Source organism: Vigna unguiculata, chromosome 7 (genome assembly GCF_004118075.2).
Source record: "Vigna unguiculata cultivar IT97K-499-35 chromosome 7, ASM411807v1, whole genome shotgun sequence".
Taxonomy (NCBI): Eukaryota; Viridiplantae; Streptophyta; class Magnoliopsida; order Fabales; family Fabaceae; genus Vigna; species Vigna unguiculata.
In genome coordinates, this window is record NC_040285.1 from 21845750 (window position 1) to 21917838 (window position 72089).

Genomic DNA, 72089 nt, shown 5'->3' on the forward strand with positions numbered 1-72089 from the left:
AAAATTAAATTTTGTCCCTAACAAAACTTGCATAGTTTGCATATAATTTAGGTTAAAATGTCTTCTCTCCTAAAAAATAATCCATTTCAATAAATTTACTTAGTATGAAGAATTTTGTCAATTATTTGTCTATGATATTATTTAGGATCATGCATAAATTGGATTATCTGATTAAGGAGATAAAAAATATTTATATTATATGTATAAATAAATAAGTTTTCTTTCAAATATCTTATATATTGAGTTTTTTTATATATAAATAAAGAGCTCTTTTAACTTCTAATTCCAAAATTCTAACCAATAAAAACTCTTATATTTATTAATTATAATCATGACAATTACATTCTCTACTCTCTCTATCTATAACAATCGCATACTCTTAAAAAGGGAAATAAAATATTTTGGAAAGAATGTATATATTTTATATTTTTTAAAGATATTTTTCTAAATTAGTATGAAAATAATCATTTGTTTACAAAGTAAAATAAGCTTTTTATGTGTGTTTAATAATCTTATTCATTCTATTTATGCGGATTCTACTACAAACTAAGAATATATGATTCTTTTTTTTTTCCTTATATGTATTGAAATAAGGTACCCTTAATACTTCAATTCTCGAACTCTACAAGCTATACTTGAATTCATCCATTACCACACAAATATAATTTTTGTTTACTAATTTATTACTTGCATAATTTAAGTAGTATTTTTTTAGAATCTAAAATTACGATAATTTAACAAAATCTTAACAAAATTATCTTTGTACCGTCTCTATAATTGAATATTGTCTTCTATTTGACTCAAAAAGCATAAATGTTTTCTTGTGCAACTTTTTGTTTGATTCATTGTTTTGTGTTTGTTTTTTGTTTTGCCTTCGAATTAACAGCCTCTCTTTTTTTCTCTTACAAAAGCACATATAAAATGTATTATCCTATGCCTCTTTATAAAATTGTTTGTTATTTGTACTAAAAAATACAAATCAAATTAGAAATTATAAAGTCACATCTAAATTTAGCCACCATAAAAAACAAAAAACAACTTAATTAAAGCAATTAGTTTATATTTGCTTGTGATCTAAGGCAACAAAAAATAATGAATATGATTCCTCTAGTTTGATTTAGCAATTAGCGAAAATACAAAACTAAGAAAGTTCCCATTTCAGACACCAAAACCAAGGTTTGAGAAAAGCAACTTCTAATTTCAGCTAGCGATGTATTTGTTCAAAATTGTGAAATATTTATGAACTAAAATCAGTCCTTATTTTTATAAATTTTAATATTAATGTGTTGTTTTTAGTTTTCAAATTTTGAGAATAAATTTGAATCTTACTAATATTAATGTGTAGTAAAGATATGAGTAGTGTTACGCTTCCAATGATATCTGTAAAGTAAGATACTAGTGCTGGCAATGAGCATAATTATGAAGATAGCAATAACAATGAGTACTACATGTGACAACCAAAAGTCGATGGTGATTAGTGTAGTAATATAATGCATAAGTAATACTGAAACTAATTATGATGATAACAAATGACAAAAAAAAAGTAGTTAGAATATCATAGTAATTGATTTTTAATTGATGGTATGTAAGTAATAATCTCGTACAAATAATGATTTACCAGCGGTAGTAGTGGTCAAAATAATTTGTCAGTTTAGTTAAATTTAATATATATATATATATATATATATATATATATATTTTTGAAAATCACTTATCTAAGAAGTAAATAGGATTTTATTCTTAAAAAATAAAAACGTTTTTATTTTTAAAATAAAAAAGTTAAGCAAACACATAAGTACAGACAAACTTTTTTAAAAGCTAAAAATGCAAACAAGCTTATCCAACAATACTAATAGCAGCCGTAATTGCAATAGTTGTAATTTATAAATAGTAGCCGTAATTGCAATAGTTTCAATTTATAAACAGTAGCCGTAATTGTATTAGTAATTGTATTAGTTTTATGTACTTTATTAAAGGAGTGGTAACTATAAATAGTCAATGTTTTATCTTTCAATTTCTTTATTTCTTTATAAATATAAAAGTTTACTTCTTTTTTTAATGACTAAAATATTTTTAAAAATAATTTGTCTTTATAAAACATGAAGGTTACTCTAAAATTAATCATTGAATCCTTGGAGGACTTTCAATCTTACAAAACCTTTTTATGCATATTAATCTTTCTTGTGGGATCTGAATATTATTTTTGAACTTCCTCTAGTACCTACAAGACTTTTTCTTCCTGTTTCTCTCACGGTTGCTTAGCTTTTTCTATTCAATTTTCTCGATTTATTCAGTGAAGAAATAAATAAAAAAAATACTAGAAGTACACATTTTTTAACTACTTTTATTGTTTGTCAAAATCTATTAGAAAATAGAAAGTCGCAAGTGGGGTTCCATAAAAATGGAATGGTACTTCATAAGTATATTGAAGAGTAATGTCAGTAGTATTTCGGGATCAAGAAAGAAAGCCAAGGGAGGAGAAACATTTGCCTCAGTAACCATTATTTAAACAAAAGTTAAAATGTTTTTTTTTTATAATTGAATTTGACGTGAATAAAATTGAATCAAGATTAGTTTAGTTCTAGCTAACCAAATATTAATAAAAAATGTACTTGAATACTAAGATTTGAAAATTGCAAGCACCAGGTGTGGTCTTAAATTAGTCTTAGTTTACTCCTAAAACTTCAGTATTCATCAAAAAAGAAATTAAAAAAAAGGACAGCATGAAAAACTAGTTTTTTATGACAATAGAATGGGAAATAATTAAACAAAAACTACTAACACGGACGGAGCTGAATTTAAATATAGAATCGCAAATCCTGCATTGGGAAATCTGTTTTACAATAGCTTTCTTTCAAAACTTTCAAAAGTTTAAAAATAAACAGGGTTTGTAGAAACAATAAAAAGTGAATAATATAAGTACACACAATGGGGTCCTGCACCATGAGCATGCTGAGTTAAAAAGGGAGCAAGCTGCAACATAAAAAATTGGTTTACCCTTAAATCATAAAAAAAAAAAAACAAAAAAAAAAAAACTTAGCTACAAATGATTAGATGCACTCTGTTTTCCAAACCACTTCAGCAGACATATATAGATGCAAAGTACCAAAATCCTTGTACAGTGAAATACATGAAAAATGTAGCAAATGAAATCAAATCGTCATTTAAGCTGAACCCCCTTCCTTGGTTTCCTCCTCTGTTGGCTTAGCAGTGGGCACAGGTGATGGAGAGGACTCCACTCCCATCTCTGCTCTTAGATCATTGATGCTTTGCTCCAACTCATTTATACGGTTTCCCATATCATCAAGTGCAGTAATGTCAAGAAAAACTCTTTTTTTTTCAGAATTCAAGTATTTGGCAAGTAATAAAACTGGAAGCACCACACATACACAGATTGTGCCCATTGGCACAGGTGGTCACATTGTGTTCATAAGAAAAAGGTCTAGATGCAGCTGTGCACAGTTGTAATTTATTTATCGGGGTTACTGTGTATGTCAGGGTATTATTACCACTCCCAATAGCTTAAGCTATTAGGTGACGGCACATAACTGGATCCTAACAATGCAATCATGTCATTGGCTTGAGTACTGATGGCGTGAACCCATTTTCATGGCCATTGGAGTGTTTTCAGTGATTTACAAAACAAAAGTAATAGATTTATATATTGGTAACAAAACAACACAAATAATCAAATGAAACAATGTGAACTTAAATGAATGGATCACAGCTCAACATTGTACAAATCACAGTTCATGGACATTGGGGCGTTGCCAGGGATTTCCAAAAACAAACAGATTTCTGTATTGGTAAAAAAACAACACATTATCAAATGAAACAATGAGAACCGAAACTAGCAGATCACAGCTTAACATTGCATAAATCACAGTTTACGGGCATTGGAGTGTTGCCAGTGATTTACAAAACAGAAATAGATTTAAATAATGGTAACAAAACAGAAAAAATTTATATATTGGTAACAAAACACAAATAATCAAGTCAAACAATGTAAAATGAAGCTAAATGATCACAGTTTAATATTTATATAAACAAACTTTGAAAATTTATTTAATTCCTTAACTAATTACCCAATGTGATTCCTAGCAACACTGTTCAGTAAAATATAGGTAAATTGTTAACAGAATGTATGTCACCTTAGGGCCTTCGTATGACTAAAAACTTTTCTTATTTCATCCACTATTTTTACTCTTGGTTACAAAAATATTATTCCTGCTTTTAAAAGTTTTGAACAAGAAATTATAGAATAGAAAATAAAAACATAATTAAAAAAACTGTTTTCACTATTTCCTATAAAAACTTTGGAAAACAGGAAAAAAAAATGAATTTTCCTAAACCAAGCACCCCCTTGGATCTCCTATCCTCCACCCACCCCAGCCCTTTGAATCAAATCTCAATTTTAGAGAGAAGGGTGGGGAAACAGATGCAGTCAAGCACAAATTATAATTGACCGAAATTAATTTCCTAAACAAATTCCAGCAAACTCATTTAAAGAACATCAAGGTCACAAGTAAAGGATATTCTTTGTAACAATGGAGTCGGACATCGTCTGGAACCTATTTTGCTGGAAACAAAATTCTAGTTAGCAGCAGTGGAACATACTATAAAAAATCATAAATGCAGCTCTAAAAAACTACACTATACAACTCACCATTTGCTGAAGAAGATTTTGCACCTGGAAACAGACAAAGTAGGGTAGACAAAGGTCAGATATGAATTCCCGTAACACAAATATCATGAAACTACAAAAAAAAAAACTGCACCAAATTGGGATAAACATGCAGAGTGGCCAAATTGACAGTGTAAATAGAAACCAGCCACATCAAAGATCAAAATTGAAGGGAACAACAGGAAATAATTGATTTATAAAAACCAATAATAGCTTACAAAGGCAGTCATATCAGCAGGGTTTTGCTTAGGGTCCTGTGAATCCTGTCCGTCCTGCAGTCATAAAGGGAAAAAAATGAGTATAATTCGCAATTGGGCCTCCTTGGGATTTGTTGCTGAAACGAGATCCCAAATTCAAAAAACCCTAATCTCAAGAACATGTAGACTCGGATTTAAGAACAATAACACGGTTAAATTGGATATAATCTCTTAACGAAGATGATAGAAAGGATCAGAGAAAGAGCCCTAACCATGAGATGATTTTTGATGCAGCTGCAAAATACTCAGCTCCGCGGTTTCAATTCAAAATGATATGAGATGCAAATATGAGACCGTTTCAATTTAATCTCATCCCACAACTTAATGTGTAAGTACAGAACTACCCTTTTAATTCTTGAAAGCCTTTTGATTTTTATTTTAAAGGGTTTGGAATTTGGATCACCATTGTTAAGAAAATAAAATCTAAATTTGAAGCAATTAAGATATTTGCACACTTGCCACTTCACATAATTTCTGTGGCCATGGGCTTTATTTGTGCTTTTTTTATTTACTCTACCTTGTGTCCGGTGCAGGCAAAAAAATTGAAATTTTTTATTTTATTTTTTTAATATACCTATTTTTATCTTTAAAATCATAATAGGTCTTTGTTTTTTTATAAAAATCTCAAATAAGTTTAAGACTCTTTTTATTTTTAATTAGATCCATATTTTTTTTAAAAACATAATAATTAAGTTAATTATATTAATATAGTATTTTATTAATATAGTGTTAAGAGCATATGTGTTAACTCTTTATATTTTTTTAATTATTTATGTTACATGTCACGTTAATATCGTGTAATATGTCAAATTAGTATGATGACACGTGTCAAGTTATTGTTTAAATCTCAATTTAATATTTGTTATTTTGATTCCATTTAAGTCTCGATTCTTTTTTTAATTTTCATTTTCATCCCTCCAAATTGAAATAAAATTTAACTTTTATATAAATGTTATAATGATAATTTTATTATAAGTGATATTTCTATTATATATTTTTAACAGTATTAAATTTATTTAAATTTATATTTTACATTAAACTTTATTTAATTTTATTTTAAAATTTTAAATATATTTATTTTAAATTATTACAAAATTGTTTTAAAATTTTATATTTGAATTTATAAAATTGTTATTTTTAAACCTAATCTAGCATTTTTAAAACTAATGTATCAAGTGTTTTCATTTTTCTAAAATTAATTTAATTATTGGTTAAATTAGTCTTTTGGTACCTCTATTTATCATGAAATTTCAGTTTGGTCCTCAAGTTTTTTGTTTTCTCAATTTAGTTTTCATTTTCTTAAAAATAACCCAATTTGGTCCTCACCGTTAACTTTGACTAGATGTGTTAAGTCAACACCACGTGTCAATTTCTGGTTTTTTTAAATTTTTTTAATATTTTTTAAATTTTTTATTTTTGACACGTGTCACTCAACAATTGTGCCACATGTCAAAGTGACTCAATTTGGTCCCTATATTTGTTTTTAGTTTCAATTTAGTCTCAATTTTTGTAAGAATGAAGCAATATTGTCCTCCTTAGATTGACACTCAATTTAATCTTTGTATACAACTTATGATGATATTCTTAATATAAAATTGACGTTTTTATTAAATATTTGTAGAAATATTTTTAAATAAGTTTTTTTTAAGTTTTATTATTAAACAAAGTTAAACCCCAAACTTAATTTCAAAAGTTAACAATTTTGTCATCATATAAAGGCATCAAGTATATCATATTATACAAATTTAGTAAAAATTAAAAATTAAATAACTTGTCACACATAGGTTTAGGAACTAAATTTCAAGTTCAAAACAAAATCAAAGTCCAATGTTTTGTGTAGAATTTAAAGTTAATTTAAAATATTTATAGAAATATTTAATAAAAAAATTAATTCTAGTAAGAATATCACCATAAAATCTATAAAAAAAATAAATTTAGTGTCAATTTAAGGAAGGACAATATTGCTTCATTTTTACAAAAATTGGGACTAAATTGAAACTAAAAACAAATATAGGGACCAAATTGAATCACTTTGACACGTGACACATGACACGTGTCAAAATAAAAAATATTAAAAAATATTAAAAAATATTAAAAAAATATTAAAAAATCAAAAATTGACATGTGGCGTTGACTTTAACACCGTTTGGTCAAAGTTAACGGTGATGACCAAATTGAATCATTTTTAATAAAATGAGGACCAAATTGAGACAACGAAAAATTTAAGGAACAAACTAAAATTTCATGACAAATAGAGGACCAAAAGACTAATTTAACCTTAATTATTTTTCATTTTTTTTCATGAATAAATTATTTGTATGAGTTTTGCTATAATAAAAAAAATGTTATTTTACAATTTAGAAATTATTGATTACAAAATTTCACGCCAACAACGCAAACAAATTGGTTTCGTGAGTAATTGATTTTCATTTTCCTATATTTAAGTATGAATATATCCACATTAGAATATAAATAAGTTTAAGTTCTAATCAACATTAAAGCAAGTAACATGAAAATAAGTTATTCTTTCATTAGTTGATAGACTATCCTTTTTAATAATAACAAAGTCAAAATATTCAATTTGTTAAGTTTAAATATGTGATACATGTTGAATATAAAAAAAATAGCATTGAAGTGTGATTTTTTTTTATGTTTACTTTTTGCAATTTTCACATAAATAATGTATTGTGAAAAATTAGACTAAGTTTTAATTTAACACATACATTATCAAAAGATTTTTTTAAATCAACATCAAATAAGAACAGTTAGACGTAACTTTAAGTTGAGATATGCAATCTCAAGAGTTCTTCTGTAAATCAACATTAAATAAAGTTAGTTTGGTGCAACTTTAAGTTAAAGAACACATTGCTAAAGATAATTTATATACATCTTATTTTAGAAAAACTTTCATTTTTAGGTTAGTTCATAGTTATCAACATTTATTCTTCAGAGAATCTTCCATATATTAAGGTTGAGAAGAATGAGTTGTAACAAATCCTTCCTATTATTGAAATCTTCATAGAAGGCCTTCCTCTTTAAGTTTGTCTTTGTCCATAATATTTAAACATAGAGATATATTACACGTTCTTCATTCAATATTAAATGCACATATATTCTTCAAAGTTCATTAATCATTTGTCATCACATGAAAATTTACTAAAAAGAAAAAATAAAATAAAATAATACAAAACATGGAGGACCACACCAAACCCGTGATAAGAATCAAATTTCATGAAACATATACAAACTATCCATATTATGAAAAAAATATATCTAAATAAATACACGAAGATAAAACATTAAACCACTTATATTCTTCTTTATGGGTCAAAGTTAACTCAACTAACTTACTAATACAATAATGTCTTTCACGAAAATCTTTGCTTACAAAAAATGCAAACACCAACTTCATTTTCCTCTAAGAGTTAGAGAAATCACTAGTTGATCCAAAAGAATATGACAAACTAAAGTATAATTACTCTAAAGTTCTCCTCCAAACATGTTTCAAAACATAAATAACCTCGTAAACTCAACATAAATAGAAGTTTCCATTAAAAAAAACTGAAAATTCATATTCTCTTTCACTTTTCTTCAAAATTAGTAACAAATTAAGCTATGACAATTATTAATTGTACCATCAATCATCATTTTAAATCTATTATCCCTAGTATTTTGATGAGATAAGAATTGTATAATAGATTACAAGTTTTTCTTAATACGGATTAAATGATGAAATCTTTTTATTTCACAAAAAATATTGTTTGTTTTAAAAGTATCAATCGGATCCAATTGTGAATTATTTTCACCCGTTTATATTCATAAACTTTTTCTAAGTGTTAAACCTACAAACGAAAATTTGTCAGTATTATCAATTTCACCAATTTTTCTCCCAAGTCTAGAAATTAATTTTCGCATACCTCTCAAGAATAATTTTAGTTTTATAACTATCAAGCGACACTTAAGGAATTAAATATATGAATTTGAGTCAGTATTTTTACCTCAATGGATTAGTATGAATAATACTATTTAATTAAAAGGAGCAAGTCTATTTGATAATTATGCCTATTATATAAAATTTGTTTACTATTATTCAGGAAGAAAAATAACTAAAACAAAAGATATATTAAAAAATATCAATTACTATACCATAATCAACATAATAAGTGTAGTTATTATTTATAATTTACATAGAAAATATCAGTTAATATGTCAGTTATAGATATAAATATCGTATAACACCTAAATGACAAGCATAAATTGCCACCCCACGCTATACCATATCTGTTTATGTTTTTCTATTATTAAATTATATTATTTTTATGATAAATGTGACTCTAGTATAAAAGAATATGTTTCTCTAATGAATCATGTTTCGTACCATATATATAAATTTCAATTTCTAATACCATATATATAAATTCAAATTCAAATTAATATTAATAATCAATTTAACGATTAATTATAATTTTTATTCATAATAATCATTATTTTAATAATTAATAAATTTTTATTTTATAAATTAATATTTAAATTAATTTTTATAGTAATAATTAATAAATTTTTATTTTATAAATTAATATTTAAATTAATTTTTATAGTAATCGGTCATTAAAATTAGTTATTAATAATATTTTTTTTAGTAATTTAAATATGATTAATTATAAAAAAAATAATTATGTGATTAGTTTGATTGATTATTGATAAACAACTCCAGAATTATTATATGTCAGGAGATCGAAAATTTATTGTGTATCTTATTAGACAAATTATTGACTCAGTCTCACAAAATAATTTCATTAATAGAAAACGGGAAGAATTAGAATTCTATGATAGTCACATGAAGATAATTTAAATTAGTAGTTAAATTTGGCCTTGTGTCTTCTAAGAAACTAAGGAGGTGCTGTTAATTAATACGACATGCACATGCCTAATGATTAGATCAGTGATGTGTAAATCATATTTAATCAGGTCTTTGCATGTGCATGTTAGTGCCACGTAGTGTAATTAAACATGGTAATGATTGGATCTAATCCAAAACCACACATGATTATGAGTCATTAACGTGGTTCCCTATCTTTACCTTTTACCTTTTGTAGGGTTCCATTATATCATATGATTTTCCTTCCAACATGATTTACCTGTTAATTAAATTTTAAATGATAATTATGCACTAATTTCCAAACTTTAATGTCTTCAGCTCGGGGACAGGATAACTACTAGACATTGACCTAAACCCATCGTAATATGAGAATCTAAAAGAAATTGTATGACAAATTATAAAAAAAAAAAAAAAAAAAAACAAGAAAAGGTGTGAATGATAGCTCTTGTCGGTCATGTGTAAGAAAAATAGGTCAAATTTACGTGACGGCGAGGTTATCCTAATCTAAATCGATGATCCTGTAACTTATGTTGTTAGCAACGAGTGTAATGTTCGGAATATACATAGTTGTTGAGAAATGTGTCTTTTCTTAATTTTAGTAATACTTGTCCTTGATTGTTATTTGGGTTATTCTAGTTTTCAATTAGATAAGTGATTCAGCAATTAAATTAAGTAATTGTTTAAAAAGTTAGTCACTAATTCAATTAGTGAGGACTATTACGGTCATAGTTATTTAACTACTATGTTTTTTTGTTTACCCGTAACTAATATAGACAACCGAAAGTGTTTTTAATTTTAGTTGCAATTTTTATATTCTAAAAAATATTTAAAACTTAGTTAGAAATTCTTGCGGTTAAAATTTTGGTCGTTAATTTATTGGAAAGTAATTTATCTAAAATTACTATTTTGGTTGTTTTTATTACCAATTATCTTATTTAAGAAAATAAAGTGTATACATTTTAATAATTGTAAAATTAATTGATGTTATTAATATATATATATATATATATATATTAATAAGACGTTTATTTTTTCATCAAATTCAATTAAATATTTATTATAAATTAATTGGACATGAAGAATGAAGAGGAAGCCGCAACGACCACAATGACAATTGTAGTAGAGGATATAATAATTGTATAGTCAATAATAAAAATGATAATGATAGTGAGAGAGACAACAATGGTAAAGACACAAGAGGGGGAGGAGGAAAAGGAAGAGAAAGAGGATGAGTTAGAAACAACATATGTAATGGTAACGAATGTAGCAATGAACACAATAATATTAATGATAGTGTAAGAAGAGGGGAGAATATGAATAATATTAAATCACATGATATTTACCAACAGAAAGAGTCGTAATTACTAACATATAATTATCAACAAATATTGGTTATCGATAATTACTAATATATTTTTTTGTTTGTCAACAAAATTTAACAACTAACAGTTTATCAGCAAGTTTTTATAATTAATAAATCGTTGGTAATTTTGATATGCTCGTGAATTTTTGTTTATCAATAAATCTTGTCAATCAATAAATTCATTTTCTTTTTTCAATTTAATGAACTATATTAGCCTAAAAGTAAGTTATGGGAGTTGTTTTTTTATTTATTTTGTAAATACTTTTCTTTTATTATAATAGATCATTATTTTAATTTAAAAATAGTTAAGTTTAAGAAAGTGGGCTGATTGGAAAATGGTTAAATTTAAAATAACCAATAGTTAAATAAATTTTTAATTAAAAAACCATCTATTTAAAGAATACAAATGAATATATATATATATATATATATATATATATATATATATATATATATATATATATGTGTACATTAAATAAAAGAATTCCCGTAAAATAAATTATATAAATTTGTGATTAGTATGTAATAATCATAAATTATATTAAATATAATATATTAAAATGGTTGTTTATTAATTTTAAATTAGAACCACTAGAAAATAGTACAATAACATTTTTAAAATATAATATGCATTAGAATAAATTAATCATATAAACATAATATTGCGAAGATAAAGTAACCAACTAGAATACAATGATTGAGTGGTATTTTAAGTAATTTTGAAAATTTTCTCCAAAACAATTTATATAAAATAAACAAAAAAGTTTTATGAAAGAAAACAAAGGTTAAAAATTATAATTCTAAATTCTAAGTATAAGAAAAAAATGTTATTATACTAGTTTATTTTTTATATGAGACAAGATACATAGTCCATTAACAAATATTATTGTTTACTAATAAAAAATAACAGTATTAATTTTGTTTTTTAATCAAGAATCACATGATCTTAGTATATAAATATATATATATATATATATATATATATATATATATAAATTTACTTTATATTTTTTTAAAAATAAATGTATTTAATACAGTATATGCATGTTTTAAAAACTCGTATAAGTGATTATATAATTTTACTGTTTATTAACTTTTAATTACATAAATATTTTAATTATATAATGTCATTAAATTAATATATAAAATAAATTATTAAGAATAAAATAGAATAAATAAAAAATAGAGAAAGTAATTGCTGATAAGTAAAAGAAAATAACTGTTAAAATACTTTTATAAAAAAATATGTAAAAATAACTGTTATTTTAAAAAAAATTATTAAATAATTTATTTTAAAAGATAAAATAAAAATAAAAATAATAATCCTTTTATATATATATATATATATATATATATTTATTTATTTATTCTGGAGTAAATTAACAAAACCTTTTATTTAATGGTATAGTAATTTGGGTGTTTGCTCAAACTTGAAAGTTGAATTTACATTAAACACACTTATTGAACACTTTTTTTTTTGTAAGGCAATGGAAAATTCTATTGTTAAATTGAATTGAATCAGTTGTCACCAAATCAAATCAACTACTAACTACTAAACTAAATTCCACCATTGTTTATAGAAAGATTCACACATGGCTCCGAAATTACATTTGCCGTTATAACTTTTTAATATGCTCTATTATCAAGATAAATATATAATTATACAAAACAATGACAAAGATGCCAATCAATTACTGTGTTAATATGACATCCCATTTAAATAGATTAAGTCTACTAAATAAGCATCGCATAATTATGATAATAAGAAACAATCAGAGGAAACAGAACACGTATAAAAATGCTATTACAGTTATCCATAAGGGTACTTAAAAGGAACTTAGGCATACCACCATGCCAAGAACGAAACAAGGACAAAACGTTAACTGTCTTGCAAAAGGGTCACCTCTATAGCAGGAAATCATAAAAGAGAGGGGCATTAAAGCTATGAAGGCTACTAAGAGGGCTATTAATGACTGCTCCAAACTACACAGCACCGCTACCACCAGCAGATCCACCTCCTAAGCTCTTTCCATCTACTCCCACCGTAGGGTGATCATAGCAAAAGGAAAAGAATCACGGCAAAGCATACACAATAACGAAAGGGTAAGTTAGAGTAATTTAAAATTTACATGGCATAGCAGACCAGTACTTAAACAGTTCAAGCATGTCAACACAGTGAGCACAGCGAATCATGTTATCACAGACAGGCAGGACACTATGACTCAATTATCCGGATAAATATACTAAGATCGAATTCATCGGACGCTTGCACTTGCGGTGGCCTCTACTGTTCTGCAGAGCCATTGCCAATGGGTTTCACCCTACCACGCACAAGATTAGCCTTCAAGCATCTAAGGCCATTATCCTGCCCAAGACTAAGGCCTCCCGCTACTCTCACCACTTGGGTCAGTTTGCTCTACCTGAGACTCACTGACCCTTTAGAGTTTCGGGATGCGATCCTTACTTGAATCCATATCTTAATATATACACTACACACCACCATGGGGTCTCCCCATGAGACTCATGGAATTACGCCTATCACATACAAATTTCATGTCTCTCATCCCACAACCACCACTTTCATCTCATACATCAAATTCTCATTTCACCCAATCATCATGTACAATTCAATGCCATCACTCATACCAAACATATCAATTTCGTTCATAAAACCCAAACACCCCCAGCATATTCACGTACATCATATTTAGGAGGAATAATCCAGACAATACATGCCACAAATCATCCAAACAGTCAATAAAACAGTGCACACACTCACAAACTCGCTCAGGCAAGGGGCTGGCCTCACTCAAACAGTGGGCTCTCGCCTAGGCGAGACATGCAACAGGGGGTTTTCACGAACTCTCGCTCAGGTGAGACCTCCTCGCCTGAGCGAGACATGGCGTCGCTCAAAACGTGGACTGGTCGCCTAGGCGAGCGTTCGAGGCAGAACCTTAGGCGAGTCTTTGATACTCTTGCCTAGGCGAGACGAGCTCGCTCGGGCGAGAATATCAGATCTCCCCCACTGTTCCACGAGTGAAATCCCCAGAAACAAACCACATCAAGCATTTTAACGCCAATTCACACAATTACACACATCCTCCAGTCATTTCATGCATAACAGTAGTGGAAACAAGCACATGCAGCAAAAGAGACGAAAAGCCTAGCTCCCCTTACCTCTATTTTGGAGTACCAAAAGCAACCACCCCTATCTATGAGGTATCGCAGCTACAAGGACTAGAGTAGAGCTGAAATAAGAAGATCCAAACCAAAACGGGGTTAGGAGATCGAACCCTGATATACCCAATGCGCTCAACAGCAAAAAAAAGGAGAAGAATTAAACTAAAGCTCTAGAGTTCGACTTACCAGGAGTACAAGATGGTTTATGCTAGCTTGGAGATAGGAGATGATACGTGCCCTAACAGAGCTTTGCTTCGTAGAGGGAGACAGGAGGGGGCTCTGTTTTTGAAAACCCAGGCAGAGAGAAATGAGGAAACAGAAAGGGTATGGGGGGTTCCACAGTTGGGCTGGCCTTGGGCCTACGAAAAGGCCAGGCCCAAGAGTTATAACTGTAAAAAGGGGTTTACAGTTACTATTATTATCGGTTGGTAAAATTGTTGCTGTATAATTTCTTTTTTATAAAAAATACACTTAATTGCAAAAATAATCGTTATATAAGTACTTCTAGAATTCATTTGACAAATGTAGTAGTTATTTTACTTTTTCTAATGCATGTACGAAACTCTTTTTAATTTTTTAAACATATTATATTAGAATAATGAAATAAATTTGCTATATGAAAATAGGACATTTTAAAAATAAATTTATCTTTTTTACAGAAAAGGCTTCGTTCTAATCAAATTTTAGTATGCATGAGTTTAATTCCCATTAAAAATAAATAAAGTTTGAGTCCCGCCAATTTATAAATATAGCTCTCAACTTTTTAAAAAAATATTCAATTTAATTTTTTAATTGTTTAAAAATGTTCATTTTTAATTTTTTTTAATTTAGTTACTCAATTTAAAATTTTGGTTTAATTTAATCATTTTATTTTCTAAAACAATTCAAATTTGTCCTCTTCGATTTGAGACAAAATTAGTAATTAAGTTTAATTACAATTTATATATACATATTAAGTTTTTTTTTTATAATTTAAACATCAAATCACTTCACTTAAACACTCAAATTATTTTCTTTTTTGTATTCACTCCGTTCTTTATTCCAATAGTTTTTTATTAGAAAAATTGTCCAAGGCCTACCCTTTCTTAAATCAAATTGTGAATATTATGTCAGAAATACTAGTACTCTTTTTAATTTAGGTGGAGTAATTTGACGTATAAATTCTAAAAAAGGTAGCATGTATATATAAGGAATAATTAAACTTAATTACTAATTTGGTCTCAAATTAGAGATGACAAAATTGAATCGTTTTAAGAAATAAAGACTAAATTAAATAAAAAATTTAAATAGAGAGACTAAATTGAAAGTTTGAAAAAAAAATTAAACCTTTTTAAACAATGGGAAGATCAAATTGAACATTTTTAAAAAATTGGAAAACTAAATTGAACAAAAAATAATAAGGAAACCAAAATGAAAAAAAAATAGAGAACTAAATCACAAATTAAGTCTCTATTTTGATATAGGGTCTTTAAAAGACTTTTTCTTTTATGATTTGTTCGTGTGGAACCTGTAAAAAATACTTTATAGAATTCAATGTTGTTTGGTTAAACAATGAGAATAGAAAAATAGAGGGAGTAACAACTTTAAACCATTTACATCCAATAAAAAAAATGTTTTGGATAACTCATGTAAAACCCCCACAAAAACACAAATATTATATTCTCTTCTTCTTTTTTTCTATTTTCTTCCTTATTTCTAAAATTTTACCTTCAATATTTATCTTTTTCAATATATATATATATATATATATATATATATATATATATATATATATATCCTATGAGATTTTTTATACATAATAAGTTTTTATTTGCTCTACAATTTATTTTTCTCTTATTTTTCCTGTGACTTTATCATCAATGTTAGTGGGGTTAGTCAACGAAAGTGGTCCTGTCAATTTGTCTTATCACATACTAAATTTTTATTACATTTAGATACATTTTTCTAGGTCTCTGAGTTCTTAGTACCCTTATTTCTTAGTTTTGTTTGGAAATTTACTTTAAAAATACATATTTCAAGTAGGGAAAACTAACTTTTTTTTACTAATGTTGTGAATTAAACGAGTTGTGGTTTTTTATTTTTTTAGTGGATTATAAAACAAGAGTGACGTTGAATATTGATGTTGATTGAGTTTTATGTAGAATATGTCATATGTGATATTTGTGTGGTCGTGTTTTTGGTTATCTGATTTAGTGGATTGTAAAAGAGTAGTGAATATTAATGTTAATTGAATTTTTTGCTGAATATAATATATGTTATATTTGTATGGTTACGTGAACAGTAATCCTTTAAGATATATCAATTGAATCAATTTATTCTATGTGAGATTAACTCTTGAACTAAATGTAGAGTTTTTGGCATGATAAATGAGTAAAAACACTAAAATAGAACCAAGTTAAGTATTTGATACATATATGAAACCTATAATATTATGCAAACTCGTTAGGCAGGTAAAACCCTCATTGAGAAAAATTATTTTATGAAAAATTAAAAGAGCTCAAGATGGTTGGATTGTTGGGCAAGTCAAATCTAATTGGACAAGTCTTTCCCAACATTTGGAGTCACAGGATGAGCCATACTCTCACTCAACGAAACAATGTATACAAAATACCTTAGTGTCCATTTGTTAGGTGAGTAGAATTTTTGTTGGACAAGCCAAAATTCACCTATTGTGTTAAGGCCTTTGGGTAAATGTCTATATGTACTTAATGTTATGAGCATGCCAATGATGGCTAAGCGAAATAGTATTTCATGAATTCTATATAAATAAGTTTTAAAATGTTAAAATTCATTTATATTTTACTATTTTGTTATATTTTATTAATATATTGTGTTTATACATTACATTGTACTTGGACATTATAAATCTATTGTGTTGGAGGAGGGGGAGAAGATGGATTTGAGTGGATTAGAGGATGAAATTTATGTTGTTTACTTGAAGAGATTTAGAAGTGAAAATGAGTGAATTTAGAAATAAAATTTGTGAAAATTTCTTAGTGATTTGATTGATTTGATAAATTAAAAATTAAGTTTAATTGAAAGAAAAAAAATTACCAAATTGCCCTCGATTTGGAAAGTAATATAAAATTATATTTAGATGAGTTAGATTTATTTTATAAAGAATATTTAATGAATAAATTAGAAAAAAATAATTATCATAATAAAAACAAAACAAAATATAATATATTTACATATCGATTTATTTTTTGTAAACATTTTAAAAATTTGGAGTATTAATTATTATTGTAAGTATAATTTTAAAAGTCATATTTTTACATTATTATCATAATTATCTAACATTATTAACGATGATTTGCATCATTAATTTACATAAATTAAGAAAACAAGCACGTGAATAAACTTGAATTAAGAAAAAAAAAAGGTATTACGGTAATCTTACACAAATCACCTTCAAATATCACATATGAGAGAGGATGAGAAAATAATAGAATCCCTCAATTCCTTATTTTTCCCTTCTCTCAAATTCCTACAAGTGAATACCTAAGTCACCCGCAAATCATTCCTCTCCTTCTCTTCTAAATAATAAATACTCTCAACTGAACACAATGAAAATACATAAAAAATTTATCACATCTCTCACTAATATACATTATTTATCTCAAAATTTAAATGCTAATAAATCAATTAATTGAACTGAATTTCTAATGAAATTGTAATTTTTATATTATTATCTTGTTATAAATTTATATTTAATAGTCTACCATTGCATTTATTATCTTGGTGATGACATATTATCAGTGTACCGTGTACATGAATAAATATATGGACAGGTATAAAAACACCATTTACGAGACTTTGAAAATTTATTTTTGTCTCTTTCTTTATATATATATATATATATATATATATATATATATATATATATATATAATATTTTGTTTAAAGATGTTACCTCATAAGCACATATGTCACATTATTATCTTCTCTAAACATTGACAAATAATAAACTTAAAAAAAATCAATATTATTTACAAGATTTACATTTAAAGTATTATAGATATATTTTTATTTCTTTTATAAAACACACAATTTAATATTATAAAAAATAATAAAATATAAAAACAAATATAATAAAGAATGAAATTTTTTATTAAGATATTTTTTTATTATCTTTTGAGTTTTAGATTGTACTTATCCTTTATTATCATTTGTTTTTGAAGAAAAAAAACTTACACCCAAATTCACTATTTCTTTTTTATAATTTCTCATGTCTTTTTTCATTTTTGAAGAAAAAAAACTTTATTATTTCACTTGAAATACTAGGTGTATTTTGGTGTATAATATAAATCAAATAATATAAACAGATATAACAATTTACTGTTTATATGTTAAATTAGTAAAATAATAACAATACATTGTCTGATAATACCAAATATTCTATGGTATTAAGGAATATCATGTCATAATCAAACTTTCGAGGTTTACTGGTAGATATATATATATATATATATATATATATATATATATATATATATATATATGGTTAATATATAATTATTTGCACCAACAAATATATTTCAGGATATTTTTCAACCACTTTATGACAATCAAACTGAATGAACCTTATTGGGCCGCAACGTTATTCTATTATATCTATTTATTGTAGATAGAACAAAATATGAATAATAAGGTTGTCTTTTTAAGTCTTATATTAAAATTTCACATTGGTTTGGATGATTCCAACCACTCAATTCATCTAAATAGATTGGATTAATTTTGTTCCATCGAGTCAATTCAAGAACTTATTGAAAAGTTTTATATATATATATATATATATATATATATATATATATATATATATATATATATATATATATATTCATATATAGGTTATGGATATAGTCATCGAAAGATTGTAGTTCTATATAGTTATATGACACTAGTCTTATACATATAAGATCTTTGACACCATTTTAATCCAAAAACTTTCGATCCATGAAAATAATACGACAAAAAGTTTATTATTTAACAATTTAACAATTTATTAATTTAATTTCTTTTAATTTCACTACTTAATTTACATTTATATTATTGATTTAGTTTACTTACAATATATCTTTTTAAAATATTATATAAAATCTAAAAATATATGAAAATGACCTCTTTAAAATAACTTTTGAAAAGTTTAACGTAATTCACTCAAATCAATTTAATCAATTAAAAATAAATTGAAGTTATTTGTTTTGAAAAAAAACATGTCACTGATAGTAGCATGGTGAAGAAGCACTCTAAAGTCTGACAAGAAACGGGATTATTAGAGATAAACACAAAATACACCTACATCATAATTTGTTAAATTATTTTTATATAATTGAAATGTGATTTTTCTGAAAACTAATCTTATGTATAATTATTCTGAGCTTGACTAATTTATGGCTTTAACTATTTTAAATTAAAAGTTTTATTTTATTTTCTTAAATATAATGTGAAAATTGAATACAGTCACACAAACATGTCTTTACCTATGATTACCGAGTCTATGCTAGTTGATAAAATGAGAGTCAGCTTGACTAATCACAGAAGAAGTTGACGATTTGCCTATAATTTGGTCTACCATATTTATTTATTTCTTACTTTTCTTTTATTTTGTAAATACATTTAAAATTATATTTAATGATATAATTTTTCAATAAATTAATTTTAGGTTTAATTATGTCTGTAGTCCCCATTTTCGGAACAAAATCTCAATTTGATCTCTATATTTTTTTTTTATTTCAATTTGGTCTTTGTTTTGGGAAATTTGATCTCAATTTAATAATTTATGGTAGTGGTACAATAACAACGTTAGATGTGGTGACACGTGTCAGTTCCTGAATTTTTTGATTATTTATTTATTTTTTTGAATTAAAAAAAAAGCGACGTGTTAATGCTATGTGCCAGTATTATACTAGGGGTCATTTCCTCATTCTCAATTTGATCATGTATTTTAATTTTTGTCTCAATTTAGTCACTATTTTTGTAAAAATAGTGCAATTTCGTCCCTTTATAAATTGAAACACAAGTTAATTTTTATATAAATTATATAAAAATATTTTTATTGAATTTGATATTTTTATTCAAATTGATATTTTTATTATATATTTTTAACATAACTACGTTTATTTAAATTTGTGTTTCACATTCAACTTTACTTAAAATTGTTTTCAAATTTTAAATTTATATATTTTTTATTGTTACATGAACTAGTTAAAATTATTTTAAAAATTTTAAAAATTATTATTTTTATATCAATTCAAACATTTGTGTAAAAATTTTGAACTTTACACATTTTAAAAATATAAAATTATTTGAAATATAAATTCAAATAAGAAAACAATATTAAAGTACGATATAATGAAATATCAGTATAATTTATGAATTTTTTTCTATTAACATTGTTTTCTATTAATAATTTTAAAAATAATTTTAAATAAAGTTCAATGTAAAATATTAATTAAATAAACTTATTTTTGTTACAAATATTTACTTGAAATATCAATTTTTGTAGAAATATTTGTGTACATTTACATAGAAAATAGATTTGATTTCAATCTGGAGAGGGACAAAATTACTCAATTTTTACAAAACTTGAGACTAAATTGAGACAAAAATTAAAATAAAAGGACCAAATTAAGATAATGAAGATGACACCTGACATATAAGTGACATATGTAATTGTTATTGTCACATCCCTCTATTACTGCCACGTGACACGATGACAACTTGACACGTGACATGATAACAACTTGACATGTGACAAATTTTTTTATTTAAAAAAATAATAATAAAGAAAAAATAAAAAAAATAAAAAACTCAAAAAAGCTAGGAATTGACACGTAGTATTCTCTTTAACGGTAGTATTATACCACTAACGGAAGAGATCAAATTGAGAAAAAAAAAAGAATTAAATTGAGATTTTACAACGAAGATCGAGACAAAAAATATAATTAAATCTTAATTTTATAAAATTTAAAATTAGTGTGTTAAAAGTAACGAGGAAGTGGGTCTTGTAACCTAACTGCTTGGTTGGCCGCGTCACACATCATGCATGTATATGTGTTTTTTTTTTTTTTTTTTTAAGTTTTCTTATCTCTTAAATACTTTCTCTCTCCGTGAAGTCCAAACAAAACTTGTTTTGTTCTAGCAGGTACTACCATAAATTTCACCAACCCACAAATTTCCATTTTTGCAAATAACAAATCCCTCATTCCTAATTCTTTTTCTTTACCCAATTATATATATATATATATATATATATATATTAATGTTGTCAAAATAAAAAATAATGATTATTGTTGTTATAGAAGTAATATTGTATTATATATTATATATTTCATTAACAATTATTAGACATGTAGACATGTGTTGTGAACTTAGAAAAGGATAATTATTATAATCATAAAATTAATATTATTTTGTAGATTACATATTTCATTAATAAGTATTACACATATGTACACGTGTACATGTTTAATATTTTTATTAATGAAACTAGCATAAACATAAACTTAATGTTATTGTTTGTGTATATATTTTTTAAATATTTTTGATATTATATTAGTAAGTAATAATATTGTAATATTATTAAGTTAATTTATAAATTAAAATCATATTTATTAAAAATAAAGTGAAGTATATCAAAATATATAAAAAAATCATTGATAAATAAAGAAAAAGAGAAGAAACAAAGATAACCGATTTTATAAAAAAATTTGTAAAAGTAACGATCAATTTTTAAAAATTTAATAAATTATTATATTTAAAAGATAAAATTAATATTTTGAAATATAAATAGGAAAATTCTCTTTCTTTATATATTGTTATAAATATTATATATATATATATATATATATATATATATATATATATAAACAATATTATTTTTATGATGATAATAATTATAATTAATTTTTTATGTTAATAACATTGATATATGTGACTTTAATTTGTTTTAATAACAATTATAAATTTATCATTTATTAATGTATAAAATGTGTGTTGGATGTGTTATATCCTGCATCATAAATTTATACCAGAGATAATCAATATTAATATTCACCACAACATAGTTCTATCAGATATTTTTAATTATTTTAAAATAATATGAATTACTAACTTTTTTTTTTGAAAAAATAGCTAATATATTAAAGAATCTTTTGAAGAAATATTTTAGTCCTTAAGTAACATTACCATTACAAAACTATTAATTTTCTTAATTCCAGTAAATTAGACCATTAAGTCCTATAAATAAAACAAAAGAATATTTTGATATAGCTTTTAAAATTTCAAAATGCATTAAGATGACATGACATAATGAAAATGTAATCTCAATCTTCAACGTAAAAAGTTGAATTTTTATTCCTCACGTGGTAAAAAAAAATTATATTCAGAGCATCTCCTAAAGAAAATCAATAATTAAAATTGTAGCGATTCAGAAAATTCAGTTTTTATTGTTTAGCAGTGTGTACTTAAGTAAAATCTGATGGTAATTAGAATGAAAAGTGAAGAAAGTAATGATACATTACTATTTATAATTAGATAATTCTATAACAACGTGCTAAAATTATTGTATACCTTATATTATTGTTATTTTGTATTGATTGATTATCCCACAATAACATTAAAAGCAGCAAAGCACAAACCTTAACAAAATTTACATGATCTGCCCCAATCATTCTTAGTCATAGCCTGGCTCTCTCATCTTCCCCCGAAAAGGACCGTCCTCAGAACCCTCCACAACCCACCACCATGGTCGAAACCAGACGCAGCAGCTCCTCCTCTTCCAAGCGCTCTCTCTCTTCCTCCTCTCCCCCCAACAACACCAAAAGATCCAAGGTACAATCTTTACTCTTTCCCCGCTACCCACGGCTCGGTTTTTTGTGTCAATTCCCCCTTTCCTCATATGGGGATTCCATTTTAATCTCAATTCGAGATGGGTGTCCCGTCTTGACCGATTCTCTGTGGTGACGCAGGTGTCCGAGGATTCCTCATCAACAACCGTGCCCTCCGTAGCTCCGGTCAACGAATCTGGACCCGCCAATGAATCTGCCGAACCGGAGCTGCGGCCCTCTGATCTGCCCGATACGGCGTCGTTGAAGGCCGTCGATGGGTGTGATGCGATTTCGCCTGATAAATCTCCGTCTACACCTGTGGAGGGGGAGGCTTTGGTGTCCCCTCAGTGTCTAGGTAAGGAAATTACTACCTTTTTCGCTCGGGTTTCATATCGGGTTGTTGGTTCTGTGCATGCATGTGGTTTTCAGATTGGTGAGATTTATGAATTTGTGGGAAATTAAGGTGAAACAGCGGAGAAATCGAAGGGGGCTGGGGCGGCGGCGACTGTGTCCGCGGGCGGTCGGTCGAAGAAACGCCCTACGAAATTGAACCCCAAGGTTGCGTGGGCAAAGCTCCTTTCACAGTGTTCTCAGGTTTGTTTTTGTTGTTCTTAGTTGGGTTTTTACCATGCTTGCTTGTTTTGGGTTGTGTGTGTCTCTGAGTGATTTAGTTTTCAAATTTCGCAAGATGAATACATCGCAATTTTGACCTTCGAAGTTTTCTTTTGTTAAGAATAGTGATTTTGGTGGTTCCGGAGCTGTTGTGTTTGTGTTTGTGTTTGTTTACTCTTGTATGGATAGATGCTTAATACTTTTCACATTTCACACATAGTTTTCAATCCCACAGTGTCACGGATTGACTGACATCTAAACTTCTATAGTGGGATAGCTGGAAACGGGAGACCCCTTAATGCTAGGGAAATAATTTATACCACACATATGTAATTGCTAAAAGATAAAAGAATTACCAGAAACTAAAAAACATTTTTATAATTAACCAGTGTAGTCAAATAGCGACTATATGCTATATAGTGCTCTTGTTGCAGAATTTCTTGGATCTGCAATCACAGTGCAACTTTTGCTATTTGCCTGCAATGCTCTCTGCTGTATGATATAGCAGAGAATTGATTTTCCGCTATCTGCAACTGTTATCATTGGATGAATGAGGGAAGGAAACAATTGAAGATTGTAAGTACAAAAAAATAATTTATACTACCATTATTTAATTTGCTTGAACATATAAAAGTTACCAAAAAACAAAGATACATATCATAATTAATCACTGTTAAATAGCTTCTGTAGTGGGTGCTATAGCATATTGCACTATTGGCTAGTTGAATTCCTTGAACCCATGGTTGTTATGGTGTGTGCTGCAATGGTGTCATGGTTGTGGCATGTCTCCTGCATCCTCTTGTCATCTCTAGTGAGTCTCTGGCCAATTGAACTTTATGGTTAATATCATACCAAATTTTATTCGATTTATATTTGTTTGCATGCAACTTGAATTTTTTATACATATATTTCACTCGGTATGTGATTTCTGTTATTTTTTCGTTGATGATATGAGCTATATTTTATAGCAGATTATTGGCTTTTCTGTTTTCTGGGATCCACAATTGCACTAAAATAATCAAAAGTCGAACTTGCACACAAGTGAGTGACAAAACTCAAGGAACATATGTGCACCAAATTTAGAACATATCTCTCAAATTAAATGTTAAAACTGCAAATAAATAAGAAAGAGTTCTGAAATGTGATGTGTGAAATGACGCTTGGCTAGAAACAATTTCAGTGCTGTGGATTACGAGAAACACTACTGGGCTCTGTGAATGTCTGGAAAGCAAAGAGGTCTTACCCTACTTGAGTTTTTTGGTCTCAACTCTCAAATGCAAGTGCAAAGCTGCATTTAATCTTGAATCACAAACACAGATTTGCTGGTTTAAAACATGGGGTAATGGAAAAATTACCGGAAGGGTTACTTGAATGGTGGACGAAACAGTGGGTGAATAGAAGATTTTTGTAGACATCCATCTCAAGAGTGACGGTTTTCCAGGATAGTGTCTGTACTTTGCAGGCATGTATGTTCTGCTATCAGTAAATGATTGCGGCACAGAACCACTCCAATGACTTACTGATCACTATGATTCTGGGCTCTGAAATTATTCAAGCCTTCTCATATTTTCTAAATACTGCAGGATGCATAGTTGACTGTTGCGTAATTACTGCCTGAAGTATTTATCATACTATACTGAATAATTACGCCTATCTCCTGAGTTTGTTATTGGTGAAAATTATGTTAGAAACATATGTAAACCATGGGGTAACTTGTCTCAGGCCAACGTTACCAAAAAGTAAAAGATTCTCCAGTCTCCTCCCCTTCACCAAAACAGTTTGAACTGTAGCCCTGCAACTGCACACTTTTAATCACAACTTTGTCAAAGAAAGAGGGGAGAGGATCATAATTCATTGCTGGAAATCTAGTTAGGAAACAAGCCATATGTTGTCTTAGAGTTTATGGTAAGGATGTGTCTGTAAAGCAGAGAGTTTTCGTCTCCTATGTAATAAGGGTTTTAGCTACAAGGCTATACCTTGGTTTTTTTGCCTTTGATCTCCATTATGAACATCTTCCACCTCAGAAAGCTCATAGGGTAAGGGGTGGTGGAAGCGAATACAGATTCCTCATAAGGGGTGACACCCATATGAGGCAAACCACTCTTGAAGTTTTAATCAGCTGCCGCCATGGGGGAAGGGAACTTGGACTTTTGGGTTGTAAAAGGTGTTTCCTTTTCCCGTTGTGTGCTGCTATACATGCATATGTGCCCAAAGTAAGGAAAGAGAGGGTTGAGGGAGGGTATCAAGGAAAGTAAAAGGAAAATGATCATTGAGGAAAGAAGGAAGGAAATGTGAGTAGGAAGACAAAGGGGTGTTGTTTTGTGACATTGGAGGTGCTGCTATCCAGTAGACATTGGAGAAAGGGAAGTAAGTTTGCAGATTGAGAAGGACATGAAAATGGGTGTTGTTTCATGAGATGCAGGTGAAGGAAGCAGTGATGCTATTTTACCTGGCTGTGGGGCAGTGATTACAAGGTGGTGACTGGACGAAGTGTTTTTGCAGAATTTAGAGTAGAGATACAAATAATTTAACAGGAAGCTTAATCTCTCAAACAAGAGGTTGTTTATCATAATAAGCGATAATGTTATGGGAGGTTTGTTTAATTAGCACCAAGTTAAGATTGAAAGGAGATGCCTTAGTTGTCCAGGGCTCTTATTTGATAGTAAGAGCTAATTACTTGACTCACTTTGTTTGGCATACAATTGTCTTAAATTATGACAATCCATGCAGAATAAGTAAATTAGTTGGATTGGATGTGATTAATAGCAAAACAAATCAATATTGACATACTTTTACTTTGGGGTTGAATCTAGGAAATTTGGGATATCGAGTCATTTTGTGCATTACCTAGAGCAGATTTTGTTTTTTACTGTATGTCACAAATTTCATTTGGTAGATATGTCTTAACAGGACACCTGGTTCTATTGCAATTACATATTCAATTTATAAGGTGTTTCTTTAACTGTGCAGAACAGATTTGGAGTAGTTTGATGAAAACAAATATTGTATTTGATTTTCTTTTTGAAAAAATATTGTTGATGGTAGACTTGTGTAGTATTCATGTATATTTTGAGGTTTGTTCTATTTGCTGTTGGATTAAAATGGGGAGGGGGGAGTCTGAGCTGGTTTATGTTTGTTTTCTTAAAGATTCCATTTCTTATGCACTATTATATATTTGGAATTAATCTTTTTGCTATTTATCCTTTTCCAGAATCCTCATGTGTCCATTAGTGATCTTAGCTTCACTGTTGGTCAAGGTCGTAATTGTAATTTATGGCTTAAAGATCCCACTGTTGGTAATATGTTGTGCAAGTTGAGCCACATAGAGGTAGAGTTTCCTCTTTTGTCTTTCAAAACTTGAAATGATCAGTTGAATAGCTAATTATCCATCTGCTTTCCAGCTTTATCATGACAAATAGTCATTTCTCAAACAAAAAAGAACCTATTTTAGACTTTTGATTAAAGATATTAATGAAATGAAGTAGTTTTGTTTTGGATGCTTCATAAAATTATTCACTCTAAAGAAAAGTACTATTAAGCATTTCAGTGGATTTTTAAGATTACTGACCATGAATGTTGTTGGACTCTGCACAGCGTGGAGGCTCGTCTGTTGCATTACTTGAAATCACAGGGGGCAAAGGTTCTATTCAAGTTAATGGCAGAACTCATCGAAAGAATACCCGTTTGATTTTAAGTGGAGGAGATGAGGTGGTCTTTGGTTCTTCTGGCAAGCATGCTTATGTATCCTTTACATATGGTTCTATTAGAAGAATTTATCTGTTTTCCATCTACTTCCTGTTGCTCCTTCCTTCTTTCATTGCATGCTTATGTGATCACTTACATTGTACAAGGATATCAGTTAGTCATGTCATGTGTTCTGCTTATTCACTATTAAGCTGCTGTTTTTTTCCATTCCTAAATTTCTTTTGTTTATGTATTATGTGTCCTTAACACTGAATTCAGATCTTTCAGCAGCTCACAAATAACAATATTAGTCATGCTGGTATACCTTCTTCTGTGAGTATTTTAGAAGCCCAGAGTGCTCCTATAAATGGAACACAAGTTGAAGCTAGATCTGGTGACCCTTCTGCCGTTGCTGGAGCTTCAATATTGGCCTCTTTATCTAATCTTCATAAAGACTTATCTCTCCTTTCATCTCCTGCTAAAAGTGGAAAGAATGTGCAACAGAACACTGACATTTCATCACTACCTTCTGGCAATGGGGATGATGTGCCTGACAGTGAAATGAAGGATGCCACCACTAAAGATGTACCATCATCTGGAGTTTTCTCTGCTGACAAAACTGTTCTAGCATCCTCTAACACTGTTAATGAAAATCCCAGTCTTGACGCAACTGAAGTTGACACAACTGTGGATGCTGATGTTGGGAAGGTAGCTGCTGCTACATATGAATTAAGGCCATTACTGCGCATGCTTGCTGGCTCATGTCCTGAACTTGATTTAAGTTGTGGCATTAATAAGATATTGGAAGAGCGAAGGGAATTAAGAGAACTCCTTAAAGATGTTGATACCCCAACAATATTGGCTTCAACCAGGCGGCAAGCATTCAAGGACAGTTTAGAACAGAGAATTCTCAAATCTGAGGATATTGATGTCTCTTTTGAAACTTTCCCCTATTATCTGAGGTGCATACAATTACTTGTTATCAAGTTATCTCTTCATTGTTCTGTCTGAACTACAAGGCCCGTATGGTCACAATTATATTTGAACTAAGGCTATGTTGGTATTCTTTGTTTTTAAAGTAGTGGGTTGAATTGCTTGTAGTTACTGGCACGATTGAGGAGAGATAATTTATGGTTACTTAGTTATGATGTTTTGTATTATGCAGTGATACAACAAAGAGTGTTTTGATCGCTTCTACATTTATTCATTTGAAGTGCGATGGTTTTTCAAAATATGCTTCCGACCTCCCATCAGTGTCTCCGCGAATATTGCTATCTGGTCCTGCAGGTGGTTTACATAATTATTGTTTATGCTTCTACTTCCCCCTTTTGTGATAGAATAATGATATCTTTTATGATTCTTGTGTAGGTTCGGAAATATATCAAGAGACTTTGTGCAAGGCACTAGCGAAGCATTTTGGTGCCAGGCTACTGATTGTGGATTCCCTTTCATTGCCCGGTGTATGTTTTATTAGACATTCTTCCTTTGTTGTTGAGATTTTTCAAAATCTCCTTACCAGTCTAAAGTATTTCCTAATCATGGTGTTTACTGGGATTGTTTGCTAGATTCTGTTGAGATGGTTGTTTGGTCAATCAGGATTAATGTACACTTATTCTTAATTAAGCAATTGGTTTTTCAGGGAGCACCTGCAAAAGAATTAGATTCTGCTAAAGAAAGTTCCAGACCTGAAAGGCCATCTGTGTTTGCCAAGAGAAGTTCCCAGACTGCCACATTACATCACAAGAAACCAGCGTCTAGTGTTGACGCTGAAATTATAGGTGGATCCACGCTAAGTTCTCAAGCTATGCTGAAGCAAGAGGTTTCCACTGCATCATCAAAAGGGACTTCTCTTAAAGAGGGTATGCTGTTGTGCCCTAGATATAAGCATTGATCTGCAAATTTACTTCCCATTGTCTTTTTGCATTACAATGAATGCATGGTGACATTTTTTGTCTTTAATGACATGTTGCTTTCTAAATTTGCAGGTGATAGAGTAAAATTTGTTGGGAATTTTCCTTCTGCCGTCTCGGCACTACCAAATTATCCTTCAAGGTAATTTGTTTAATGGAATAGTTATACTTAAAATATTTTTACAACCATGAGTAATAAAGGTTGATCTATGAATTATTAGATTTTTATTTTGTTCTTTTTTATATTGAAGGATGTACATAAAAACTGTTTTAGTATGGCTTGAGAAAGCATGCTAAACTTTTAGTAAAGTGCAATGGGATTTTAGTGGCAGTTCTCATTTGCAGAGGTTATAACTTCAGAAAGAATCACACTTTTTTGGCAAAAAGGAAAATAAATACTTTCACTCTGGAGCCGTTTCTTAGTACTTCATTTCTGATATTTTTGTGTTTTTGTTGTTCATCCTTTTGTATTTAACTGAAGCTAAATTCACTTTGAGCTCCAGATTTACTGTGTTATGGGTTTTTTATGGATTTTTCTCTGGTTCATTGCTCCTAGGCTCCTAGCTATTCAGAAGGTGTTTCAATTTCTGTTATACTTACTAACTAGAGAGCTTTGATGTTTTTGAAATTTCATTTTCACATTTTTAAATATCTGTTTATGTTAATATTTTAACCTCCTGCAAATTTTTTATATTTAATCTTTTGGTTAAGTTTTGTTATTTTTTATTTTTTATTTTTTGGAAATGAAGAGTTTAATTCTTTCTATATTGGTCAGGGGACCAAGCTATGGCTCCCGGGGTAAAGTTATGCTTGCTTTTGAAGATAATGGGTCTTCAAAAATTGGGGTTAGGTTTGATAAATCAATTCCAGATGGCAATGATCTTGGAGGCCTTTGTGAAGATGATAGAGGGTTCTTTTGTTCGGGTAATTCACTATGTTTGATTGAAATTTTGTTGCTTTATCTGCGTATTAGCATATTCTATGCTATTATTTTAGCACATATAATTTATTGAAGATTTAAACTGCAGCAAATCATTTACTACGGGTAGATGGCTCCGGAGGGGATGATACGGACAAAGTTGCAATAAATGATATCTTCGAGGTTGTCCCAATTCGTTACTGGTTGAAAAGATGCTTCTATTCTTAAAGAAGTACATTTAACATTCCTCTTTGCTTTGTGCATAGGTTACCTCTAATCAGAGTAAAAGTGGTCCATTAGTGTTGTTCATAAAAGATATAGAGAAGACAATGGTTGGGAACTATGAAGTTTTGAAAAATAAATTTGAAAGCTTGCCACCAAATGTTATCGTTATTGGCTCTCATACTATGCTTGACAATAGAAAGGAGAAGGTACTGTCTCATTATTGTATTTTATCTAGCATTACATTCTCAGGGTATCTTGATTACGGGAATGTTTTTGCTGCTTTATCTAATTGCTGCATGGTTATGCTTCCAGACCCAACCTGGTGGCCTTCTATTTACCAAGTTTGGGAGCAATCAGACAGCACTACTCGATCTTGCCTTCCCGGTAAAGAGTCACTGCCCTTGCACTTCTTACCTTGATTTAAAGCATGCATATTTCTAGCTTGGAAGTTACAGCGCTTGTCTTCTGTACCTTCATTATTCCTTCCTTGGATATAGATCTAAATCCTTGTTAATATCGTTATAGCTTGGTTGTTTATGGTTCTTTAAGGAATTAATTATAAACCCAGCACCATTTCTTCCTTTTTTTAGGATAACTTTAGTAGACTACATGATCGGAGCAAAGAAACCCCTAAAGTAATGAAGCAACTTGGGCGCCTTTTCCCAAACAAAGTGACAATACAGCTGCCTCAGGTATGAAGTCACATTGTCTACATTTGAAATTTATTCCATTGCTATTTACAGTTCATGTATTCATATTATGTCTAAACTTCTACAGGATGAGGGTTTACTTTCCGATTGGAAGCAACAACTAGAACGTGATATTGAAACTATGAAAGCTCAGTCCAATATTGTCAGCGTTCGCACGGTGAGTCCAGCAACACATGTTAATTTTTATGTGCTTGTTTTCTATTTTAATTTTAATATTTGTTATGCTTCCTTCCACTTCATGCTAGGGGATAAGATTTTTTGTTATATTTTATGATTGCCCTTGTTGCTGCATTTTTTCTGCATTTTTCAATTTTTTCAGCGGTTTGTGGTTAGGTGTTATTTGCCTTTGGAATATGTGGCATTACTTGCATTGCCTGAGAAATTTTCCCAACTGGCTTATTAATGTTCTACGTACGTCATTCAAAATGTTGTTTATGTGGATAATTTTTTGTTTCCTGTCACTTCAAGCCTGCCTGTCTTGCTTCACATGGCCAACTACTGCTAACAAAATGATTCCTTGATGTTCATTTTTTAAGCATTGTGTGTGACTTAAGTTTTCTTTATTAGATACTAACATTTCTTTGCCATTGTCAAACATCTGATAAGATTCTTCTAATGATTCAGGTTCTCAATAGGATTGGATTGGATTGCCCTGACCTTGAGACTCTGTGCATCAAAGATCAAACCCTAGCTACTGAAAGTCAGTTTCTTTGTTCTTTTTTTCTGTTATGTATAGATTTTTTTCCCAACTGAATGAGAGCTGAGATTTGCTGTCTTATTATTGATCATATCCTTGCAACTCCATTTTCTAGGTGTGGAGAAGATCGTTGGCTGGGCTATAAGTTACCATTTTATGCATTCATCCGAAGCTTCTACCAAAGATTCTAAGCTTGTGATATCTGCAGAAAGGTTTTATTCTTTATTTTTGGGCGTGTTGCTTTTCTTGTAACAGTATTTTTATTGACACAACTTTCGTTTTACTGTGCAGCATTAACTATGGGCTTAACATTCTACATGGCATTCAAAATGAGAACAAAAGCTTGAAAAAATCACTCAAGGTAGTTTAACACTAGATATTAAAAGCTTAAGCCTTTTATCATAATTTCTTGAGGAGATATTTTGCTTTGCTGGTATCCATCTGGTTTCCTTACTTTGGCATGGTTTGAATTATGGAACAGTTACCTGTATTTTTTATTTGTTTTTCCAGGATGTGGTTACTGAGAATGAGTTTGAGAAGAAGCTTCTTGCTGATGTTATTCCACCAACTGATATTGGGGTCACATTTGATGATATTGGAGCTTTAGAAAATGTAAAGGACACCTTGAAGGAATTGGTTATGCTTCCTCTTCAGAGGCCTGAATTATTTTGCAAAGGACAGCTCACAAAGGTGAATAGATTTCCGTTTTAGTTGCTTTAAATGAGGACTTGTGGAACACGTTTTTTAAGTAGATCATATTCATATAATGTGTGTAGCACCTCATTTTAATTACTTTGGATGTAGCCTTGCAAGGGAATATTGCTTTTTGGCCCCCCTGGAACAGGAAAAACAATGCTTGCAAAGGCTGTAGCTACTGAAGCTGGAGCAAATTTCATTAACATTTCAATGTCCAGCATTACTTCAAAGGTACTGATGTGCAAATTTCTTTTTTGTTATGTTGTGTATTTCCTTGTATGTCTTAGTGACAAAAAGCCATGGTTTTGTTTACTGCAGTGGTTTGGTGAAGGAGAAAAATATGTAAAAGCAGTTTTTTCTCTGGCCAGCAAAATTGCTCCAAGTGTTATTTTTGTTGATGAGGTTGGTTTATAATGTCATTTGTTTATCTTATTTTCCTTCGTTTTAAATAAATTTTGAGTCCCTTCCCTTCTGTATGACCCTTTGTTGGACTATTTTAAGAAGATATGATCAAATGGAGAAAAGCAAAGTTACGGTCAATATAATGATATTAAAGGGATATGCAAAAAGGAGTTCGTGTCTTACAATGCAAAGTTACAGTCATTTGTTGTAGACATTATTAAAAGGGGTGGACCTCTTAGGCTTTGCTAAGCTGAAGTAGAGTGACAATGGTGTTCGGAAAGCTGGAACCGTGATTATGTAAGCTTGATACATTGGGTTGAAGAGGAGGGTGGGTTGTGATTTGTTATGAACTTCTAGCAGTTCCAAATCAAAATTTCTGGACTTAGCTGATTCTTTTTTACTGAATTGATTGGTCATGTTGTTTTTGTGATTATTTTCTATAGCAGCTATTCTTCAATTGAGCTATAAGTTTCTGATTTCCAACTTAATTTTCTTTGAACATTCTAAAATACCAGGCAAATGAAAAACTGGCTGAATTTGGAGACCTGCATATTTAAATCCTGTCAATTTTTAGGGTAGCAAGTATGGTTTTTCTTAGTTGCAATATCATCTTGTTGATTTGTCATGGCAGGTTGATAGTATGCTAGGAAGACGTGAAAACCCCAGTGAGCATGAGGCTATGCGAAAAATGAAAAATGAGTTTATGGTTAATTGGGATGGTTTGCGTACTAAAGATAAAGAGCGGGTACTTGTTCTTGCTGCTACAAACAGGCCTTTTGATCTTGATGAGGCTGTTATTAGACGGCTTCCAAGACGGTGAGCATGTTATGTTTATTGTTAACTTGTATTTCCATGTTTTACAAATGACATCCATTCTAATGCAGGTTTTTCTTTTTTATTATGTAGATTGATGGTTAATTTGCCAGATGCTCCAAACAGAGAAAAAATTCTCAGAGTCATTTTAGCGAAAGAAGATCTGGCACCTGATGTTGATTTTGAAGCAATGGCTAATATGACTGATGGATACTCTGGGAGTGATCTAAAGGTTGTATTTCTATATATTTTTCATTTCTTTCTTGGTTCCTGGAGAAGGTAACATTCAATTCTGCAGAAAGTATTCTCACTGTTATCTTTTGATTGCAGAACCTTTGTGTCACAGCAGCTCACTGCCCAATACGAGAGATCTTAGAGAAAGAAAAGAAGGTCAGTGACACACAGCAAAAAACTATCTACCTAGCTTTCTCTCATACTGAAATATCTGTTCAGTGCTAAATATAACCCAGTGCATCATAATGTGCTTCTATAATAGTCCATGGATTGGTGCTCTCTTTCCTCACTTTGACATGATTTGTCTTTCAGGAGAAAAGCTTAGCACTATCTGAGAACAAACCTTTACCTGGATTGTCTGGCAGCTCCGACATTCGGCCTTTGAAGATTGATGATTTTAGATATGCACATGAGCAGGTATATTAATTTCATTTCCATTGTCATTTATTTTTAAATAATGTGTTCACTTTGATGTATATGGTGTTCCTTTTTGTATTATTGGTGGATGACATATATAACAAAGAGTGTAATCCAGCTAGTGAAACCATCCAATTTTTGTTAGAAATTAAATTTGGAGGTTGGCTCGGGGGTGAGTAAAATTTTAATGGCCCTTATTAGATGTTTATGGTGGATGGAACGTTGGGCAAATGATACTGAATCTGACACATTGAACATTAAGCTATCTCTGTATATTGTTGGATTGGATTACAAAATGGGTTTAGTTTTTCATGTTGATGATGCATTGCTTGGTAGAGTCCTTTTTGTGCTTTTATATATAATGTTTGATGTATTTTGGTGCAGGTGTGTGCGAGCGTGTCATCAGAGTCAACAAATATGAATGAACTACTCCAATGGAATGACCTCTATGGAGAAGGAGGATCAAGAAAAATGAGATCTTTGAGCTATTTCATGTAAAGGTTTCTCTGTATAGCATTTGTTGCTTTTAGGCTATTCTTCTATCACCACCACCTAAATGGTGCAACAACAAGGTCAGCAGTGTCCTGTTGATGTGGAAATCCCATCATTGGTTCTGCCTCTCTATTGTATTATATCATCATAGGTTTTCTTTCTCCTTTTTCCAACCCTCACCATCCTCCAAATTTTTTCATATATTAGTAGAATTTGTTGACGATTTCACCTGAGATAAAAGCTTAATATAGGTTCTCTGCTCATCCAACTCTCCCTCTTATTCTTGCCCTGTTCGGGCTGTCTGTTTGTACAATCAAGTTTTTTTTCTCTCGTAAAAGTAAAATAAAATGATTTTTATTTATTTGTTCTATAACATGTAGCTTTGTTGCATTGTATCTCTGATTTGCAGTTTGTGCTGTATGTATGAATGCTAACTAATTTTTTAATGTCATGTAAATGAACATGTGGGAATTGTGCTTGAATGCCTATTATTGTGAATAATGAAATTTACTTGATGGGAGACAAGAGTTTTGAGTATGATAGTGATTTAGGATTATCTTGTTTCATTTAGAAGATTATTAAATATGGTGATGATTGATTAAGAAAACTAAGGAAATCTTTACTGGACATTAAGATGGCAAGTTATCTAAATGTGAAGGATTCTTTCCAAGGTTCTAAAGAAGAGAAGAATGGATTGATTCAAAACAAATAAGAGTGTACAACACATAAAAAGAGTAAAATCCAAGTCATACACACAAAGGAAGAAGAAAGTATAAAATGGAAAGGAAATGAATGATAAAGATGTGAGAAGCATGCCAATACAAGGTTAGGCTAGATAAAGTTATGACAATCTTGAAAATGAGTGGATGTGTGCCGTCACTTGAATCAAGATTTAAAAAGCATTCACTTTCTAGGGGGGTAGATTCTCACAATGGTTAACACACAAAGGTGTTTAATTTTTCCAAAATGTTCAACCCTTAGAGGTCTCCTTAAATAGAAGTGTCTAAGGGCCTCTTAGCAAGAACAAATAAGCTAAAAGGGATTACAATGTAAATAACAAAACATAGAGTCTAGAAAGTAGGTCAACAAAAAAGCACATGAACACATTCTAAAAGCCTTTTTGGCCCAGACAATGTGGATGTTCCTTTTAGATGTTTTTAGACTTCTTGGTGGCCAAGGCATGTGGTCATCCTTTCTAGATGTTTCTAGAAAGCTTTGCTCATTCTCTTTCTTCCATATGTGCTTTCCAAAAGTCATCTAAATGCGTCACTTGTCCTTCCTTGTCCCACCTTTTAATGAACTTATAAAGAAGTTAAATTTGAATTAACATGTTGGCTTTAGGATAAGCTAATCCTTTGAGTCAACAAGTCAACTTAAAGTCAAGGTCAACAAGTCAACTTAAAAATAGTCAACCAAGCTAACTTAGTGGAATTTTAAACTAAATAAAGGAAGGGATCAAGGAACTCCCTTTCTTCTAAGCATGTGTCATGGGTCATCATCCTTGGTAGATAGATACTGATTTTCAAGAAGTGTTATGTATGTTTAGAGATATTGAATCTAAAATTTGCACATGTGCAATGGCAAGAAAATATTTCAGTAACATTTTTGACAAAATGGAATTCATTCAATAATGACCCTTACAAATGGTCTGTTTAATTAAATTCTATTTAATTTCCTACTAATATATTTCTTAAGCATTGTAACCAATGTTTATTTACAGATGATTTTTCAGCAATTTTTAGTTTGTATTTTTGTAGAATAAGGAAGATTGTGACACATACAAAGTGATAGGATGCGTGAGCTTATTACAACTTTATTATAAGATGTCCTATATTATTGGATTGCTTTGTATTTTTAAAGTTCTATGGGAAGATACAAAGAGAAAAACAAATATTTTGGATGTAATTATTTATTTATGATATAATATATAGTACAATTAAATTTTTAATAGTCTTTAGTAACGAGGTTGGACACTAATGTAATAAAATAGTTCACAGTTAATTCATAATAATAAAGATTAAGTACAATATGTATTGTGAGTTTTTCTTAGGAAGTTCAAAGTATAATTGATTACATAAATATACTTTGACAAAGTGTATGATCGCATAATTTGAATTTGTTATTTTTTTAATAGGGCTGATTACACTATTTTTTTTTTAATTTTGTAAATTCATCGTTTCTTATTAAAATTTCTTATTAAAATTGTTTTTATTAATTTTTTAGGTAGTATTTTAGCTTGAAAGTACCTTGATAAAAGAAGAGTTTAAATATTGTACACTTTTCTTTATTCAACGTGTTTGCTTTTCGCATAAAAGTTCAAAATCATTTGCCCATTGATGCGTAAAATGATTGTATAGTATTTTAACTTGCAAGTACCTGGATAAAAGTGTTTAAATATTGTACACTTTTCTTTATTCAACGTGTTTGCTTTTTGCATAAAAATTCAAAATATTTTGTCCATCGGTAAAATCGTTGTACTAAGTTCATTACAAATTTTTCACAACAAACTACTTTAGTAATGTTAGGGTGTAATAGCATTAAATATACCCTAGGAAAACAAGTAGTGAATATAGGAAAGTTATTATTAATGATAGATCATAATGTTCTCTTTATGTATAAAGAACTTAAAAGATAAAATATTACAATTTTTAGAGTTGAGTTGTCATAGTGATTGTAAAAACAAACATAATCTGAGTCAAAATAGAATTATAAAATATAAATTTATATACATTAATATTCTTCCTCAAACATGAGGTTATTGAAAAGAATCAATAACATTTTGATCATTGACAGGAATGTAAGAGATAATTAAAGATCGATCTAAAACCTTTTCTTGAATGAAGAATATGTCTAATTCCATGTCCTTTATACGAGTGTAGAATTGAGTAATGGCTTAAAACAACAATACTCTAATTATCACAATAGATGACTAGTGTGGCATAAACAATTTTTAACTCTTTAAGAAGATATTGTAACCATAAGATCTCGGAAAGAGTGATAACAAGACTGCGACATTCAACCTTTGCACTTGACTGAGCAACCAATGTTTGTTTCTTGTTTCTTAGACCACCAAGAAACGAGACTTTTACCAAAATATATACAAACATCTGAAGTTGATCTTCCGTCATCAATATTTGAGGCCTAGTCAGCATCACAAAAGGCAGTAACAGTATACTGGTAGGACTAGGAGCAAGTTGAAGATGTAACCCATGAGAAAGAGTACCCTTTAGATGGTGTAAGATGCACTTGACAACTTTCCAGTGATCGAATAAAGGTTGATACATGAATTGGCAAACTATACCAATCTCAGGTCTGGTTACTATGATCTTTTGCAAGGCACCCATAATGGAAATGTAAAGAGCAAGATCATCTATGTAGTCAAAGTCGTAGTTAGAAAGTTCGAGACCACCTTGAAGAGGAGTGGAAACACCTTTAACATTTGTCATTTCAGCTTTATCAAGCAGATCACAAATATATTTTGTTTGACAGAGGAGAAGAGATCCATTAGGAAGATGTTTTACCTTAATACCTAAAAAATACTCAAGATCTTGATGGTGTGGAGTTTTGTATGCAACTAACAAGCCCTAACCTTTGTCTAAGAATTGAAGTGGGTATGAATTTTATCCCAAACTTGAAATGCATGGTTATAACCAAGGATATACACTAAGAATGGTGCAGATAAGGAGGATTGGAACCTTGAAAGTAAGAAATGATCTTGGGTCTCCCAAGTTGTGTATTATGAATTTTTAGTCCCTAAATCATGATCCAAGAAGGATAGAAATTGGGAGGGGATTGAAGGATTGACAAGATATCGATGAAGACGATGCCCTTTGATCAAGAGCTCAACTTGTTGTTTCTAGAGTAAAAAATTAGTACCAAATAATTTTTCGGAGATAGCATACGAGAAAATGATCGGAGTCGAAGACGCCATTGGAGAAAGAAGAGTCACGAGCTTAAGACCAGCGCCCATAAAATAGGCTTCACGCTCTGAATACCATATTAGAATTAAATCTACTCTAACAGAGAATAGAAAACAAGCAGTGAACCAATTAATGTTGGAAAAAGTTCTTTTTTGTTATGTATACGTGGAGAATCAGTCACGAGCTTAAGACTAGCGCCTATAAAATAGGCTTCACGCTCTGAATACCATATTAAAATTAAATCTACTGTAACAGAGTACGAAAAACAAGCAATGAACCAATTAATGTTGGAAAAAAGTTCTTTTTTGTTATGTATACATGGGGAGTCAGTTATTGTGTAGAGAATAAAGAAAAAGTATTTTCTTTATGGCTTTGGGAGAATGATATGTTGAATGAAGTTTCTGTTAGGAATCCAAGTGTGAGTCTAAGTCCCACATTGATTAAAAATGAGAAAGTAGAGCACTATATAAGAATAAAGACCCATAAACTCATTACCTTAAGGTTTTGGGTTGAGAGTGGTGTCAATGCCTTATATGGTTGGAATCAGGTCTCATTGGTGTTGTATCTCCCCAGTGATACCCCCTCCTTATAAACCCATCAGAGTGTCTAATGGGGAAAAAAACAACAAACAATATACCAGAGAATGCAGCGGATATAATTTCCCCTAACTTGCAAGAATCTATGAGGAGCAATAATCAAAGAGCAGCAATAATAAATCACCAAAAGCACAAATAAAGGCACTAAGATTTTTAACGTGAAAAACCCCTCAAATCAAGGGTAAAAACCACGAGTCGTCCAGACCAAAGAAATAGCTTCACTATGATCAACAAGAGCACAAAAGAGTCCCAATCAATAGCACAAATAAGTGCCAACACCCAACCAAATAACAAAGCAACAAAACTTTCAAAATAGAGAAGAACAAGAGAGGAAAACCTCTACAAATCACTGTTGCAGTGCGAAATTAATATCTCCAAACTCAGACCTCGTATCAAAGATCCGACCGATCAGAATGAAGAGCAATGAGTTCCGAACCTGCTGTAAAAATTTCAGCCCGATCCAACGGTGAACGAATTCGCAACTCCGATTCTACTGTGACAGCTCTGTGAAAAACGTGAACAAAATTTTCCCTCTACCTCTTCCTCTATGTGTCAGGGCTTTCAGTGCGTTCTGACTCTATTGTTCTGCCTCTCTTTTTATTTTATAGCCCCCTCTCCACTAGGTTAAATGAGACATGGGCTTCTCATTTGGGGCTTTTCTCCACATAGGAAGGGAGCCCAATACCCAACAAATCTCCCCCTCACAACTATGTGGAGATAACCGCCAAACCGGCGATCTCACAACAAACTTCAAACTTCCCTCTTGGGAATGCTTTAGTCATCATATTAGCACCATTATCATCTGTATGAACCTTTTCCAACTCCAACAACTTAGCATCCAAAGCATCACGTATCCAATGATACCTCACATCAATATGTTTGGATCTAGAATGAAAAGTTGGATTCTTACCAAGATGGATAACACTTTGGCTATCAATGAACAATGAATAGTTATCTTGCCTAAAACCAAGCTCCTGCAAGAATTTCTTCAACCATAACAACTCCTTGCATGCTTCAGTAATAGCAACGAACTTTGCCTCTTCAAAACACTCAGGTTCTTCACCGTCAGTCAAGGTTATGTACTCATCACAAGAATACCTTGTAGAAGGTTGTTTCTGTCTATTAGACCTCCTGAGTTGGACTTGAGATGGTTCAGGTACATCACCAAGATCATCATCATCATGTTCTTCTTGAGTATCATCAATTGGAACCTCTACTTCACTTCCAAACTGTTGATCATCAACATCACCATGTTGCTCATTGTCTTGAGCTTCCGTTTCAACATTCTCCAAATTGTGAGCGGACAACCTCATCGGATTACCATCAATGAGATTACTATCTTTCTTGGGTGTGGTCTTCTCGACCTTATCAATGTCTTCAATGGTCTGGTCTTCCATGAATTGTACATCACGACTTCTAACAAGCTTCTTCTCAATAGGATCATAAAACCTGTAGCCAAATTCATCCTCACCATAGCCAATAAAGATACATTGCCTTGTCTTTTTATCTAACTTGGATCTTTCATCTTTAGGAACATGAACAAATGCCCTGCAACCAAAGACACACAAATGATCATAGCTAACATTCTTACCAAACCAAATTTTGTTTGGCACCTCAATATTCAAAGCAACTGCGGGACTGAGATTAATAACATTCACAGCTGCAAGCAATGCCTCTCCCTAAAAGTGCTTAGGCAACTTTGCTTCTGAAAGCATACATGTAACCCTTTCAACCAAGGTCATGTTCATCCTCTCGCTAGACCATTGAACTGAGGAGTTTTAGGAGGAGTATTCTCATGTCTAATACCATGCTGCCTGCAATAAACATCAAAAGGTCACGGTACTCACCATCATTATCACTACGGATGCATTTCAGCTTCTTGCCTAATTGCCTCTCAACCATAGCATGAAATTCCTTGAACTTTTCAAGTACTTGATCTTTCCGCTGAAGAGCATAGACCCATAGCTTCCTGGAACAATCATCAATAAAAGTAACAAAGTAAAGTGCACCACTAAATGACTTTACCTTTAATGGGACACAAACATCAGAATGCACCAATTCAAGCAATTCTGACTTCCTTGAGGGTGGATGCTTCTTAAAAGATACTCTGGTTTGTTTACCAGCCATGCAATGAGAACATTTCTCCAATTCTGCATTTCTCAATCCCATAAGCACATCCTTTTTAGCTAAGCAATTAAGCCCTTTCTCACTTATATGACTAAGCCTCCGATGTCACAAAGATGCCTCCATATACATAGCATTCACACTGTCTTTAGCAACCAAAACTTTAGTCCAGTACAATTTAGATTGTTTCTCCCCTCTGGCCATAACCAAGTTACCTTTAGTGAGCTTCCATTTACTAGAACCAAAGTGATTGTCATAACCACAATCATCAAGCAACTGCACAGAGATTAAATTAAAATGGACATCTAGAGCATGTTTGACTCCTTTAAGCAACAACTGCACTCCCATGTTGGTTTGCAGGCAAACATCACCAACACCAATCACTTTAGACTCACCATCATTACCCATCTTCAACACTCCAAAATCACCAGAAGTGTAAGATGTGAAGAACTCCTTCCTAGGTGTAACATGCAGTGTAACACCACTATCAATAATCCACATGCTCTCATCAGATACAAGATTAACGGACTCAAAGTCACGAAGAAGAACAAGATCACCATCTGTAGCAGTAGTGACACGATCATCATCATCATGATCATTCTCTCTCTGTTTGCCCTTCTTGTCTTTGTTCTCCTTTTTCCACTTAAAACAGTATTTTTGAATGTGCCCAGTTTTATGACAAAAATGACACTCTAAATTCTTGTATCTTGACTTGGACTTGCTCCTACTCTTCTCTCTACCACCTTTATGTTCCTTTTTCTGACTTCTCCTCCTAGCTTCTATAACAAGCATCTCAGACTGAGATGAAGAACCATGTGCCTTCCTTCTCATCTCTTCATTAAGAGCACCGCTTTTTGCCATCTGAAAAGAAACAACACCATTCGAGACAGAGTTCGTAATTGAAACCCGAAATACCTCCCAAGACTCTGGTAGAGTATTAAGCAACCATAATCCCATAACTTCGTCATCAAACTTTATGCCCATTCCTGACAATTGATCTAGGAGCCCTTGAAACTCATTTAAGTGATCAGAAATAGAAGAATTCTCCCTGTACCTCAAATTCATCAAGCAATTTAACAAATACAATTTATTATTGCCCGACTTAGAAGCATACAAAGACTCAATATTCTCCCACAAAGCTCTGGCATGTGTCTCATTAGCAATATGATTATAAACATTATCTTCAACATATTGCCGAATAAAACCACATACCTGTTGGTGCTTAAAGTCCCATTCTTCTTTAGACATAGAATCTGGCTTCTGTGTAATAAAGACCGGAAGATGCAATTTCTTGACAAATAATAAATCTTTCATCTTGTCCTTCCACAAATGATAATTTGTACCATTCAAAGTAACAATCTTTGCATTTGCCTCCATCATTCAAGCAAGTAAATATAGCCCAACCAAGAGCTCTGATGCCACTCTGATGGGGAAAACAACAACAAACAATATACCAGAGAATGCAGCGTATATAATTTCCCCTAACTTGCAAGAATCTATGAGGAACAATAATCAAAGAGCAGCAATAATAAATCACCAAAAGCACAAATAAAGGCACCAAGATTTTTAACGTGGAAAACCCCTCAAATCAAGGATAAAAACCACGAGTCGTCCAGACCAAAGAAATAGCTTCACTATGATCAACAAGAGTACAAAAGAGTCTCAATCAATAGCACAAATAAGTGCCAACACCCAACCAAATAACAAAGCAACAAAGCTTTCAAAATAGAAAAGAAGAAGGGAGGAAAACATCTACAAATCACTGCTGCAGTGCGAAATTAATATCTCCTAACTTAAATTTTGGACATGGACATGGACTTCTCAAATTTTGGGCCTTTTCTCCACATAGGAAGGGAGCCCAATACCCAACAGTTTCCAAAGTAAGGATGAATGTGAGTTTCAACAAAAATGGAAGGAAAAATAAAGTGAACATGTTCCAGCAAATAGAGGGAGCAATGTTACTACAAATACACATGAAGAGACAACTAATGCAAATGAAGTAGGTCAAGAGAAGGCTTTGTCAATGACAATGATGAGGCTTTTGATGGTCTTCAGAATGGTAATGATAATTGAATAATGAATCTGATCCTTTATAAAAATAAGTGAATATGAGAAATTATGATTGTGATCACTTAGATGAATGAAAAGGCATGTTTCTTATAACTATTGTAGTGGTTGAAATTGAAAAATAAGATCCATGGACATGGTTCTTGAGTTTACTTCTAGAAATTGAGTAATTTATTCCTGACTAAAAAGATTATTTACTCTATATTATGTTTCATATATATATATATATATATATATATATATATATCCTTATCTTCTGCATAATAATTTATGAGAGTTTTTTTTATCTATTTCGATGTGAAATTTTATTGTTTATGATTCAATATAGGTGTTTTCTAATGTTGTTAATGAAACTTTTTCTTTAAGCACAAAATAGGATAATTATGTAATTCTTATTGCATTATATTCATTGTCGTGTTATGGAGATGAGAAAATGACATTTATGCAAAACATAAAAAATTTGAACTTAGACTTCTTATATGCATAGAAAGTGATAAACGTGATTAATTTTTTTATTGTAAGAGAATAAACTACCTTTTTTTAATAGTAAAAGCAAAAGGAACAATGTGTTACTTAGTCACTTGTCAATTACGATACAATTCAATCTCTACAAAATCAAGTACTTCCTTATCAAATAGTAGTTATAACTCGCATATCCTAATCTAAGTTTAAGCAAATTTAGCAAATTTAATGAAATCCCACGTATTAGTGAACAATTTTTTTACAATATTAACTAGATTAATCAGTAGAGTTAATTTTATGTACTAATTTTAAATTACCTTTTTTTTATTGATTTATTTCAATCATAAGAATTTGAGGTAAGAGAATTAATCGTAGAGAGAATGCTATTCATTGTCAAACAATTTTAAAAAATAAAGAATATTATAATTAAGCCAACTTGGTCAATTCATGTTCCACTCTTTGAAAGACACTTTCATAATATATTTTGTTAAATGGAAACATGATGAAATGATTTGGAAACTAATGTATGAAAACTAATTTGTTTAGACACTTTATTTTGTTTGATCTTGATATTGTTGAGTGACTCTTGACGAAGACGATGTTGAATGGTGCTATATTGTGGTGGTCTTAGTAGTCGTTGGTTCTTTAGTTTAGGATGGTTTTCTCTTAGTGATTTTATATCCTTTGGGATTATTTACAAAATCATGAACAATCATATTCCTCTAAATCATCTTCAACTGTGTGGGCACAAAAACGTAGATTGTCCAGGTTCTCAATAATGCATGTGGTATTTCTTTGTTACAATTACCTTCTCTTTGTGCATATTATTGAGGAAGTTTATATTGCTGGTCTGGAGGAATGCAAAAATCATTTGCATGGACGTATTGTTGACAAAAGGTGATAAACTCATCATGCACTTAGATCTTTGGAAGAAACTTGATATGGCTTGGAGGCATTTAGGTTAGTGGAAGTAAAAAATTACACGAATTTGCTTTTTCTTTATCGGAGGATATGAGAAGGGTTATAGTTGTTGGAATGTGATATTTATCTTGTGGTATTCTTCGTGTTTCTGCTTGGACAAAGGACTTTGTCCTTGCATATATGAAACTCACGGAAATTCAATGTTGGATTCATATACATAGTGTTCCTTTAAAATATTGGAAATCAAATACAATATTTTTCATTGCATGTGGAGTTGACACCTCTTTATCTTTGGATGATTACACAATAAATAAGTCTCCTGGAGTTTTTGCTTATGTTTCAGTTGATGTTGATTTATTATTTGAATTACGGATTAAATATGTTTTTGGTTCATTAACTTTCAGTGAATTTTGGAATTAGTCCATTTTGAAACTTTGAACCAATTTAGTCCTTCATCTTTTGAAATACGTGGATTTAGTCCTTTTAATCAAATTTTGTTAAGTTTATTTGACATTTCAAGCGCGTTTCACAATAATATTTGACTTAACATTAAAGCAAAAATGTGTCAAACAGTATAAACAACTCAAATACAATCCTAAAATACGTACGAAACATCAAATAAACCTAACAAAATTTGATTAAAAGGACTAAATCCACGTATTCCGAAAGATGAAAAACTAAATTGGTCCAAAGTTTCAAAATGGACTAATTCCAAAATTCACTGAAAGTTAAGGGACGAAAAACATATTTAACCCTTTGAATTACCTAACCAAAATTTGGTGGAAAGGTTACGATTTACCTTGATGGCTAATATGGAGTATGAAAAAACTACCTCTATTTTGTTCGAATTGAAAAATGTCTCGTCAAGATTTGTCTAATTATAGAAGATTACAATAAGATGTCAAAACTAATACCTGTGACAAGAAAACAATTAGTGCAAAAATATAATAATATTATCATCCTAAATGTGACATCATTGCTTCTCAAGATTTGGTTTCTATGTCTCAATCTATTCTAGTGGTATAGCCTATGATGGAACCCGTAGTGCAGTCCGTGGTGAAGTTAATGATAGAGCTTGTGATGCAGCTTGCGGTGTAGTTGTCGGTGTAGTCTGAGATTGAATTATAGTTGATTCTTAATTTATAAATATTTCAAAAATTCGTTAATTTATTATTAAATTTCTTAAATATCCCAGTGTAGTAAAAAATCACTCTCACAGTAACCTTCCATTTATCTTGTTGATAAAATGACATATTCTTTGGTTAAAAAGTTTTATATCACTTTTATTTTTAGCAAGTAACATTTTTATTCTAATATTTTTTTCTTATTTTAATTATAAGTATTAGATTGATTAAAATTTAAATATGAAAAACAAAATTACAATTTAATTTTTATAAGTAAAGGATTAAATATATTTTTGGTCCCTTAACTTTCAGTAAAAATTGAATTTAGTTTCTTTTCTAAATTTTAGTTTAATTTAATTCCTCAACTTTATAAAATTAGATTTAGTCCTTTTAACCCAATTTTGTTAAGTTTATTTGCGTTTTAAACCCGTTTTTCAGCTAACATTGAAGCAAAAATGTCTTTAAACCATGTAAACAACTCAAATGTCATTCTAAAACGTGTTTAAAACGTCAAATAAATTTAACAAAGTGTGATTAAAATGATTAAATTCATATATTTTCAAAGATCGGAGATTAGATTGGATCAAAGTTTCTAAGATGGACTAATTCTAATTTTGAAAGAATGAAAAATATTTATTCCGTAAATAAAATAGAGAAAATGAGTAACAAATTATTATAAAATAAAATATAAGCGTTATCTGTTAAAATTATGAGAAAAATATGTATTTATTTAAAAGTTTGAGGAAGTGGAATATCATTAAATATATATGGTGAAAAAATAATACAACTTTATATCTTGAACTTGTTTAATCTTTTTCAAATATTTAATTGAGTGTCTTAATTTTAAAATTTAGTAGAAAGTGATTACTTATTCAATTAAAAGCTACTTCATTTTCAAAATATTGTTCCCACAAATTGCTCAACAATCGAAATCAAAATGGTAAGAGTAATGAATTAGTTTCCCTTTATTTTATTCAATTAAGTACAACCTAAAAGGTGGAGCGAAATATGAGGGTTCATATTATTTCCCTTTAGCGTTTCTGCGCGCTTTAGTTGCCGTTGCGCTTCAGTTTTGGCGGTAAAATTCGCATGGTTTTTTCGTCGATTTGAACTGTGGTTTTGCTAATCGAGTGTGTGAAAAAGCACCAAAACAGAAATGGTAGTTGAAGCTAAAATCATCAAGCCTATCGGCAAGGGCATCGTTCACAGAATCTGCGCCGGTCAAGTTATCCTTGACCTCTCTTCCGCCGTCAAGGAACTTGTCGAAAACAGCTTGGACGCCGGCGCCACCAGCGTCGAAATCTCCCTCAAAGACTTCGGCGAACAGTGGTTTCAGGTAATCGACAACGGTTGCGGCATTTCCCCCGACAATTTCAAGGTATTATTCATTTGTCACTCAAACGCCGCAAACATCGTTATTAGGGTTTACGTTTCAATTTTTAACCGTTATTCTTAGTTTCTTGCGCTGAAGCATCACACATCGAAGTTAGCAGAATTTCACGATCTTCAGTCTCTCACCACTTTTGGCTTCCGAGGTGAGGCGCTGAGTTCGCTTTGCGCTTTGGGGGACTTGAGCGTTGAAACGAGAACGGTGAGCGAACCTGTTGCTACGCACTTGACTTTCAATAATTCAGGTGTTCTTGTGTCAGAAAGGAAAACTGCACGTCAAATTGGAACCACTGTTATGGTAAAAAAGTTGTTCTCCAGTTTGCCTGTTCGGAGCAAAGAGTTCAGTCGTAACATCCGCAGGGAATATGGCAAACTGGTTTCTCTATTGAATGTGAGTCTCTATTTTCTGGGTGAAAATATGTAGGCCTGTTTGGATTAATTAATAAGTACTTAGAAGGCAAGAAAACAAGATAATTTTTCTCCCATATACTAAAATTAACTTATACATCGATTAAAGTTAGCTTTGGAAAATATAAATAAACGAGAAAAGTTCTACATTAGCTAATTCTTCTTCATGAGAGAAACTTATTAAAGTTTACATTTTCATTTTCTTTTCCTATAATTTTAGTTGTTATTGTTAAATATGAGCATTTACTTTCTTCAGGCCTATGCGCTTATAGCGAAAGGTGTTCGTTTTGTCTGCTCCAACACGACTGGTAAAAATGTGAAATCTGTGGTTCTTAAGACGCAAGGCAGTGGTTCACTTAAAGATAACATCATAACAGTGCTTGGCATGAACACTTTCAACTGCTTAGAGCCTGTAACGTTGTCTATATCTGATTCTTGCAAGGTTGAAGGTTTTCTTTCCAAGTCTGGACAGGGTAATGGGCGCAATTTGGGAGATAGACAGTATTTTTTTGTTAATGGTAGACCGGTGGATATGCCTAAAGTCAGCAAACTTGTTAATGAATTGTACAAGAGTGCAAACTCGAAACAGTATCCCGTTGCTATTTTGAATTTTATAGTTCCTACCAGAGCATATGATGTCAATGTGACTCCTGACAAGAGGAAAGTATTTTTTTCTGAAGAAAATGCCTTATTGCAAGCTCTGAGAGAGGGATTGCAACAAATATATTGTGCTGGTAAAGTCTGTTACTCTGTTAATGAAGTTATGGTGCCTGCTCAAAAAGAAGAGTGTGTTGAGTTAAGTTCCTCTAGTGGGAAGTCTCCTATTGTAATGAAACTATCATCGTCAAATGACAATCATCCTCAAGAAAAACATTATAGTGAAAGTAATAATGGTAGCATTTCTCTAGATGACCTTAATATGGAGTGTGACAATGATACTATATCTCAGGATGAGCTTGAGAAGAAACATATTGCTGATATAAAAAGTGCTTCTAAATCTATTAATGAGTATCAGTACTCACATGTTGAAGAAGGGTTAATTTGTGATAAAAATGGAAGTTTAATGAACCAGGAGTTCACACTCAGAGCGCATAGCACTTCAAAGGTTGACAATAATGGAAGGCAGTCAGCACGTCCTGGTAGAATTATACATGATCACCATACTATTGTCTCAAAGACAATTGATAGTGGCAACACTTCTAGTAAATATTCATTTAACCATTCAAGACATGTTCAGTCCACTCTTAACAACTTTGTTTCTGTAAATAAAAGAAATCGTGATGGTGTATTTAGAGCTTTATCTGAAGTGCCTGTTCTTAGAAATCAAGATTCTCATTGTCAATTGAAAACTGCAAATACTGAAACAAAGGATCTGATTACAAGATCGTCACTTTGTTTTGACCAAATTGATAAACCTTCAAGTGCAAGTGAGATTGAATCTTTCAAACAGCCTGATCCTGTTAACGTCTACCACAAAACTGAAATTTCAGATTCTTTTAATGGTGACTCCTCTGATAGAGAACCTGAATCTAATATGGTAGGTGGTTTGTACTGCAAAAACTTCATATATTGATACTGTTTAATTCTTGCAAGCACTATATTGGTATTGGTTTTTTAAATTATTTGATATTTTGTTATTAATAATGGCATTTCTAGAAATTATGTTTTAGAACATATATGTCAATAAAAGAAATAAGTAAATTCAATATATTGGAGATGTTCATGTAAAACATTCATTTATTCAACTGGATGTTAGTTTCTGTTTTCTGTTATATTTGTGTAACCTATTTAGAAGACTTTAGAGCCTATATATTCGTTTCTTGTATTTTCTTTCTGATTAAGTGAACTAATATTCAGTTAAGTTTTTTTGTTAAGCTTTTCTTTGTCTTTTCTTCATACCTTTTTTCTGATACACAGTGTTCATGTCTTTACCTCATTCATTGCACATTTTGTGTTGCTTTTTCTGAGGTAAAGACCAGCCCTCCCTGCCCTTGTTATGCTTATTTCTTTCCAATAAAATTTCTTCTTTTATCCAATTAATAAAAAATCAATTAAAAAAAAGTGCTATTTTCTCGGTTTTCTTTATATATATGAGCGTGCTGATTTACAGGAAATCTGTCTGAAGAATTATACACCTTTAGCCGATACACCATCAATTACTCCTGGCATTGATATGATCACTACAGATGTTTTGGCCTCAATCCCTCCAGTACATTCTTCACCTGCACTGTTAGATTCTTCCAAGTCCTCTGGTCGTAAGATATGCTCTAACATGCAATTTTCTTTTCAAGAGCTTAAGAAAAGGAGAGAGAAGAGGCTTTCTCTGTTTCAATCCAGTAAATTTGGACGTGGAAAAGCTAAAGACAAGAGGTTTTTGTTTCTGTACCCTTTGTATGAAATAGGAAAGTATCTCTATACTGACTTTTACCTATAATTGATGCTAGTCTCTATTCGGCTGCAACTTTGGAGCTTTCACAATCACAAACTGGAGAGGAAAAAGAAAGGGCCTTGGCAGCAGCAGCTACTGAACTTGAGAGATTTTTTAAGAAGGAAGACTTCAGCAGAATGAAGGTCCTTACTTAGTATGCTTCATTTGTTCTTGATACTATTTTGTATGATTGTGGTGCTGTTTGGTTGTTTGCTAGCTTAGAAAATGGTCAATCTATAAGCTGTTTGGGGTTTTTGAGTTTTTTTTTTCCTGCGAAAAACCCTAGTCATTTTTGTCTCTGAATTTTGAATACGTTGTCAGAATCTCTAAATTATCATGGCTGAATTAAAATATACGTATAATCCGAGTACATACATTATGTATTTACAGATGATTACTGAGGCTACATGTTTGAACAGGTTATTGGGCAGTTCAACCTTGGGTTTATCATTTGTAAATTGGATCAAGATTTATTCATTGTGGATCAGGTCATTTCTAATATACTTTTGGAACTAATGGGTCTGTGGTTTCTTCCACCATTCCCTTTAATAAATAATTCATATAAATGCATCCTTTAGCTAAATTTAAATTTTGTTCTTTGCGAAACATAATGTGTTTGAGCATGACCGTTTTCAGCATGCTGCTGATGAGAAGTTTAATTTTGAGCGTCTATCGCAATCAACCATCTTGAACCAACAACCCCTTCTGAGGTGAGGAGTTTATATTCACTAATCATCACTTTACCTATTATTCCTGTTTTTCTTTTCGGAGTGGAGGGAGCTTTCAGTGACATGTTACAAGGGCCTTGTTAAGTTAAAAAAATTAAGAGTATGATTAGAGCATAAACTTTGATTGTTAAAGTACAATTACAATTACCATATATGAATGATATAACACACGACAGCAATTTATCTCTTGTCTTTTTGGTTCATGATCTAAGTTCACCAATAAAAATGTCATATGTAGGCCAATAACGTTGGAATTATCCCCTGAAGAAGAAATAGTAGCATCGATGCACATGGACATAATCAGGTAAAAGTAGAGCCATAACGATTAAGTAGTGATATGTTAATTTCACTTATTTCTGGATTTCTGCTTATTGCAAGAAAGTAGATTTCATTAAAAGGATCCTGATGTCAATCCTGCATCATTCCAACTGTTTACGTTTCCTGTTTTCTGTAGTCAGGACATAAATGAGCTGCAGAAGTATCACTCTTTACCTTCTCATTTAGTTGATTTGATTTTAATAACAAGTTGCCTCAAATAGTCAACATTGAAAAGTGATCGGCTTTTAAGATTCTTTTATAGTAGCTGTGATCTACTGTCACCTTAACATAATCAATTCCCAATGTACCAGTTATGAATTTATAAAAAAATCAATATGACCACTTATGACCCACATGAAAGTGGTGATTAAAATACTGCCCTGTGTTAACTTAACGGTGAGTCAATTGAATGGGTGACCTGGTTTACCTTAATTACGAAAAAATACATAGTTTTGGCATATTTTTCTACCTAGAAAAGCTTGAGTGGCTTATAACAACAGAAATCACAGATGTGAACTCTGAGCTTGACAGCTTGTATGCTGCAGATTTAACTTTTTGCATAATTTCTGAAATATTGTCTTGCTTGAAAGTACACCATTGGTCCATTATTCTTGATCTAGTTTATCTTGTAGTGCTGGTTACTTTTATCTATGGAGGTTTCATTGAAATTGAATTAAGTTTTCTAGTTACGAAGTTTCATTATGGTATACTTTTGTCTTGTTTTTTCTTCTATAGGTTTAGTGTGATCAATAACATGCATTTGCATTATTTTCATTTTCAGGAAGAATGGATTTACTTTAGAAGAGGATCCAAATGCACAACCTGGATGCCGTTTTAAAGTAAAGTCTGTTCCCTTCAGTAAGAACACTATGTTTGGAATTGAAGGCAGGTGAATTTTGTAGATTTTATCCGTGATTAGTTCAGAGATTTTGATGGTTGATATGACCACATCAAAGTAAATCAGTGATAAGCATGTGCAATTCTCCATCATACTCTTTTTATTTTTAATTTTATATTTGAATTTGAGGATTGCTCAGGCCAAAGTTGGAAGACCAGCTGTTTAAGTTGATATATGACTCAAGTAACCGAGTTATTGAAAACATCCTCGACTAACTTATGATACAAGTTAAGCCTACAATTTCTGCATGAACATGCATTAGGATAGATTTATTTAAGAAGCGTAAATGACATTCAAATTGTGGTTAAGTTTTAGAAAAACTCTCAGCCTTTGTAAGGATCTGTGGAGCCAGCCTGCTTAACCTTGGGAATCATACGATGCCCTTGGTAGTATATCCTTTGAATTGAGATTTTTCCATTCCATGATACCAAAGTTGTTAATATTTTCCACATATATGTATACCCCAGTGTCTAAAGCTTTGACTTAAAGATTGACACATTTGAATGTTGTGATTGTCTAGATCCCTTGCCTTAGTGAATTACTTGCTTCTTTTCCGTGATGTATTAAGACTTCCACTAGGGTAAAGAGAATGATATATTGAAGTGATTAACATTAAGTGTTTTTCCCAACAGATGTTAAGGAGCTGATCTCTACACTGTGTGATGGTGATGGTCACATGGAATGTTCCATTGTTGGTAGCTTTAAACTGGACTCCTCAGATTCTATATGTCCATCAAGAGTTCGTTCAATGTTGGCATCACGTGCATGTCGATCATCAATTATGGTGGGTGATGCACTTGGAAGAAATGAAATGCGGAAGGTAGTGCATCACATTATTTTAAGCACTGCCCCCTCCCCTTCATTAACAAACACGTAAAAAATGCAGACCTGGGATGATAAGCATTTGGTTTTGTGGGAACTAAATTTAAATAAATTGAAGTTTAAATGTTATATCCTTCTAGACTGATTTGTAGCTTACACCAACTGTTTCAGATACTTGACCATATGGCTGAACTCAAATCCCCTTGGAATTGTCCTCACGGCAGACCAACCATGCGCCATTTAGTCGACTTGACAAAGATTCACAAGTCTGAACATAAAATGCAGATGTAGTCAACAATGGACTTTTAGCCTGATCACCACTGTTAGAAGTTAAGGGAACTATGTAACTTATTTTGTACAAATACCTGTAAATATTTGTTCTCAAATGTTGATGTAAATTTAATGTGCCTGGATATCTTGGGTGCGTGCATACCCGACGCGCTGAACTTGTTTTTCAGCCATCCTTCTTTACTTCGCTGAAAGTCTCAGCAAAATGCTATAGCTGCATAACTTGAGCTTTCATTCGACTATAGTCTTAACGTCCTAGCAAGCACTATGGTTACGAATTAGGTTTATTTTACTTGGGATTGGGAAAGTTTGTAGCAACATGTGGAGTGTAGTTGTTTCTGTAACAAAAAAAAGTTTTTATATGGGATTCATATGTTATGTGATTCAAAATGAAGATGGCAAAATATTTAAATTTAGACTATATCGCAATGAGATGAGAAAATCAAGATTCTCATGAAGATGCTTTCATCTCTTGAGTTATAAGTGTAATGGTTGGTACTTACACAATAATGGTCTTTTTAGCTCTTCTCTTTTATAAGCAAAGCGTTCCAGTTACGTTCATGGTTATTTTTAGGATAAACTTGCATATCCTACGAAGCTTGAGTCCTTAAAAATAAGAACTCTAAATAGTGAAATGTAATTCAAACCGTTTTGTGTTCAGTCTAAGTGCAGCATTTTTAAGTTCCATGCCCTGGAGACTTGGGAACATTGATTTGTGGAGATTTTGGTACTTTGATCGGTGAAACGGCACAAGATTAAATCATGTTCTTGAAATTTAACTTTATGTTTAATTAGTCTTGAAATTGATAAAATCATTAACTAGTCCTTGAAATTGTATGTATTAATCAATAATCAATTTAGTGTTTACTTTTATTGACGTGGCAGATGATAACATCAACAATTTAATATTTTTTAATGAAGTTTAAAACACCAGCTTGTTTGTTTGAAGAGGAAAAAAAAGTTGAAAAACGAACAAATAAAAGAAAAGCTCGAAAAAAATTGAAAAAAAAAAGAAAATGTATGCATTAAACATTTTACCGGAAAAGTAATAATGAATATAAATAATCAATTATGATGCAAATATTTTGTATATATTTTCAGTATTTCAAATAACTTGTTATAAATATTTCATTAACATTTATGTATATTTATATTACATAATTTATTATGAATGTTTTTATTAATATTTATACCTTTTCATTATAGTAAAGTAATATTAAAATAATAAATAATTCATAAGAAAATAGTTTATAAACTAATGCTATGAAATAATTTTCTGTCATCATCTTATCACAAACTAATTTGTAATAAGTGGTTAATTTTATAATAATTACTTTGAAAATTATATTAAGGACGTTTAATTAGTTAGTCCCGCAATATGTTAACCCTCATGAACGTGGTGAAATTTTCCTATAATCAAAGACGGTGAATTATATTTTTAAACAATAACATGATTATCTAAAAATATAATTGTTTGTATTTAGTAAAATGTCATATGATTTCCTTTTAAAAAACTAGATTCCAAAATCAAATATAAATTATTTGTCTTAAAAGAAATACCAGGAATAAAATCAACGATATTATATTTTGAAAAGATGAAAAAAACATCAATGACGAAAATAAAAATCAAGCAATTTATAAGGATTAAAATAATGATTTTAAATTTTCACGAGATTATAATTAATCTCTTTAGAATGATCAAAATCAAAATTATCGTTTTTTACACGAATAAAAACATATGCAAATTTAACAAAAATAATTATGAAAAAGAAAATACTCTGACATCTGTATTACAAAAAAACCTCTGACATCATTTGAGATTTAAAACATTGTCGATTGATCAACAAACAATAAAGGAATAATATATTGTTAGCCTTTCTTTTATCAAAATTTCTGTTTTTTTTTTCTATATTTTCAAATTGATCAGATCAATTCTCTAAATTTTGAAAAAAAATGTGAATTTCTTATCTCTTTACTAACTTTGTTAGTACATATTAAGCAATTTTTCATACTTTAAAACTTAAACATTAACTTAATTATTATTCGTGATTTTTAACACCACACATTTTAAATAGCTCCTAATACAACATTCAATATTGAACTTTACTCAAATCACATCAATTCTCAAAACTCTCATATACATGGTTTGTGGAGATTCTTTACCATAAAAAATATAGATGTTAAAATGAGTCCCAACCTATTAGTCAACCTGGCTCATCACGGGTTTGAATTGAGTTGACTTACTTAATACATCAACATTTTTTTACATTTTTTTGTTATAATTATTTACTACTTTTAATTATATAAGTTCACAATTTTATATTTTTAAATGTTAGAATGTTGCTAAATAATATTTGAATAATTTCTATGTTTAATTATTTTGTTTGTCAAATTATATATATTTGATATTTTAATATTTAATTATTATCTTTATAATATTATTTCGAGAATTAGGTGAATATTTTGATTTTACTATTATAAAAAATAAATTAAGTCAATTCACTCTTATCGTAATGCAATAAATATAGAAAAAAATTGTAAAAAAATAATCATTGGTAAGTGAACCAATCCACTAACCCACCAACTCAAAATGAGATCGAGTTGAGTTGCAAAATTTCTGATTCATCAACAAATGAACCGGGTTGAGTTGAACGTTTCGTAGCTCACTTTTGAAAATCTAACCAACATGCCACCTCCACCCTCCTCTTATGCCATAAATCCAAATGGCCGCATTTTGTACAAACCATTTTCCTTCTATATTCATTGCACTTTCCTTTTGATTTATCAATTATTCGTTCTCGAACAACTTTCACTACCATAAATATAAGCATTCTCTTTCTTTCACCCACATACTTTCAACAAAGAATTCCAAAGGGTGAGCCAACATTAATATAATATAATGTGTTGAGTTGTTAGGGATTCATTTCTACATCCTCGATCATATTAAATAAATAAATAAAAAAAACTCTTATTGGGTTTTGATGATTGATGAGATTTTTGGTATTATTTTAATGTTTTAGCCATTCAAGGAAATTAACTATCTTTGGTTATTAATATTATAAATATTAGTTGTGTAAAAATTTGCTTCAAAATTGTTTAGTTAAACAAGTGTGTCTAACAGTTTTTAGCATGAAACCTGTGTTACATGTCACGTTTTGGTTGCATGATGTGTAGCATAATTTACATATACATATAATTTGTTATAATTATTTTGTATTAATACAACTCTGGTTCTTATGATGAAAGTTGTTATAGGTGGATGAGCATTAACTATTGAAAAACAAAAACATTTGAGTTTTACTATATAAGAAGTTATATGAGTAACTATGGTAGAGATAATAACTTATTCTTAGCTACATTGTCATGCACATACATTAATGTTTGTTAACACTCTAATCCTGATGTTTTCTTCTTATGTTATGTTATTATTTTCTCTTTAAGCTTTATTTTCTTCAATTTTTTACGTTGAACTTGATGTTTGTTGATTATGCAACTAGTACGAGACATCTTAGCATAGGCAAAGAAATGAGATATTAGCTTTATAAGGTACTAGAGGGAAGAGACTTCTGGTGCTTGTATATTTTGTTAAGAAAATAAAATTAAAAGTATTAATTATATAAGGGTAAATGTTGGGTTCTTCACGTAGAAATATAATGGATAACTCACGAGTCAACTTATATTAAAGACTGATATACCAACCAAAACACATTAAAGAAAATTGATTTGTAAATCTTTTTCTTTATATATATTCTTCATTTCATTCGTCTACTCCCAACTTTACACTCTGCATAATAAACAAGTTTAACAATGATGAAGTTTAGAAAACAATTGAACATGGTTTTTAGGTTTTAAATTGCTAAAATTTATATTTACATGTTTATAAATTATTAGTAGAGTCATTTATAATGCCAATATATACTTTAACATGGTTAATAATGAGGGATAAAATTCATACTTTCAAAAGCTAACATAGTATTCATTAATTTAAAATTTAAGAAAATAAAATTAGACTCAACAAAAAAAAAATACTAGAATCTAAAACAAAATTTTCCATCCGTAAATACTATTATAAATAAAATTTGGTATCCTTATTGATTAGGGATAGTGTTTGCTACTACTATATGCTGACTTTAGTGTATTCACACACAAATCCTGTTTAATCTCCACCAACTTAGAAAATTCTCAATATCCCGTAAAGTTGCTCGTTTTCCATTCAAATATACACCGGTGTAAAACTCCTTTTTTTATAACGATTTTCTTATGACAATTATAATTCACCCCTACAATAAAAACGCGGTGGAAGAATAAATAATTAGTATAAAAAGTTGACACTGTGATATTATGATAATTAAGTAGAAGACTTTTTTATATCGGTTAGATCAAGAAACGATATAGAAAGTTGACTATATGACATTATGGTAATTAAATAGAATACTTTCTATATCGGTTATATCTATAAAAAAATATAGAAAGTGAAGTTGAGGGACTAAACCCTAACTTCTTTCGCCACAATCATTCCATTTGTTTTCTCCATCACCTACTTTCCATCTTCATTGAGCTCCCCCATTACCATTCATCATCTTCAACTCCATACTCATCACATTTTTCATATAACAAATTTCATCCAATCATTCTCCTTCATCTTCACTGATGTCCTTGTTTGCATGAACTGTGATGGTCGATAACAACGACGAGGCTAAGCGACGTCATTCTTGACACAATAATGGTGGGGACTGTGATTTTGGTGAGGAAGAAGGAATTCACTCCCATGAAGAGGAAGGAGTAGAGAGGTTGCGCTAGTGCCAACAACGACTCCGATAGTGGCAGCGAGGTGGCGCGACATCTCTGGCAAGCGATCACAACAAACTAGCACTGGAGCATGAGGAGTTGGGAGATTTGGAGATACCCTCACATGGAGATGGAAAATAGGGTTGCATTGGCAACACCGACAATGACCATAGTTACAAGCGCGATGGCGATGACTCAAAGGTTTGTTAGAGCCATTGCACCTGGTTGTTACTATTTGTAAGGAATGAAGGAGGGAAAAAGCTCCCACGCGTGGGGAAGAAAATGAACACTGGCGTCGGCAACAACGTTGCCGCCGGTGACGCTGTCAATAACAACAGATGCAATTGGTGGTGTGTTCAATTAGTGAATAATTATTTTTTAGTACTTGGTTTGGTTTTGGATTCATGGTTGGTGCGCCTAAGAATGTTGTGTTCATAGGTGAGGAGAAGAAAGAATATCCCCATGTTATTATACCATTTGTGGCCATAACGAATATAAAAGGGAAACTTTCTATACGAGTTCTGTAATCAATATGAAAAGTGGGCACTTTATATATCTATACCGGTTTTGGAATTGGTATAGAAAGCCTTTTTTTAACCGGTATAAAAAGGCTTCTTTGCACTAGTGATATTTTTTCTCCATCTAAGATTCCAAACTCGTATTCCTTCTTCCCAACCACCTATTCAATTAAGTTTAGAATCCATTTGTTCGAATAAAAGATCTATTATACTCTTCACATATAGGCAAAAGATGTTGTTCTAACCATATATACCATGCTAAAATTTAATGTTATTTCCATTATAAACCTTTCTTTTAATATTCCCTTCAAATAATCTCTTCAAGTTATTTTTCCTATATATTAGATTTTTTGTCGTCCTAAATTTGCCTTGATTAGTGCTATCCACCATACTTTGATGTCAATACCTTACACCCTAGAGATTCCTGTTGATGTACATTTCCCCATCTCCATTTACCCAACAAAGCTTTACTAAATTGAGTTTGGGACTCCAAGGTCCTACCTAGGGTTAGCTTTTGTGTATGAAAATGGGAAGAAATTGATTATAACTAAGGATCAATTAAAGAATAGAAAAGTTCTTAAACTTGGTTATGATTCTCTATTATGTCAATCTGAACCTCCTGAAACCTTAGAACATGTTATGTTGTCTTGCACCGGAACAAATTAGGTATGGAAAACATGTTGCGTCAGCATAACTACTACTTTTCTTGAACTTGTGAAGATATATAAACAAGTAGATCATACATATAGGAAAGATATGTGAAATGCATTATAGTAAGTAGTGATTTACGCTGTGTTTGCTTCCACATATTTACTATTATAGGAGAAGGAATTGAGGGTGGTTGGTATACACGGGCGACGATTTGTGGGATTGGTAAAACATACATCTCTGTTATGGGGGGGATTTGTGAGTGAAGTATTTGAATGGTAGGTGCTTTCACGAAAATGCCCATATATCATTTCACATTGCAGAGGCTGCTTTTTATGCGGAACTAGTTCTATGAGTTGGAGAAACTAATTCCATGGCTTGGGGAACTGATTCCCATGGTGGATTGGAACTGATTCCATCAAATGGGGAACCGATTCCCATTGTTCATATAATTGCTTTTTTGAAAGCTGAGTGAAATAGTGGCAATGCTAGTAGTACCTACACCTTTTATAACATGTTTTGAAATACCTCAGTTGAAACCAAAATTTACTAGTAATAGTTAGGTATAATTAGTCGCATAGTACCCAGTTTGGTACTGAAGTTTCTAATTGGTACCCGGTTTAAAAAAAGTCTCAATTACGTATCCAAATTAGTTTAAGTGCACCAATTGAGTCCAAACCGTTAAATGTTCAGAAACGACGTTTAGAAAATGGTGAGGTGGCAGTGCAGAAGGGATACGTGTCAAATAATAACACATGAGTGGTTGAAATTATAATTGTACAGTGACCACATGGTATTTACATTTAAAGGAGATTTGCCCCCATTTTTGTTGTCTTCTTCCTCCCGTATCTTCTGCCCTAATCCAGTTTTTTCTTCATCAATATCCGCACAGTAAGTGATGCCCTAATTTCGTTTGTTCTTCCACTCGTTTTCCAATTCCGCAATGTCTCGTAAAGAAGGTTGTTCGTGTTCTTCGTGGGATTCCCAACAACACCAGAGCGTCTCCTCCCCTGATGGTTGGAATAGGGGTGGCGGAAGTTGTCGATCCACATCTGGCAGCAGAGGGAGACGCTGTCGTCTCTGGAGAGAGTGGAGGAGGAGAAACTGCGAGAGGAGGAGTGGGGAGGGTGTAGGATAGGAAATACTGGAATTGGCCGCAGGGGATTGGTGGGATTGGGGAGGAGTAGGTGGCGGAGGCGGCAAGAGAAGAGGGGAAGGCGGCGACGCATTTGGAATTTGTGTTGTCAGAGCATTGACTAGGAATGGAGTGAGTGAGGGAAGCAAAACCCACCAAAAACCCTTCTGCTATTCCACCACTTTCACTCTCCTCTTCCTTCTTCCATCTTTCTGAACATATTAAAATTATTTTAGAAAAATACTAAAATTATAACACTTCGCGAACAATCGTGCACCACTTCGTGGTGCCCTAATTATTTTAGAAAAACACTTCAGTGTTCCAAATCTGCCTTCAATTTCTCCACCACCTCGCGAACAATCGTGCACCACTTCGTCTCCCCTGCCTCAACTTTCCCCAATTTCACATCTTTATCACAACCTTCTGCCACTTCTTTTTAACTTCTCGCCCCTAATTTTTATTTTCGTTCTTTTCTTTTTTTATTTTCGTTCTTTTCTTTTTTTATTTTTTCATTACAAAACATATTTAATATTCTTCCCCACATTTCCACGTCAGTAAAAATTAATCACCACGTGTTCCAAGTTTAATTCAGAGACCAACCACTATCAGTCAACGTTAACTTTTCTAACGGCGTCAACTGAAATGGACTCAATTGGTGCACTTAAACTAATTTGGGTACGTAATTGAGACTTTTTTAAACTGGGTACCAATTAGAAACTTCAGTACCAAACTGGGTACTATGCGACTAATTATACCTAATAGTTACTTGTGCTTTTTCATTACATTAGTTAAAATTAAAGAATAGTGTGCCATGCATTTTTTTAAACTTAATTTAAACTAATCAAATCTATATTTTATAATATATATATATATATATATATATATATATATATATAATATTAATTTTAACTATAAGGGTAAAATAGTAATATTACATTTTATTTAATAATTTTTTTAATTTATCACATAAGTCAAATCACTCATAAATTTTCACAAACTTTATTTCTAAATTTATTCACTTTCACCTCCAAATTCCTTGAAAAAATAACACAAACTTTACCCCCAAATTCATTCGCTCATTCTCCTTAAATCCATCTTCACAAGTGAACACACTCTTACCTTTTGTTTGGATAAAGCATTTCAATAATTATAAGAAATTGAAATGCATTACATTTGAAATTCTTGCAATTGAATTCCCTTCATTTTATAAATAATCTGTTTGGATAGTGTAATTGGAATACCTTACATTTCAATTTCTTATTTGGATAAAATAATTGAATTTTTCTTATGAGATAAAATTTCATTTTAATAATATTTATTTTAATATATAAATTTTGAAATTAAATTTAACATATATGATTATCAACTTAAAATATTTAAATTCGGTCAAATTTCGATCGAGCCTACTTGGCCAAATTCGACCAAACTTTGACCATCGTAAACACAGTCCAATTTGGCAAAATTTAGGTTGGAGTCAACTCGGTCACATTTGACCAAATTTTGGTCGGTGTTGACTCGACCAAATGGAACAAATTTAAGACTATGTCGACTCACCTAGCCTGTCTGCGTCGTTGGGCCAATCCGGCTCATCTTGGTTGCCGGGCCAACCAAGCATGTTTAGGTCGTCGGGCCGATCGGGCCCTTCTGTATCATTAAGATGATCGAACCCGTCAAGGTTGTCGCTCTTGCTCGACTCGTCTGAGTTGTCTAGCCGGCATAACTCATTTAGATTGTTGGCCTAACCCTACCCGTTTAGGTCATCAACCCGACCCGATCCGTTTGGGTCATCGGGCCCTTCTTAGTCGTCGGGGCCAGTTTGTAACTTCCTAGCCAGAAATTACTTATTAAAATAAAATAAAATAAAAATTTAATTAAACAACCTCATTTATTATCAACAATTCCCAAATTGCGGGAGAAATTTAAATCTTTAAGTTCAACACGCCAAACCAGATAATATAATTCGCGGCAATACTGTAATACAAATATTTTTGTCTATGAAATTATTACAATAAATCCATATTCTAACAAACTAAAATTAGTAAAAACTCCCAAGAGGTCCCCACTCCGTCTCTATGCATCAGCCTGCTCACCTGCATCAACATCTGCTCCCATGTAACAAGTTACATGATCATTGCCAAGCACACACAGATAGGGTGAGCTCATTTAAATAAAACCAAGCAAATTTAAATTTAATATTAGATACATCATTTCAACATTAAAACCCGGGTTAGTATTTTTCTCCCTATTTCCTTACTTCTCCACTTCCAGCACTTGCATTAGACATCTATCATTTCTATACCCTTTAGGTGAGATCAATGATCGATCTTCGCTACACGAGTGTCTACTCGCCCCTCCGACTACAGGTCACCATCTGATAGTCCACACGTGGTAATAACTTTGCCACAGCATCTCACCGTGACACCAAGTGGAGCTCCCCAAAACAAACATAAGTTTGTAGTTGTTCCCAGACTACCAAAGCTCTATTAGAGTGCACTGAATAGGGCAATCACCCGAAACCTCGCCGTACGAGCCACAACTCGCACACTCAATTGGACTTCCTAAACCACCAGGCTACAACCTAGAGAGGTCAAGTGTTACCCCAATACAAGATACACTCGTAACTGGGCCCTCAGCCAAAGCCTCGCATCATGAACATCACCTAAAGCTGTGTAGAAAACCCTTCTTCGCGCACCATCACCGGACCAAAACCGTCTACTGCGCATCACACGCCGCTAGGCGGAGTCGGGTTCCAGACCGCCTGGAGGAGATCACACACCGCCAGGCGCTAAGTGCCAGCAGAATCATCACTACATCGTCACTGCCTGGCAGACTCCACCCTGCCGCCAGGCGCCTCGCTGTTTGTCACCACCTGGCGCACCCATCTCGCGTCGCCAGGCGCAAGCCTACTTCCAGACCTTCTGCTTCACTATTCCGCCTGGCGAGACCATCCTGCCGCCAGGCGCCCTGCGCACAGAGTGACTACTGCCACTGGTTTGTGACTCTACCGCCTGGCGGCTCGCTCACGCCGCTAGGCGCCATACCAGTAGCGCAATGCTACTGGTTTTTGGCACTTAAAACAAATCCCAAATGATCCTCATTCATACAACACACCAAATTATAGAACAACTATGGCACTCCAAGCACAGTTCTATCGCTAGATTATCATACACACCTTTTAATCATGCAAATTGCAAGTTAAGTTCTCTTTATTTACGATTTCCACTTACTTCATCACTATCAATACTTTACACCTTAACACAGTACCAACATTACACCTTCCAGTGATCCAAATAGGTATTTACATAGAAAAAATAGCACCATATGGTTCACCAAGCATAGTCCCGTGAATATATTACCTTACACTTATATCTCATGCCCAATATAGAAACATACTCCCATATGCTCACAGTTTTACAATTTCAACACACCCTTACACCACGCTGATATTGTCTATTACTCACTCCACATGTTACCAATTTAGTATTTATCAATCATTTACCCCAATCGCATATGGTTCCCGTAATTACAGTTTGCCACTTGCTACAGTTCTTAACAGCATAAAACTCTAATTAATGTCACACATATATCTCAATTGTCACGTACTCATACACACTTCCCATGATATCCAATATTAGAATTTCTTTCACCTCACCACCCTACTAATCTTCCCTAGACATACAAATATGCCGCAAAACAATCAATACCCTCAATCACATCAGAACATCAATTTAATCATGCATAATTGTTTCCAATCCCCAACATAACCTTAGCCCTGATTTCATATAAAATCCATACGTTCACCAAAACCTTAATATACTCTGTCAATTATGCTAATCAATTTCACATTCACACATAAGAATATTACTGTGACATCACTAATACTCCAAAAACATCCAAAACAGTCAAAATGGGAAAAACCAGTCCACGTCGCCTGGCGGATCTTTCTCTGCCGCCAGGCGGTTCATGAAGAAAACCTAGAAATTAGGTCTGTAACGTGTGTCGCCTGGCGGGTCGCGCGTGACCGCGAGGCGGTTTCTGGAAAAATTCTAGAAACCTGAACCGAACACAATTAAATGGAATAATGGCATTCTCAAATACACAATTTCATCTCAAATACATTCAATTAAAATTACATATCAAGTTGGAACTCCCCTAACCTGGATATTCCTTGCCCGAGACAAAAGCTAAACTCTCCCTTTGATGTTGGCACTGTGAACCCTTTAAACTAGCTTCAATCTCTCTGCAACTATCCTCCAAGGCAGCCTCCACGTCCTGAATTCTCCCTCTCCCACTGTTCACAATTTTCCAGCTTCGAAAGCTTTTCTCTCTCGCCTTAATTCTCTCTTAATTATGCCTTAAAATGTCTTAATGAAGGCAAAAACGAAAATGGCTTTTAAGTTGGGTTGAATTGGCACTCAAAGAATTGTTTTTCCAACCCCTTTCTTAGCTTCCTCCTAGGGTTTCGGTGCCTCTTCACCTCCATGCTAGGGTAATTTATCACATCTATTACATATTAAGAAAAGAAGATACCACCAAAATTACTACATTACCCATCTTCTTTTATTGATACGTATCATAAAAATTAGTTTTTTCGTCATTTTAAAACTCTGATACAAAAGGACCTAGTTCAAATCCTACAAAAGTCATTTTATTTTTCCTTTTTCATTTATTTATGATTTCATCTATAATATTAATTATAAATAATATTATTATTTGTAATACTTTCATAAGTATTAATATTAGAAATTTTATAAATATTATTTATAGTGACAATAGTAAAATTATAACCACTATTATATATTATTAATATTAGTATTATTAATATTATTATTAGTAAAGTTATTACTTTTATTACTAATATTAATATGTAATATCTTAATTTTCTTATTATATATTATTGATATGAGAAAAGAAGTATTAAAATTATTATTATTATTATTAAGAATAATTATTATTATTATCATTAATAAGAACTATAATTATTATATTATTATTATAATTACTACCGTATCTAATTTAAAAAATGGATATTTCAAAAATATTATATTATTAACCCCATAATATTTTTTTATTATCGATAATTGTTATTATTATTATAAATATAATAATAATAATTATTATTATTATTATTATATATTATAACTATTTTATTTTAATAATTATTAATTATCACTATTATTAATAATAATAGTTATTATTATTATCGTTAATAAGAATTATAACTAATAACTATAATTATTATTATTATATTATTATTATTATTATTATTATTATAATTATTATCATATTTTAAACATATTATATTATTAACCACTATAATAATAATTATTATTATTATCATTATTAATATTACTTTTATTGTTCATAATAATAATAATTATTATTAAAATATAATTGTTTTTGTTATCCATAAGAAATATAATTATTATAATATTTACTATTATTATTACTATTGTTTTTATTATTTTGGTTAGTTTTATATTTTATTTTATTAGGTAAGAATCATGTTTCAATTACTTGTCATTTTTATTTGTTTTGTTATTCATTTATCTTTACATTTAAATAATTATTTCAATTCAAAAAAAGAGTTACATAAATTAATAAAATAATAAAACTAAAAAACATTTTTTTATTATAATTAATTATTTAAATTTAAAATATAATAATTAATAGGGTAAAATTGAAAAAACAAAAGAGGATATCAAAGATGTTTATATCTTTATATACGTAGTTGTATTATTATTATTATTATTATTATTATTATTATTATTATTATTATTATTATTATTATTATTTTTATTATCACTACGCGATATTATTATAATGATATTATTATTATTATTATTAGTATTATTATTATCAGTATTATTATTGTTAGACATTTTATTTTTATTTATTACGAGATCATATCTCAATTACTTACACTTTTTATTTGTTTTATTGTTTATTTTATCTCTATATTAGTAAAATGATAAAACTAACAACCAATTTTTTATTATGAATAATTATTTAAATTTAAAAAGTTATAATTAACCGGATAAAATTGTAAAATAGAAAAAGAACACAAAAAAAATGTGTATCTTTTTATATATTTAGTTGTTGTATTGTTATTATTAACACTACGGGATATTAATATAATGGTATTATTATTATTATTATTATAGTTAGACACATATTTTAATTTTATTTACTATAAGATCATATTTCAATTAGTTGTCATTTTTATTTGTTTTGTTACTAATGTATATCTTTATATATAATTATAGATTATATTATCGTTAAAATTAACCTTAGTATAACATTAACATTAATATTTATAGCATAAATGTTATTATTATTATTATTATCATTAGTTTGTATTATTGGTATCATTATTATTTTTATTATTATTATTACTATTCATAGTGGTGTTATTAATATAAGTTTTTTTTAATTATAAAAACATTATTATACTAAATACTTTTGCTAAATAGATTTTTAATCTTTTAAAAATTTTAAAATTTATATTAATATTATTATTATTAATGGTTAAATAAATATAATAACAATTATATTATTATTCTACAAAGATTTGAAATAAAAAAAAAAAGTGTGTACACGCTCGAATTTAGGGATGGTAACAAGACGGGGCAAAGACGAGTTTCGCTATTCCATACTCATTCCTATCAAAAACATTCATCCTCATCCCCAAACCCGACCCAACGGGTATCAAACTTTTGTCTCATCCCCACCGGGTAACGGGTATATACTTGTACCCATACCCATACCAGTTTTCTTACTGTTTTAATATTAATTAATTAAGTTTTTATAAAATAATAAAAAAATTAGAGCATAGGAAACATAATATTATTAAATATTCAATATTAAGAGGAGAGTTGTTTCTCTGATATCAAATATTTGTAAAAAAATTATGTTATAATTGTATATATTTCAAATTAGAAAACCAAATAAAATTTCATGAGAACCAAAGCTTTTGTTAAATTTACAAACATTAATGAATTGTAGTTGATAAAATTTAATTTGTTTAAAAAAAATATAAAAGAAAACAAATATTCAGATTAAAATATATGTTAAATGTATCTTTACTTCAATTTTATTTTTTAAATTATAATGAATATCTTTTTAATATACTAATAAAAGTTATAATAAAAAAACTTGACCCAAATAATGCAAAGAACAAATATTAAACTAATAATAATAAAGTTTTAAAATTTATTTATACAATTATAGTGACAAAATCAAAGTATGATAATAAGTTAAAAAATAAAAGATAATTATATAAAATATATCAAAATAGTATTTTACATTATGAAAATAAAAATATTAAAAAAATATCAAATGTGTGCCTTAGAAACAATTTGAGAGACCATTGAATGAAATCACACGAAGGAAAACAACTATATAATCAAGGGTATGTTAAAATGAAAAATACTTTAGAGATCTAAGAAAACTTTTTAAATATCAACATAACTAATGGTGTATAAATAACGAAAATTATTTTAGCGAAACAAAATATTTCTTCAAATGAAATAATAATAGAGTAAAAATGATAGTTTTTTAATATTACGTAGTATTTTGACGGGTATGAGGACCGGGACGGGACAACTATATAATCAAGGGTATGTTAAAATTAAAAATACTTTAGAGATCTAAGAAAACTTTTTAAATATCAACATAACTAATGGTTTAGAAATAACGAAAATTATTTTAGCAAAACAAAATATTTCTTCAAATGAAATAATAACAGAGTAAAAATGATAATGTTTTATATTACGTAGTATTTTGACGGGTCAGTCTCCTAGTTTTTAACAAAAAGAAAATTATTTTGTTTTAGCCAAGCTTTTGAACCCATCACCCCACAATTGCAATCCAAGTGCACAACCAACTTCACCATGTCATATTTCATACCAATATTTATGCTTCTAACATTAACTATTTCTCATCACACTCTAACCCATCATCCGAAAAATAATAAAATTAAATAACACACAATTGGCATACATAAGACTCAAACCCAAATCCTCTCACACAATTAAATACTTTCAACCACTTGAGCTAGTACTTTTCCACGTCATTAAAATTAACATTTAAGGCCATAAAGGTTTCCCCTACCCGCATTTATTAAATAATTATTTATTTAATTATTTAAATTTAGTGGGTCTTACACAGTCAGTCAGGGTCGTCGGGTCGGTTGGGCTCGTTTGCATCGTCGGACCAATCAGGCTCATCTGTGTTGTCGGATCGGTCGGGCCTATTTGTGTCATTGGGCCGGTTGGGCCCGTCAAGGTTGTGGGTCTTGCTCAACTCGTCTAAGTCGTTGGGGTGTCCAGCTCATCTAGATCATCGACCCGACAGGCCCATCTGGGTTGTCGAGCTCGTCTGGTTCGTTAGGTTGGCCTAAATCGTTAAGGTTATTGGGCCGGTCAGGCCCCTTAAGGTCGTCAACCCTACCTGACCTATCTGGGTCGTTAGGCACCCCCTAGCCCATTTGGGTCATCGAGCGTCTGACCTCTCTTGGTTTCGATCCCATTCGACCCTTTTGGGTTGTCGAGCATGTTTGACCCATGTGTGTCTTCAAGCCTGCCCAACCTGTCTAGGTCGTCAAGCCCGTTTGGGTCATTTGGCCTGTCTTAATCGTCGGTCCACCCAGCCCATTTGTGTTGCCGGACCTGCTCAGTCTATCATGACGTCAAGGCGACCCGACCCGTATATGTCGTCGGACTGGTCCAATCCGTTTAGGTCATCTGGGTCGTTTGAGCCAAATTGACATCTCTAATATTGAATAATGAGGAATTCCACAAATTGTGAAATTTCAATTTTCTTCATTTTTTAGTGAATTTCAAATTCTACTATTTTAGTGATTTGAAACACCTTAAAATTCCTCAATTTCAATTTCCTTTTAATTTTCTCATCCAAACAAGTGATTTTACTTAAAAGAAATTCAAAATTTTCAAATAAATGAATTACTCTCTTAAATTACCTTATCCAAACACAACATTAGTGTTTAAGGAAAGAAAGAAACAAATGTACTTTAAAAGGGAAAACAATAGAGAGAAGGATATTATACAAACACACAATTTCATTATACCCATCATTTAATAATGCAGCAACTCATAAAATCCCTATAACTAATAATTAGGGTTTGAAAAAGAATTGGGAAAAACAAATATTAGGGTTTATAATTTTAGAAAAGATCTCTAAATTCATAATTAGGTTTTAACTTGAATGGGAGAAAACATAAATTAGGAACAAACATCATAAAGGGAGAAACATTACATAACAGGAGAATTATAAATCCATGACACATGCTTTGATACCACATGTAGATTAACTTGTTTTCATACGAGCATAATTCATTCTAAAAAACTACTTCAAATCTTAAGATTTATGATTCTCACACATTAATATACATAAATCATACTAGGATGTTAACTTTTGATCCATCAGAGATCCAATGAGAATGGGTTTTTCAACCTCCTTTTCTTAATCTGTCTCTTTGTCATTCTTTGTTCTACACACTTTCGTGATGACTTGATGTGAAAAAACCTTATAATAACCAATATAACCCAACATCGGTCAAATTGGAAATGATTTTATCTTTATTTTATTATAACTTCTAATAATAACTGATATATCTTTATATCTTATTAAGTCACATTTAAACTCTCATAGTATTTGAAAGAGTTACATGATAAAATTATTTCGTCAATTAATTTTAACAAATTTAACCATTAGGCTGATTATTAATTTAAACCTTTACAAATCATATATTAAAATTGTGTAAGCAGAAGAAAATTCGTACTTCACTTATGTTACTCTTATTATATATTATGACAAGAAAAGAAAGAAGAGAATATGCCCCAAGCATCTATGGAACTTTTTTGCAAGTTTGTTCGTATCAATAGCATCTTATTTATATAAAAAGTATTGCATACGTTAACACACACAAAAGTAACTAATTAAAACGGCTAATTTATTATTTTTCTCGATAGTAATGGGTATGTTTCTCTTATCAACTTTAATATATATATATATATATATATATATATATATATATATATATATATATAGATGGTACTCCCTCCAATTCTTTCGTCTTCTACAATTTCTCACCATTTTTTTAAAAGAAAATACGATTTTGTGTGAATATTTAAAATCATATATAACACAAAAGTTAAATTCTAATTTAATAATTTTCACTCAATAATCTATCTCTTTCAATTTATATAACATGTAATTTATAATATATTCTGTTGAGGGTTTTCTTAATTTTTAATATAATAATATAACTCAATTGGGGTCAACTTACGAAAAATCAAGTATAATTTTGTTAAAGTTAAAAAAAGACAAGCGTGGTTAAAAAAAACAGCCGAAATCCTGACTAAAACAGAATAAATTATATTTTACTATCAAGGTTTATCTTTTAAAAAAAACTATCTTCAATATACTTACATACATATAATCGTACCAAAAGGAGTGGAACCGTGAGTTAAAAATCGAAAAAACAAATATCAATATATTTTTCGATTTCTTCAATAATTCAAATTTTGACGTGTTTTCAACCAATAATTATGAATAAATTTGGTGTGTTAAGATAGAAGATCAAAATAGATAATAGATAATAAAAATAATATATAGGAATAAAAGAGAGTATAAATAAATTAACTTGCCCATAAACGGAATAGGAGTGGAGTCGCATAAGATTCAATAGGAACAGAAAAAAGAGGGAGAGAGAGAGAAAACACTGATTCAAAGTTTTGAGTTAAATCGCAAAGAAACCAAAACGAGTGACGAGAAGAGGCAACACCGACTGACACACACCACCTTCAACCTCCGATTTCGCCATGGTAATTTTCTCTCTTAAAGTTTTTTCCTTTCAGCACTAACAGTAGTAATGATTGGATACCTAGATCTCGTCAAGTTCATTCCTTTTACTCCGATATATTATTTTTAACCTAAAACCCAAAAATCCAATAGGTCTAAACTCCCCCATGTCTGTAATCATGGAGATCAATTCCCAATTGGTTACTATTAGGGTTGCATTGTCTCACTGTTTTCTCTTTGTTGCAGCTGCCCCTTTCCCTTCTCAAGACTGCCCAAGGCCACCCAATGGTGAGTCAAACCCGTTTTGTTTTACTTGACCCTTTACTTTTAGGGTTATAAAAACTTCTGTTAATACTGTTTTATTTGTAACCTGTGACATTTTGTTACAGTTGGTGGAACTGAAAAATGGGGAGACTTATAACGGCCATCTGGTAAATTGTGATACATGGATGAACATCCATCTCAGAGAAGTCATTTGCACATCTAAAGTATTCTTCTTTTCACAGCTCTCTTTCCTTTCATTTTCAGTTATTGGTTTCTCATTTGTTTATGTTGTTGCACCTTACAATTTTTCATTGGAATTGGTAACTTAGGATGGAGATAGATTTTGGCGTATGCCTGAGTGCTACATTCGTGGTAATACCATTAAGTACCTTCGGGTTCCTGATGAGGTAAGTT

At 30.9% G+C, this 72089-nt stretch overlaps 5 protein-coding genes across 10 annotated transcripts in view; 3 read left to right on the forward strand and 2 right to left on the reverse strand.

Annotated features, from left to right (window-relative positions):
- Window positions 1-2931: 2931 nt before the first annotated feature.
- LOC114189982 (heat shock factor-binding protein-like) lies at window positions 2932-5286 on the reverse strand. Its single transcript, XM_028078714.1, has 5 exons — window positions 5154-5286; window positions 4903-4956; window positions 4667-4690; window positions 4537-4579; window positions 2932-3307 (listed from the first exon to the last, which is right to left on the reverse strand). Exons 1-5 carry the CDS (start codon window positions 5154-5156, stop codon window positions 3165-3167), a joined length of 267 nt encoding a protein of 88 aa, XP_027934515.1. The 5' UTR covers window positions 5157-5286; the 3' UTR covers window positions 2932-3164.
- Window positions 5287-22979: 17693 nt separating this feature from the next.
- On the forward strand, window positions 22980-35375 carry LOC114190233. The gene is made up of 27 exons (XM_028079035.1): window positions 22980-23198; window positions 23336-23549; window positions 23658-23788; window positions 27018-27134; window positions 27401-27547; window positions 27770-28452; window positions 28656-28777; window positions 28859-28950; window positions 29130-29349; window positions 29476-29542; window positions 30176-30324; window positions 30429-30502; window positions 30586-30750; window positions 30857-30928; window positions 31135-31236; window positions 31322-31411; window positions 31879-31954; window positions 32067-32163; window positions 32243-32312; window positions 32462-32641; window positions 32756-32878; window positions 32966-33049; window positions 33681-33865; window positions 33956-34094; window positions 34193-34252; window positions 34409-34513; window positions 34898-35375. Exons 1-27 carry the CDS (start codon window positions 23112-23114, stop codon window positions 35009-35011), a joined length of 3765 nt encoding a protein of 1254 aa, XP_027934836.1. The 5' UTR covers window positions 22980-23111; the 3' UTR covers window positions 35012-35375.
- Window positions 35376-37914: 2539 nt separating this feature from the next.
- LOC114191295 (uncharacterized mitochondrial protein AtMg00810-like) lies at window positions 37915-38451 on the reverse strand. Its single transcript, XM_028080466.1, has one exon. The coding sequence runs from the start codon at window positions 38449-38451 to the stop codon at window positions 37915-37917; it is 537 nt and encodes a 178-aa protein (XP_027936267.1).
- Window positions 38452-47215: 8764 nt separating this feature from the next.
- On the forward strand, window positions 47216-53851 carry LOC114192584 (DNA mismatch repair protein PMS1). Of its 5 annotated transcripts, none has more exons than XM_028082346.1 (11): window positions 47218-47597; window positions 47676-47999; window positions 48273-49553; window positions 50127-50386; window positions 50461-50587; window positions 50864-50932; window positions 51081-51154; window positions 51411-51476; window positions 52272-52375; window positions 53021-53208; window positions 53382-53851. In XM_028082346.1, the coding sequence occupies exons 1-11, from the start codon at window positions 47376-47378 to the stop codon at window positions 53499-53501; spliced, it is 2835 nt and encodes a 944-aa protein (XP_027938147.1). In that variant the 5' UTR covers window positions 47218-47375; the 3' UTR covers window positions 53502-53851. The 5 variants fall into 5 exon arrangements, 4 of the variants coding, with proteins under 4 accessions (XP_027938150.1, XP_027938147.1, XP_027938148.1 ...); XM_028082347.1 differs by having other exon boundaries at window positions 47691-47999; XM_028082349.1 differs by lacking the exon at window positions 53382-53851 and having other exon boundaries at window positions 47216-47597; window positions 52272-52379.
- Window positions 53852-71258: 17407 nt separating this feature from the next.
- The window catches only part of LOC114190372 (probable U6 snRNA-associated Sm-like protein LSm4), a 2309-nt gene continuing 1478 nt past the window's right edge, over window positions 71259-72089 (forward strand). For both annotated transcript variants that reach the window (XM_028079220.1, XM_028079221.1), the window contains exons 1-4: window positions 71259-71434; window positions 71658-71699; window positions 71801-71899; window positions 72005-72082. In XM_028079220.1, coding sequence (XP_027935021.1) covers window positions 71432-71434; window positions 71658-71699; window positions 71801-71899; window positions 72005-72082 — 222 coding nt within the window. In that variant the 5' untranslated portion in view covers window positions 71259-71431. The remainder of the gene's footprint in view (window positions 71435-71657; window positions 71700-71800; window positions 71900-72004; window positions 72083-72089) is intronic.

Coding starts and splice junctions, on each gene's coding strand:
- LOC114189982 (XM_028078714.1), bottom strand. Junction 4,691..4,902: donor CTGCTGATATGACTGCCTTT/GTAAGCTATTAT, acceptor GTCTGTTTCCAG/GTGCAAAATCTTCTTCAGCA. Junction 4,580..4,666: donor AAAATCTTCTTCAGCAAATG/GTGAGTTGTATA, acceptor TTTTGTTTCCAG/CAAAATAGGTTCCAGACGAT.
- LOC114191295 (XM_028080466.1), bottom strand. CDS start 38,451: ATGACAAATGTTAAAGGTGTTTCCACTCCTCTTCAAGGTGGTCTCGAA.
- LOC114190233 (XM_028079035.1), top strand. CDS start 23,112: ATGGTCGAAACCAGACGCAGCAGCTCCTCCTCTTCCAAGCGCTCTCTC. Junction 28,778..28,858: donor ATTGCTATCTGGTCCTGCAG/GTGGTTTACATA, acceptor ATTCTTGTGTAG/GTTCGGAAATATATCAAGAG. Junction 29,543..30,175: donor CTACCAAATTATCCTTCAAG/GTAATTTGTTTA, acceptor TATATTGGTCAG/GGGACCAAGCTATGGCTCCC.
- LOC114192584 (XM_028082346.1), top strand. CDS start 47,376: ATGGTAGTTGAAGCTAAAATCATCAAGCCTATCGGCAAGGGCATCGTT. Junction 48,000..48,272: donor AACTGGTTTCTCTATTGAAT/GTGAGTCTCTAT, acceptor TACTTTCTTCAG/GCCTATGCGCTTATAGCGAA. Junction 53,209..53,381: donor GAAGAAATGAAATGCGGAAG/GTAGTGCATCAC, acceptor CAACTGTTTCAG/ATACTTGACCATATGGCTGA.